At 31.5% G+C, this 72,089-nt stretch overlaps 1 protein-coding gene and 3 long non-coding RNA genes across 4 annotated transcripts; 2 read left to right on the top strand and 2 right to left on the bottom strand.

Moving 5' to 3' along the window:
- The first annotated feature begins 4,489 nt into the window (after positions 1-4,489).
- Positions 4,490-12,926, top strand: LOC139495468 (uncharacterized). The gene is made up of 3 exons (XR_011657352.1): positions 4,490-4,601; positions 11,831-11,918; positions 12,753-12,926. It is a non-coding gene; the product is annotated as an uncharacterized lncRNA (long non-coding RNA).
- Positions 12,927-20,615: 7,689 nt separating this feature from the next.
- LOC139520145 (uncharacterized) lies at positions 20,616-27,591 on the top strand. The gene is made up of 5 exons (XR_011663825.1): positions 20,616-21,027; positions 23,342-23,479; positions 24,825-24,935; positions 26,149-26,233; positions 27,429-27,591. It is a non-coding gene; the product is annotated as an uncharacterized lncRNA (long non-coding RNA).
- Positions 27,592-40,449: 12,858 nt separating this feature from the next.
- LOC139495511 (uncharacterized) lies at positions 40,450-43,006 on the bottom strand. The gene is made up of 3 exons (XR_011657376.1): positions 42,891-43,006; positions 41,335-41,422; positions 40,450-40,845 (listed from the first exon to the last, which is right to left on the bottom strand). It is a non-coding gene; the product is annotated as an uncharacterized lncRNA (long non-coding RNA).
- A 14,058-nt stretch (positions 43,007-57,064) lies between these two features.
- Positions 57,065-65,867, bottom strand: LOC139520135 (protein jagged-2-like). The gene is made up of 5 exons (XM_071312603.1): positions 65,487-65,867; positions 61,953-62,090; positions 60,457-60,567; positions 58,994-59,078; positions 57,065-57,779 (listed from the first exon to the last, which is right to left on the bottom strand). The coding sequence occupies exons 1-5, from the start codon at positions 65,833-65,835 to the stop codon at positions 57,671-57,673; spliced, it is 792 nt and encodes a 263-aa protein (XP_071168704.1). The 5' UTR covers positions 65,836-65,867; the 3' UTR covers positions 57,065-57,670.
- Positions 65,868-72,089: the final 6,222 nt, after the last annotated feature.

Raw genomic sequence — 72,089 nt, 5'->3', positions numbered from 1 at the left:
AGTGGGTGTTTATATGTTGTTTTAATGTTGTGAACTTACATTATTGTCTCCAGTTCTTGTGACGTTCGGACTAAACTCTCACACACATATTTAACCCCGGTCAATGCTGCATATGCCTGTCAAAAGACAGAGGTGTTATATTACAGTAGGTGTAGTTAGTTTCTTAAGTATTTTTAGCTGTCGTCTATTGTTGTTTTATTGATAGATTTGTTTTCTGTTTTGAATTGCTTCAGACTTTAGTAAATCACAGTCTAAAACCTATTATTAGACAGTATGTGTGATCTGTGTTGTCTCATTGCCATTTATATCGCATACATATCTCCTTATATGTGGTATTGATAAATTTTCAAAGGAGGTTAGATTCGAGGTGATTCCAGTATATTTTTTCTAAAAGTCATTTTAAAGCCAAATTTATAGAAACCAAAGAAGCAGTAATAAAAATAAAAATCTTGAAAACAAAATATGTAGCTTTAAATGAAGTCGTTGTTCGTCTTTAGCATTGTTATTTATTCTTATTAGTTATCAAAGGTACCAGGATTTTAATTTAGTACGCCAGACGCGCATTTCGTCTACATTAGACTCATCAGTGACGCTCATATCAAAATATTTATATTCAAGCATGCGATCAGGGTGTGAACAAGTACATGACATAGAGTAGTCACATTGGTTTTGAATTAATTTTTTACAAGACAATCGTTCAAGATATCATTGAACTACGCAACTTAAATTATTTAAATTGCATAGGTGAACCCGTTCGTACTTCAAATGTATTGGTAATTGGTCAGGTTAAAGATTTACGCACACAGTAGGAATATTTTAGTGAAGATTGTTGTTTTATCATAACTAAATTTCAATTATTTACCCCCAAAAATGATATATTCACGTAAGATTTGTTTTCCCATTATTTCAGTGTATTTATTCCTTCTTTGTGAATCTTGTACCTTTTGTAGCGTGGGAAATATATGGGCGCCATGGGAGGCATGTAATGATACCTGCGGAGGACAAGGGGTATCGACACAACTAGGAGTTAAAAAAAGGCAAAAGTCGATTGTTTGTGATACATCAAAATATCATACCCTGAAAGCATGCTTGAAAGGCTGCAACATTACATTCAGTTGGTGGCAGGCAAATGCAACAAAATTTAAGTCATGCAGAAAATGTCAGCAAGGAGGACAGTTTAATTCTTCACAGAATCGTTGCATCTGTCCTAATGGATATGGTGGCGCATGTTGTGACGGTAAGTTCAGAGTTTTCAGATGATATTGAGAATGTGTGGAATTTTCCTTGGATTTCATTATTTTTGTGATTTTACGTTTTACATACATTTGTAAAAGATATATCCGTTTTATCAATACAATTTAACACCAATTCAGTAAATGTCATCCCTTATAAATCAACAAACTATAATATCATATATATTTACGTTTAATTTGACAAGTAAGCATAATGCATAATTTCAATTGAAAAAAACAGACGAGGATGTTTTGATCAGTTTTTTAAGTTAGAAATGATAAACATTTTTTTTCATAGTCAAAACAACCACCACTACTACTACTACTACTACTACTAGTAGTACTACTACTACAACTACTACTACATCTACAACTGCTACTGCAACTTCTACGACAATATCCGCATCAACGTCTGCAAAGTCTAATTTAACAACGCAAACAGCGACCATAAATGGTAAACATTTAAAGTGGTATATAAGAAAAACGTTCATTTATTGATAGTGTATGATTACTATTTTATGAATTGTTGACTTACAATTATGGTTTTCTTATAGTAAGTTATATAGAAAAAAGAAGATGTGGTATAATTTCCAATGCGACAACTATTCACCAAAGTTCAAATAAAGTTGATAAAGGCAATGATAGGCTACAGTATTGCCTTCAAAAATGAAAAAAAATGATAACGTATAATTGGTTCATATAAAGTGGACTTTCACATTCTAATATTGAGGGTTAATTTAACTTTGAATAAAGCATCATAGTTTTAGTGTAACCACTAAAAAAACTCAAGAAAAAAAAAGAATAGACAAATAAAAAAACAAACAAACAAACAAAACGATGTTTGGTTCAGTGAAAATCTACTGTGATAAAACATTTTTGAAAGCGATACAACTACGAAAAAAGGAATTTTAATATATTACGCGTTTCTGGTATACTTAATTTCCATTATCTATAATACTAAAATTACGAGGTCCAATTTGTCAGCCGTCATCACGTAAAAACCACGAATCAAAAATTTCAACTTTATATATTACTAATATAGTACAAAGGTGTAAATTCAAAATTACACCACTCCAGCCCCTTTTGTTTTCCACGTAATTAATATTGCCAATAATGAAGAAGTTCCGGGTCGAGTCCGATACCGATACCAATAGTATATTCACCTGTTACCGATTACCTTATCTGTACGTTCCGCATCTGACAGGCGCACCACCAAACGGTGTATTCAGGATTAATATGCTATATAGTATCACACGGGTCATAATCACAGGGTTGACACTACTTAATTGTCAAATTGTTACCTATTGTAGTATTTTAATCAGTTAAACTTTCTAAGATAACAATACGAATCTATAATACTAAAATTACGAGGTCCAATTTATCAGCCGTCATCACGTAAAAACGACGAATCAACAAATTTCAACTTTATATATAACTAATCTATAATACTAAAATTACGAGGTCCAATTTGTCAGCCGTCATCGGGTAAATCGACAAATCAAAGAATTCAACTCTATATAGAACTAATATAGGACAATGGTGTAGATTAAAAATTACACCACTCCAGACCCTTTTGTTTTCCACATAATTAATATTGCCAATAAGAACAAGTTCCGGGTCGAATCCGATACCGATACCAATAGTATATTCATCTGTTAGCTATTACCTTATCTGTACGTTCCGCATTTGACAGGCGCACCACCAAACGGTGTATTTAGGATTTTGCTATATACACGGGTCATAATCAAAGGGCTGAAAATACTCGATTCCAGGATAGCCAGGACCTTTTGTTTTCCAAATAATTAATATTACCAATAATTGATAAGTTCCAGGTCGACGGGTTCAAACAGAAAGATTTAAAAGCTAAAAAAACCTGTGTATCTCATAATCGACATGACTTTATCAGATGACAATACCAATTACTAAAATAAGGCTTAGGCATAGTTATATACTTTAAGTCAGTCACGAACCCGCGATATCACGGTTGTGTACTTGTTCTATCTATGATGATTTATTTAAACTTGTTAAATGTGGTGACATCATTTTGGTGATTTGCATTGTTTTGTAATTGACGTATGATTGTGTATTATTGAAAAAAGGAAACGTTGTATGATTGCGAATGCGTATAATTTAAACTACAAAATTAAAGACAATTATTAATAAACTTAAGAGCAAAGTACAGTCGTAAACAAATATCAAAACCAATATCATTCAGAAAAACAAAAAAGGCACCAACATCACAAAATGTGACAATATTCAAACGAGAAGAGATTATTGCTTAGATAATACAAATAAAACATAGATTAGCAAAACATCAACCATACTTTTAATAATAAAAAACTCTTGACTTAGAACAGGCACATAAAGAATGTTTAACATTTTTTACTGAGATCAACCCCCTTTTTGCCAGAATTGTAATACAAGAAAATCCATGTTTTTATGTTTTAATCAATGCACATTAGATGGATTTAATGAAAGGAGGTCATACACAATTTATGAAAAAGCATGACTTTGCGCAGTTCCACTATAATCGACATAATGTTGGACGAAATGTTGTATGTCTATTGTTTCGTACCTTCTTTTGTATTCCCTCAAAGACTTATCACTGTCTTTTTCATCTTTCCTTTCTTTTTTCAGTTTTGAAATGTAAACTACGTGCTTTTCTACATACATAAGAGTACAAATCTAATAAGCGTTTGTTTTACTATAACTTATATTGGTAAGCGTTGCTAAATTTCGAAAAAAATGTACCAAAACCATAAGATTTAAAAAAAAAAAAGAGGTTAAAATTCAAAGCAAACACAATGTGCATGAACTTTAAATTATTTATGTGTTTGTTATGGTATTCACACATGATCTGTGGTCATATGTGCTTGGTTTAGATTATTTGCATAATTTGTATTCTTTAATATATAAAGGTGTATAGGTAGAAAAAAAATCAGAGACAACTGCATGTTTTAATGAGAAATGTATTTGGTACAAGATTGAATATTAATTACAAGGCAACTGAAGTACAAAATTGCTAATGATTGATACAATTGAGCAAATAACTGTAAATTCAGATATTATTGCGTCCATTCATTATTGCGATTTTATCATTTTAGACTTAAATGCGATTTTGAGAAAAATCCTGTATAATTCATATAAAATATTTTAAAATGCATGTTTAAATCATTGCGTTTACAACTCTATCCCATTTTTCGCAATCATAAAAACCTCGCAATAATTTCTAAATTTACAGTAGTTTTGTACTTACAGACAAAGATGACTGTGCAGACCAACCATGTCAGTATGGAAAATGTAAAAACGAAATAGATGACTTCTTTTGCGATTGTATGATATTTTTCAACGGCAAGACGTGTAACAAATGTACGAGAAAAAGTTTGTTATTTTAATAATTTAATAATGCATTATATTTTTATACTAGTTAGTAATACCATACCATGCCAGCTGTCAAACTAAAATAAAACTATTTTCATTCTATTATTCCTGGTAATGTGATTAATAGCATTGAAAATGTGCAAGCGTAATTAAAATACAACACGACATAATAATAACAAACATGCAGTTTTCATTGGTCGAGCAGGAATTCGTGATACTGCTGTAGCACCCGCGTTGTATCTAGGTTGAATACTGAGTCGAATATTGATGCTACTATTAGTTTTAAGCTTGTGTTCGTTTTTGCTCAATCTTTAGTGTACTGTAAATTGGTTGTTTGCTGCTGCTTGCATTATCTGCTGTAATCAGTCTCTAAATAACTTATAGTTTTCAATTGCAAATGACAGGGTTCTATTTTTGAAAAGGAAAAACTTTGTAACATGATGATTATAAAAAAAGTATAAAAATAAATGCATTTGACATATCAAACGTTAATCTAATATTGACATGGCGATTGATCAATCGTAATATGATGTCAATGAGATCCATAACAAATCACAGGCGAGATTAACGATATATTTATTTTAATTTGAATAACGTTTGTGTTAGGTTATAATATTGTTTATATTGTGTGTTAGTGGCTTAATACGATATATATGGGGTCAGTGAATTCCATATTGATGAGAACGAAGCTCAAATCCTCATATGGAATTTAATGATTCCATATATATCGTATTATGTCACTAGCACACTGTTAGCGAATTTATCTTACGAACTGTCTTTAATAAGTGGTATTTAGACTAGTAGCCTATCTAAGTGACTCGGACTTCTCTTGAACTGAATTTTAATGTGCGTATTGTTATGCGTTTACTTTTCTGCATTGGCTAGAGGTATAGAGGAGGGTTGAGATCTCATAAACATGTTTAACTCCGCCGCATTTTGGCGCCTGTCCCAAGTTAGGAGCCTCTGGGCTTTGTTAGTCTTGTACTACTTTTAATTTTAGTTTCTTGTGTACAATTTGGAGTTAAGTATGGCGTTCATTATCACTGAACTAGTATATATATTTGTGTAGGGGCCAGCTGAAGGACGCCTCCGGGTGCGGGAATTTCTCGTTGCATTGAAGACCGGTTTGTGACTTTCTGCTGTTGTCCTCTCTATGATTGGGTTGTTGTCTCTTTGACACATTCCTCATTTCCATTCTCAATTTTATTCAATACTTAATATTAGGAACCTAATTCAAAATTTCGATGATTTCAACTTCCAAATTATCAATTTTCCGTTTATCAGCAGTAACATACCCTTTGCTCCGTCATATGGTGTTTTCACATTTCAATTAAAACGTTATGCTCGTGCATGTTCACACTATGCAGACTACGTATACATATACAGGACTGTGAAAATTACGCAGAAACTGCTGCATCAGAGTTATGAGGAGGAAAAATTAAAAATGACACTCCGTAAGTTTTATGAACACCATCACGAATTGGTTCATCTATACGATGTGATTGTGTTTTAAGCTACCGTGTCGTCTGTCTACTAAGTACCGAACGTGACCTATTTTCGAATATGACTGTTTTGTCCAGTGTAAATTTAAATTGTTATATGTTGTGTCTCGGTATTTGTGCATCCAACGTTCATGCGTTTATTTATGATGTCTCTGTTGTGGTTTCGGTTGGAAATTTTTAAATGTCTTATCGTATGTGGTTTGAATTCTGTACATTTCAAAAATGTCTTTTTTTGTTAGTAAAGTCGAATTAATTTCCATGTATTGTGTAATTCTAAATGATTACAACGTCGTTACAGCATTTATTTAAATAAGCCTTTTAATACCGTAATAATCATGATAATCGTTTGGACTAGTACTGTGTAAATAATTGTATGAATTCAAGATAATATATTCGTTACAAAAATACTTCATTGTGTGTGATGTACTGTGTTGTCGTTAATGGATTATTTTTCTTTTTATTCTGCAGTTTAAATGATATAACGACTTGTATGGTCCGCGAAAGTCAAAATAACAACTAACATATATTATGATGATGCAGGCCACAGATGTGACAGTTTATGTTTCAAATTCAATCATATCAAAAGATACATGTATAAAATTTGCATACACTACAATTATAAGTACCAATTATGAATTTAAATATACAATACTATCATTAGACATTACAGTCTGAACCAATGAGCATATTATGTAATAAATGAAAAGACAAATGTCATCAATAATTGAAATTGAATTTTTGAAAAGTCAATCAATTTAGAGTTATCTCGCATTGACTATAAATTTGTTAATAATAGTGTAACCTTTCAACTTTTGGGAGCAGATACCGCCATGACGCATGAAGCTCTTATGGAGCTGAAAACGCTGCCCCAAAGTAAACCTGCATCATCTATCATCCTACGTATGCAAGTGATAAAACTTATGATTCTATATACATACATTGAGTCCCTCGAATGTCATTATCCTAAAAAATCTACTTGATACAAATCAAAAATACTAAAAAGGAACAATTTACAGACATTGTGTCCTATCGATGTATCTACTTGATACAAACTAAATTATCCTAAAAAGACAATAGTTACAGACACTGTGTCCTATCAATGTATCTACTGATACAAATCAAAATATACTAAAAAGACACAATTTACGGACACTGTCCTATCAATGTATACTAAAATAAAAAGACACAATTTACAGACACTGTGTCCTATAAATTTATCTACTTGATACGACTAAATATACTAAAAAGACACAATTTACAGACACTGTGTCCTATCAACGTATACTAAAAAGACACAATTTACAGACACTGTGTTCTATCAACATATCTACCTAATACAAACTGAATTATCCTAAAAAGACACAATTTACAGACACTGTGTCCTATCAACATATCTTCTTGATACAAACTGAATTATCATAAAAAGACACAATTTACAGACACTGTGTCCTATCAATGTATCTACTTGATACAAACTAAATTATCCTAAAAAGACACAATTTACAGACATTGTGTCCTAACAACATATCTACTCGATACAAAACAAATATGCTAAAAAGACACAATTTACAGACACTGTGTCCTATCAACGTGTACTAAAAAGACACAGTTTACAGACATTGTGTCCTGTCAACTTGTACTATAAAGACACAATTTACAGACACTGTGTCCTATCAATGTATACTAAAAAGACACAATTTACAGACACTGTATCCTATCAACGTATACTTAAAAGACACAATTTACAGACACTGTGTCCTATATATCAACATATATACTTGATACAAACTTAATTATTCTAGAAAGACACAATGTACAGACACTGTGTCCTATCAATGTATCTACTTGATACAAACTAAATTATCTTAAAAAGACACAATTTACAGACATTAAGTCCTATCAACGTATCTTCTCGATACAAAACAAAAATATACTAAAAATGCACAATTAACAGACACTAAAAATACACAATTAACAGACACTAAAAATACACAATTAACAGACACTGTGTCCTATCAATGCATCTTCTTGACACAAGTAAAAAAATAATAAAAAGACACAATTTACAGACAGTGTGTCCTAACAGCATGAAAAGTGTATCTCCTTAATACAAACCAACATATGATAAAGAAAACAATTTACAGAAATTGTTTCACAAATAACTGTATTTCCTAATATATTCTTATAATTTTACTGTCTCATATAACTAAATGCAAATGGGAAATTTTAAGATAACAGTCATGGCAAGCTAGCTTCTGTCAACTTCCTCTGAGTAATAGTTGATCAACTCAATGGTAAACACATGATTTCCTGGTTTTAGGTTGTCCTTGTATCAGCTTAAATGAGCGTCATAATTCACCTTTCCCATTTGTCCACTGTTTCCATATAATACGAAATGTTAGTCTTTATGTGATATGTAATGAGCTGTGACCCACAAGCCCTGTTCAAAATATAAAATAATAAACGGCAGTAATTCATTCTCAAAATATGTCATAACATGATCAGTTGTGAGACAAATAAACATGACTGAAGGTAAGAAAATTGTAGTTTTTGTTGTTGACTGTCATCCCACCCATTCTTAAAAAAGCATGTTATGCTAGGGTGAACATTGCTTTGAATAGAAGTTGATCATTCCTATTAGATATGGTCTGTTTCAATGCATCTAATAATTGATTCAAAATCGTACTAGTGATTGGAAGTCTCATATCTTGATTTCTTCCCTAGTGCACTGATTTCAGTACCTTGTTGATAATGAATGAATCAGTTGGATCAGGCCAAATATTAATTACTGTTTTGTGTGAACTTATAAGGGAGCTGAACGGGTTTTTTGCATGTTGACAATGAGTGGTTGAAACCGCAGTTGAAACATCTGTGTTGAAACTTGCATTTATCACCAAACTTACATCCTAAACCCTTATGAATAGAAAAACATACTCCACTTGGCCAGCGAGTATTTCCACTGTTGTTATTGTCATTCCCATTTATAACCTTCCTTGTAATTTTGCTCTTAAATATAGTTCTAGGTGTGTACTCCCCCATTGCACTTCTCCTCTTTCTATTAATTTCCTAAATTCAATATCATAAAATTGCCTGTTCCCCCTTCTCGTGACATTTCCATGATTAATTCCATATGGTGGGGAATTACATACCCTAATTCAGGGGTTTTAGTGCAAATTATTGATGTAAATTAATTCCAGGCTGATAGCCATTGGTTTAGAGTTAATGTTTTCTTGTTTTGTTTTTCTGTAATGGACAAATCAGGTTTGTCCGCCCCATGAACCAGTTGTAATTTGTATTTTGTCTCATCATTTTCCAATAGGGAATTGAAGTTAATATACTGTCCGGCCCAGACCTGTTGTTTTATTTTAACTGCTATGTTTCCCCCTGGTTTGAGTGAGCAACTAACAAAGGCTGATTGTCCCCCAACAATTTGTTTATCAACATTTGGTTGTACAGCCAGAACCTCTGGGCTGACAACTTTATTGTTACTGTCATTGTTTTGCTTTCCATTACCTTGGATGTTTCTGTTCAGATTGTCCACATGACTTTGGACCTCAGCCGCCTGAACATCTGAATTGCCATTATTTTTTTTAAGCTATCTTGTCAAAAATTTCCACCATCCTCCTTTCCATATGGCTAGTCACCCTTTCTGTTACCCTATTGGTTAACTCCTCCATGACATCTGGGGATATAACTGTTATATTATTTTGGGGGATTGAAGGCCCACTTTGTATAGCGGGTGAGTTTTCTTCCTCTGGGCAGCAGTCTTCATTTTCTTAATGGCACCTGCCACTCCGTACGAGGATTGTCTTTTTGGAGGCATTTTCTGGAATATACTAATGTAAACTCAATATGATAGTCGGATACTTTCAATCATAAATAATATTATAATAGGACTATTTTTTTTTTATTGAATGTGTCTATTCATTTTTCTTTGTATTTCAGTTTGATTATTCATGTTATTGTTAACCTGTTTGAATAATTAAATAAATCTGGACGATACTCATCCGTTAAATTTTTTGTATTCAATAATGCAGGTTTCTGCTTTGTGTTGTTATCTTGTATTAATTTATGGTTAGTGCCCCTTGAACCATGGTTATGCATCATTGTCATTTTGTTGCGATTATCCACCGGAAGTTTACAAAATATTACAAAATTTTCGAGTGCGGTTCAGATACGTGTAAATTTCCGTTCTCTAATTTATTCTATTTGCAGGCATTGATAACTGCTCCTCTTATTGACTTGTATTATAGTACAATGGTATTGACCTTTCGTATTCATATGTACTCCATCGGAAATAAATTTATCTTTGCATGAATGTTTATGTGTCGTGTCATGATCCCGAAAGATAAATTTCGATGAATTTTCAACCTCGTTTTTTATCATTTTATCTATTTCTTGTGCTTTCCCGAAATACATTTTCTTGTATGCCCATCTCTGACACTTGTATTTTGTCGGTTGTATCCATCTTTTTTAAATTTGAAATTAAAATATTTTATGAAAATTGAATGTCACCAAATTTCTGTGTGTTCTTCCTTTGGCAGCTATTTGGAAAAGAGGCTGAAATTAAAATTAAAACATGTGCTTGAAGTAGCGCCCCCTTATCAATTGCAAAATTCCAAAGAGTTTCAGGTTAGATAAACACATATGTACCATCCGTAACTTTTTCTACATATTTCTAAAATTTAAAAAACATGATGACACAAGACTGAATACGATTAAAATTTAGTCTTTCATTGTACCATAAAGTCACCTATGCTGCACATAAGTGTATTTACTATTTGTGCATTTCTCTGAGATGAGCTTTTTTGCGTTTGATTGTGCTATACTTCTGACACGTGGTAATTGAATTTTAGCAATATTTTGTTACATTGCCCTATAAGCGAGAGATTTGTCTAGTCGTAAAACCCGGTTCAACACACCATTACTTCTTAAAATATGCTTTACCAAGTCAGAAATAGGCAATTGTTTTCAAATTGCACTTCAGTTTCTGTTCTTTCGTTGTTTTCTGGTCTTGTAGTTGAAGTGTTTCCCTCTGTTTAAGTTTTTAACCTAGATTTGTCCTCTCTCAATCGATATATGACTTTTGAGCAGCGGTATATTACTGTTGTCTTTATTCAACTGTTTTTGATTATTGCAAATAAGAAAGGGTGGTGTTATAATTCATTTATGGGTTTCTTTTACAACACTTCTAGTATTAAAACGGTTATGAGAATAAACATTGATTATAAATTGGTATATTGTGGAACCCAAAGCAATGTGCTGTTTAATGTGCTGTCTGAATATGAAAGTAACACTTGTTTTAATTTAGGAGTAAAGCCTTTGAATGATATAGTTACCACACAAAGCACAATATAATATGTACTTAAATTATGAAAAAAGTCCTATGACATTTGAAATTTAACTTGCCAAAGGGACCATAAATCTAAAACGTCTGCACGAAGTAAGAAATTCTTGCATAGTAACATTGATTTCTTTTAGAATCAAAAACTATATGTTTTGTGAACATATCAAAAATATCTTATCACCTATATGAACACAAACCAATGAAACTTGACAGACATGGCTAAACACATAATGTTATTTTTATTTCTTTTGTTGACATATTCAAAATTCAAAACCATATATACATGTGTATATCAAAGAAACGCAATACATGTACCTCTTTATTGTTATTATGTGTAATTGATAACTTGAACATGAATGCTTTTGTAGTGACTCCTTTGGCCACAGCTTTCGTATCGCTTGCAGCTTTAGGGTTACTACTGATTGTTTGTTGTTCGTACTGGAAAATTGTAAAAGTGTAAGTGTTTAATCAATTATTGTTTACATACTCCATCTTTGGCCTAAACAGGTAATAAATACAGATTTGGAACGATGGGTCGAATGTGCTATGCTCTGAATATAAAAAAAAATGCATCACAATTAATTCGGTAGGTTTCATTCAGGGATAAGGTCACAGTATTGTAATCACGACATTTGGAACATATTAACTATCATCTATGAAACAAATATTCATAACGATCAACCAACTCGTGCTGGCGTCCTTAAAACTTACGAAGGGGTGAGATCAACTTAATTACTTGAAACTCTTGGTTATAAGCTTCCTTGTTAGCTCCAACCCACTACCAATGAAATCATGACAGGGAATACAAGCTCTGGATTGTTGTATTTACTTGAAATATATATTTCGTATGTAGGTACTGCTTGAATGTTGCTACATACAAATGCAAAGTGCACTATTGGCAACCAGAAATCGTCTCTTTTTTAGTAAAGTCGTTTTTTTTCAGCTGACTGTCATTGTGAATTATTGATTCTTCTTAAGTTATGAAGCAGATTTAAAAAATTGAAAACAACACGTTTAATAATTCCATGCGTCCGAAGCGCTTTTCTGGATTTACCTTCATCAGGAACGCTCAAAGCCAAACATTTGAAATCCGAAGATGCTTAAGTGTATCTTTTGTATCTATACTAATCTGAAGTTCGATGGGTAGCTGTATTCAACCCAGTCACCAAAGCTAGTATTTTTGGAACAATCGCCGAGTTTATAGATTGAGATGAAATTGTGTTAAATTAGAGGCTTGTTAAACCCTTGGGTAAATGCCAAAATCATGTTGTTACTATTTCTATATTGAAGATGTAAAAAAGGCAAGAAGAGAAAAGTGAAGCCCGTGAAAGAGAGAAATAGACCAAAACCAATGGCAAGAGCACCACGTTATGATTGGTAATTACGACCGGTGGTGTGAGATAAAAGAAAGTGACAGTCAACTTCATGGATATAGGATAGAACTGACAATATTTCCTTACAAATAATGTTAAAATCTTTAAATCTTAGAAAGTCTTTTAAGTTTATCGTTCTGAAAATTTCAACATATTTTTGTATTATAATAATAAACAATTTCTTGTTATGTTCGTGTCACTTCCTCTTTTTGCCCATACAAATTTATACATGAATGCATCATGTATTTTCATCATAAAACGTACATGTCTGATATCAGTCATAATGGCATTGCAACAAATTAGACTTTATCATTTTTTCACGAAAGTTATTCCCCTTTTATATATAGGATTCATATCAAAACATACATGTAATACAAATAACAAACATCAATTGGTTGCATGTGTAAGTAGTCTTTTCGTCATAATATCATATCAGTTGATAATGATGTATGGACGACCACATAAAAATATAATAATTGAATAAGTCTATCAAAAATATATTTTTGAAAGAATAAACTTTAATTTGATATTGGATTATTAATTGACATGACAGTAAATATCTTGTCAAGCACTGTTGTTTGTGTTAATCCTAATATTTTGTCAATGCTGCACTAACAGATGTGTGCTAAAGGGTTATTAATTGTAATGTCTATATCAACTAAAGTATTTTGTATGATTGGTAGTCATTGTATACAAAGTGCAGTATCTCATCATATGCTTATTGACCCAAAGATATTTAAAAAGTTTATTTAACAATTTGTTACTGACTCCTCAACAAGTCGAAAACAACATATCAAAGGTTGAAATGAAAGGCTTTTTTTACTATTCTAGCTGTACAAATTCAATTATATGTGCCTTCAGCATGTTTATGTAAATTTATTTGCAATTCAAAATGTCGAAAACAAGCTCTGTACGGCATGATCTATATACATAGGAAAAAGTTAATAAGAGTTCAATTTAACATGATAGTAAGATCTTTGAATATTGTATTTTTAAAATGGATGAAATCATGTCGCTCTATAAATAACCCACATTTCAGTGAATGCTTGCATATCATGCTTTACATCTAGAAATTGACAATGTGGGTCGATTGAAAACAAAACTTTACGACAAAAGAGATGATTTCAGCTTTCCAATTCTAAGTAGAAACATTCCAGCAGCACCTGCATACGGTGTATATATCTCCCAATTGATACGATATTCCCGTGCTTGCATTTTCTATCATGATTTTCTTGATAGAGGGTTGTTGCTCACAAGGAAGCTATTAAATCAAGATTTCCAAATGGTGAAGTTGAAATCATCTCTTCGCCATCACGAGTCGGTTGAGCGTTATGGAATAACCGTTTCACAAATGATATCGGATACGTTCCTTACGTCGTAACTAAAATCCCCTTCCCTTTCATAAATGTGACCTACCGAATTAGACTATTTACCGGATTTGTTATCTCATAAGCAACACGACGGGTGCCACATGTGGAGCAGGATCTGCTTACCCTTCCGAAGCACCTGAGATCACCCCCAGTTTTTGGTGGGGTTCGTGTTGTTTATTCTTTAGTTTTCTATGTTGTGTCATGTGTACTAGTGTTTGTCTGTTTGTCCTCTTCAATTTTAGCCATGGGTGTCAGTTTATTTTCGATTTATGAGTTTGACTGTCCTTCTGGTATCTTTCGTCCCTCTTTTACAGTGATCTTGAAACTCATGAAACTACCAAAAGAAAAAGGTCTGCTCAATATAACCATGTTTTCCTGAATATTGAGCCAGACTGACGACAAAAAACTAGAATATATGACGGATCTCCATTTCAGCCTTCAAATGTCAATTTCCTATTTCTCGTCTGTTACATACCATATATACCAGAGTGTAAGTAGTTGATTGCTCTGTGAAAATGTGCAAGAGGTATGTTGTTTTTATCATGTATTAACATTGATTTTACTATAATTAATAATTTGGTAAACAACTAAAATACATAGTATATCCAGGCATGTGTAAAGTACTTGTGTTTTCTAACACTTATTGTCCTACGTCAGGTCGATTCGTATACTTTGGTTATGTAAAATGTAATGCCTTTTCGGACAACATATTTCGTCTGAACAACAAACCTGGTGCATGTCTACTAGCTGAAATGTTAGGTTTAGAAATTTAACTTTCAAATAGCTTACAATAATTGGTAGTATAATGTAATTGTATCTTGCGATATTTTTTTTGCTGGTTGTTGTTGTGCTTCTTACTGACCTCAGAATTATAGTCCTTTCCAACAAATATTTAGAGCGTTTTCTAATTATGTCTCGTTACACCATTGACTATACTTTTTGTTTTGAACCATGATAAAGCCGGATAACCCCTCCACAGTTTTAGTGTATTTTTATGACACAAGATTCGGTCGTCTAGTTGTTTTCATTGGTGACCATTTGTCTTTGTGTTAATTTATTGGCTTATTGGTTTTCACCTTAATTAGACACTAAGATGTCAGTTCTATGATTTATATTATAGATTTTGTTATCTACGTCCTTTTATTACATACTATACACATACATGTTTTGATCACCGCTGGAGGCCGTACGTTGACTTCACGTTCTTACTTAAAAGCCTTGTCATAATGTCTTTGGTTGTCATCTGTCACTTTGGGCAATCATACAACATCTGACTATATAAAAAAGAAGATGTGGTATGATTGCCAATGAGACAACTATCCACAAGAGACCAAAATGACACAGACATTAACAACTACAGGTCACCGTACAGCCTTTAACAATGAGCAAAGCCCATACCGCATATTCAGCTATAACAGGCCCCGATATGACAATGTAAAACAATTCAAACTAAAAATCTAACGACCTTATTTATATATATAAAAAAATGAATGAAAAAAAATATGTAACACATAAACAAACGACAACCATTGAATTACAGGCTCCTGATTTGGGACACGCACATACATAACTAATGTGGCGGGGTTAAACATGTTAGCGTACAATCACAAACATTTTGAATGATTGTTTATACATATATGTTTTCCTTTATGTATCTTTTTTCTTTTAAACATTTTGAAACTATTTGCAAGTGGACGTTAAGTAATACCAGTAGTAGTTGTCTCTCTTTTCATTTATCATGTTTATGTAATACATTATTAGCATTTCTTAATAAAAAGATTTAAAATAAAAGTTAAAATTGGGTCATTGTTAATTTTCATCGAAGCCTCTGTTTTGAACGTTTGTAAAATCTTCAATCAGTCAAAAAAATCATGGCGGAAACTAATTAATATACGATATGCAAGTCTTTCAACAGAGATGATAGCGCATTTATAATGTCTATTGATATAAATATATCTTTAATGAATGATGACATGTTTTTTTAAATTTATATATACAAAGCGATCATATATTCATTGGTTGGTTAAAATGTTTGATGCATAACACTTAAAGATTGATAAAAGGTTTTCAATACACTAAATATAATACTTGCCTCCTAAACGTATGTAATCTGTATGAAGTCACTGGATAACATTTCTCAAAAAGATTGAGATTATCTTTCCTGGTTCAGTGTTAAGACTGAATTCTCTTTTCCATTAATTTTGTAGCAAGTGTATATATTCATATTTTCATCTTTGAGATGTTGAAGAGCAGTCTTGTAATGCTATTTTCAGAAGTGGTTTGCAGATGTTCTGTTAGTGTGATATTGAAAGGTTAATTAATTGTAGAATAAAACACATGTATTTATAAATATTCAACGAGTTGTACCCCCAAAAGTTCTTTTTTCGATATCTGATTTATTCATTCTTTTAATTACATTGCTTATGAGCTTTTTACTCGTCACTGACACTGTAGGAGCGTAATGCGATAGTATTTTGTCTGCACAATGTTAGTACGATACTGACAGCGTTCTTTAAATGTTAAATACTCTGACCGAACTTCATTATTTGTAGCCAAAATATGAAAAGAAAAACTATATAGTGGTTTTTTTTCTCTAAACATTTCAGTATAAAGGATTGTCTGTTGCACTACTTTCTCAAAAAACAAACTGGAAAAATACAGCACAAAAAAGCTACTTTGATTTATACTGTAGAACTTTGTTAAATATGACACATCCTTACTTTATGTGTATACAAATTTCAGAAATCTATTAAGAAGATATTGTCCGATAAATATAAACATATATTTGTTAAATGACTGTGAGAAAGGCGGTCTTGGCAAGTACTATTGGTAAATTAAGGCAACATTAGTAAAACAAGCAAATGTTCAAATCTCGTTATTTGATTTAGCAGAGACTAAAGGTGACAAAATAGTTGGAGAATCGTAGAATTAAGATGAAGGAGCGAGATCGGATACTAAGACACGTGCATAGACACGTCCGCTCTGTGTTTTTGTTAGATGTATTTCTATTTGTATCCACCTGATGAGTTAAGCTTTTTTCAACTGTCCCATGTTAGGAGAAGGATTGCGATCGCACTAAAAACTCCGCCACTTTCTGTATGTATGTGCCTGTCCCAAGTCAGCAGGCTTTAATTCAGAGGTTGTCGTTTGTCAATGTATTACATATTTGTATTTCGCTATTTTGTACATAAATTAACCCGATAGTTTTTTACTATTTTGTATTGTTTTACATTTGTCATTTCGGGGCCTTTAAAAGTTTACTCTGCGGAATGGGCTTTATTCATTGTTGAATGCCGTATGGTGACCTATAACTGTTAATTTCTGTGTTATTTGGTCTATTGTAGAGAGCTGTCCATTTGGCAACCATGCCACATCTTCTTTTTTTATATATAAGTTGATCCCGCCACGCGAATGCACACTCAGTCTAAATGTTACATCTGGAATAGGACACAATCTCTAAAACTATACATCAAACGACTATATTTTTAGCAAAAGATTTATGACTGCAAAACAAACATGCAAGTTGACACCAAGACTTATTATATCGGTCAACCAAGTGACGATGGTAAACGATACCGTATGTAATAATGTTTTCAGTCTTTTTTTTTTTTTAATTCTCATAACTCTATTGAAGAGCAATATATTAACTTGCAATGGAGCAGAGGGTATATTTCTGCTGAGAAATGGGAAGTTGACAATTTGAAAGTTGAAATTTTGTCCTGATTTATTTTTTGATTTTGTCCATCAATAGTTATTTCGAGAAAAAGATCAAGATATAAAGCAGATCTATAACTGTTTTAATTTTCTTAATCTGAAGTTCATACGCTTTTTGGAGATATGAAAAAAGGAGATGTGGTATGATTGCAAATGAGACAGCTCTCCACAAGAGACCAACATAACACAGACATTAACAACTATAGATCACCGTACGGCCTTCAACAATGAGCAAAGCCCATACCGCATAATCAGCTATAAAAGGCTCCGATTATGACAAGGTGAAACAATTCACACGGGAAAACTAACGGCCCAATTTGTATACTGGTCAAAATCGCTGAGGACAAATTGTTTTATCAAAAGAACCAAATGTAGAAACGAATTTGGGAAATTATAGATTCCAAATAGTAAAGGGAAACGTATGAAGCAGAGAAAAAGAAGTTTGAGTGTTTAATTGACTGATTGCTGTTTGTTTGCTTTAAGTCGCAAATATCATTAAAAAATAACAAGACTAGGAATTCATATATATTTTACTTAATTTGTTATTTTAACTTTTGTTATGCGTCACTGATGAGTCTTTTGTAGACGAAACGCGCGTCTGGAGTAAATAAAAAAATCAATCCTGATATCTCTGATGAGTTCATTTATATATATATTAACAAAGCAGCATATAATATAATTTATCGCCATAGATCTTCTTATAATTATTATAATTACATATTGAGAGTTCGTTTTAAAGATGTATATCAATTAAAACTGGAAGAACATAATTGTTATTTTGTTAATCATGAATATGAAGAAAACATATACGAAACCAGTTGCAAGTACATAAAAAAGGTAAATAAATCAGCTAGCCAGGTGTATGGACAAACAAACAACAAAGGAAACACTTAAAACTAAGACAGGACACAAGCAATGTACCAGTGTGACCCCATGAGATTTGAAATTCACTTGAAATGCATGTACATCTAGCATATTACTAGACATCCGTCATACAAGCTGATTCTGTATAAATATCCTACGTTAGCAATGATTAATATACGTTTTATTAATCTGAATTAAGCAATATTACTTGATTTTTATAAGCAGTTTTCTTACCCGAAACAGTAACTTTAAAACTTGAATTCATACAAAATTGATTGATTTCTTCGAATGGTGAATTTAATAAGTGTGTTTTATTTCGATATACAGGATGTTATGTTACTTTTCATGAAAAACAAACTACGAAAGACATTTCATTTTCTTTTACTGTAACACTTTTTGAACGGTGATGTTCCTTAACCCCTCAGTTTAACGGTGCGTATATGTTCCAACTCAAATATATTAATATGAAGAAAATAATAAATAAATCATGGTTTTATCGCTCACTTATATGACTATCGCATACAATTCCATCATATTGACAACCATGTGTGATCTAAGCAAACAGACAGGTAACATGTCAAACATTTGGGTACAGAAGTCAACATTGTGTTATAATAAACTAAAGCACTATAAAACGAACCTATCTAGATAACTGGTAAATTATTAAGTCTAGGATTTCGCACGGATTTGTATAGAATTAGATAGTCTTACTACACAAATCCTTGTATTTCATTACGACACATTTGTAAAACCTTCCTTAATTCTGTCATACCAACAAAATAAGTAAAATGGTTTTGCTTCGGAAATTTGATTAGTTTTCTCATGCTGGTCCGAATATAAATCATTTCGTTACTAAATTTCTTTGTTAAATTGAGATTCAAATCTACATTTAGATTTGTTGCTCGCTCGTAGCAGCTTTTTCTGGCAATCAAAGTTTTATATCACAATTCAAGCACCATTTTCATAATAATATTCAAATTGCCATTTTCATACGACAAATTGTGAAATACATTTCTATTAGCTGAAATCAGACTAATGTAATCTATGTATAAATATATGACAATAAAAGACGAACTGGTTGTCGTAATTACTGTGAGCTATCGATGAACCGACACCATATCAGTTTAGATATATATATGCTGTCATATGAATGATGATAACTGTTCTGTTCAATGTATTGCTGTTTTAATAATTTCGTTCCATTTTATAAACACATGTATATGTTCATTTTAAAATTGTTTTAATTGGAGTAACTTGCTAGTACAACGAAACACCTCCCTTAAAGTCGTCAAAGGATTTCACGAACATAGTTTACCGATATATTTAACTAACAAGTACTTCTATACAAGGTTTTAACATACAATAGTAGAACTATAATTCCAAAGTCAGAACTAGTACTTTTAAAACAAAACAGGACATCCTTATTTTACGGTGATGTTGTTTGTAGGTTTCGTAAAAGGATGTACAGTGCATGTTTTAGCTTTTAGTTTAAAAGGTTATCAATTTTACACCTGACAATGGTCAATTTAAAGAATAATACAAAAGATAAACAACAGTATACAAACACAACATAGAAAACTAAAACTAAAGACTAAGCAACGCGACCGCCACCTAAAACCTCGGTTGATCATTTTATTTCTAAACGAGCAGATATATGCAATAATCTTATTTAGATTAAAACCCGTTATAAATGACTTTTAATATATTTACTTCTGTATCAAGTTATGACATGTTTTTCTTAAATCTGTTTACAAAGGGATCATATATTTATAAATTGCTTTAATTATTTGATGTCGAATAACAATACAAGAAGTACATTGCCTTAAATTGACCAAAGCGTTGTCCCCATGTGTATGAAGATTAGAGACTAAACTAGTGATGGAATTACTTAAAACAGGATGAAGCCATACATGCAGCTTTGTTGTTTATTCCTTCTTGTCTTATTTGAATTAGGTAGCGGTGCCTGTGCACCATTTTGTGATTTTAAAGATTGGGGTCCATGGCAGGCTTGTAATGCAACCTGTGGAAGTGGAGTGCAAATTAGAAAAAGGAATATTTGTTGTGATAACACAAGATATCCAACGTTGAAGCAGTGTTTGATATCTTGTAATATCCCATTCAGTCTCTGGCAAGCAAATGGAACAGAACATAAAGTGTGTGGTAAATGTCAACAAGGAGGAACATTTAATGCAGACCAGCATCGGTGTAATTGTCCTTTGGGTTATAAAGGTCCATGTTGCTAAGGTATGTTTTATGTTAGCTAAAGGATATTTGCAAACGAGTTTTATACATTAAAACATATTTCAGCAAAAGGTTTTTACTGAAGCGAGAATATGATTACTTTAGCAAATATTATGATGAATATTTCTGGATTCATTCAAAATGTTCAGAATATTATTCTTTCCAAAACATAACAAAAACGTTAGTTTAGTATGTTCACTTACTGGTGTGCAATCTAGAAAATTCATTTAAATGTCGTGTTCATAATCAATGATAACTGAGCAAGCACATTTCATGTTATTAACGATACATAATACAATTAGTTATATAAAAGTTTGATTCTTGTCATTTTACGGTTTTAACAATGAGCAAAGCCTACGTTGTGTAGTAAGCTATTAAAATCCACGTTTTGGTAACAGTAACAAATAAATAGAAACCTAACGAAATGGTTGTCTTCTACAACAATGAATTGGGAATAAAAATATGGTCACCTTTGGTTTCCCTCCGACCAACAGTAAAACTCGAAAGGGGAACGTTCGTTTGAATGTTCCAAATGTACAAATTCGTAGCCATGTCCGGTCAGATTGGGAACGTTGAATCCGATGCCTCGTGTAGAAAGAGTGCCACACTATTTGCACGTTAGAAACCCTTGCAACAACTCTTTGAGGGTCCGTAGGTGGCCTTCACAAGGCAAATTTTCTGTTTCTATCCAATATACTTATTTGTTCGTGTCTGTCCAAATTTTCTTGAACTTCATCCCGGACGTTCCCTATTACAGAACCTACCTATTGTATGCATTGGTAATGTATCTTGTCCTGAATATGTATGAAATACTTGCCACTGGAATTTTAGCAACCAACACTCAATCAATCTACAACAATAATGAAAAACAAATATGGCCGATCAGTTTTTGGCATGATACGGATTATGTTCTTCTCATATATTTTATGATTGTATTATACTAAACCACTAACGGAAAGAATTGTACTTGTTTTTCATATAAGAAAGACATAATCTTTTAATCAGTTTTGTTCAGGTTTGAAGCTGGCATGTCAGTAACGGTTAGTAATCCTTTATTAATTTGTGTATCATTGTTATTTTGCTTTATTTCTTTTATTACCTATTCTGAAATCGGGCACGTACTTCTTCAAATTGATCTTTACTGTACGTACTGCTGTGTGTTTCCTTATTCTACATTGACTATGAAAGGTATTGAGGTATGAAAGTCAGGAGCCTCCGGCCTTTTTTAGTTTTGTATGTTGTTTTAATTTTGGTTCATGTATATATTTTGGAGTTTCGTATAATATCCATTTTCACTGAAACGGTACACTTTTTTTATTTAAGGGTAAGCTGAGGCTAACAGTGAGTCAAGATATGAAGCAAATTAATCTGTTTCTGATGTATCCTTTATTTCAAGTTCGTTTGCAAATATAAGTGCATTCAACATTGTCACCAAACTTTGGATAATTCAGTGAGATGATAATTATCATCTATATAGTGGAAGGTGAAGTTAATTGATGATTCTATGAAAATTAGAAAATGTGGTATGATTGCCAATGAGAAAACTCTTCACCAGAGACCATGATCGCATAAAAGTTAATAACTATATAGTTGTGGGGTTTTTTCAGGTGCCCTCCGCTAACCTGAAATGTCATGTTAAATTTCTACTTATTACGACCTCTGTACACAACATCACCGTAAAAATTGTGATTTGATATCCTGTGGTATATAAGATTTCTAAAGGTAAATCAAAATTTAATCTGTGTATTTGTTGTTGATTTAAGCAAACATTTTAAGTTATCATGGTTATGTTATTACGGATTACGAAATTCCTGATTTGATAATTTATCAGTTATACACAGACCATTTACAGTTCACTATATCTGTTATATTAAGAATTCTAAAGTGAGTTATATTGCAAAAGTTATCAATGTAAAGGAGCTTTTGATGTGTTGTAAAACAAATAATTCACTGCCGAAAACACGTGTGCAGTCATTTCTGATGTCGATTCGGTAGTAAAGATTGTGTAGATCAGTCAAAGACAAATATAATCTCGAGAGGTCAATCAGCGTTAGAAGGATTTTTACAGTTGTTTTCTTCTATAACCACGCAAAGATTAATCAGGGTTAAATTAATCAATTATGATATAATTTTTTTTGAAATCCCCTTTATAATTTTAACTATGATTTGTACTCATACTCGTAAATGGACTCCCGAGTCCGTCACTCAGTTAGGGTAAATATCTATTAATAGGGTGTTTCATAAGTTATGAGGACGAAACACCAAATAGTAAAGAGTAGTGAGAATATCACATTTTAATTAAATATTTTTCCATCAGATTTGGATATAAGAAAACGGAAACGGAGAGCTGCTAGCTGTATAGGAAACTCATGTCCAAATGGAACCTGTATACCTGTTCTTGGCCGGATTTCTTGTCTCTGTTATGCTGGATATGAAGGAGAAAAATGCGAGATAGGTGAAGAAAATTTTAATTTTGTACGACTCTGTGTAAGAATATAACACCAGGTTAAATATTATTAAGATTGTCTATATAATAATTGCTGAGTTCTAACTACGGTGGATTCTTTTATTTTCGTGGGTACCAATTGTCGTGGTTTCAGGAAAACTTGCATATTCGTGGATATTCTATTTCGTGTTTTGGCAAAGTCTGCATACATTCCTTATGAAACTTGTAATTCGTTGAACATTTAAATTCGTGGTACTTCTGTACCCACGAAATCCACGAAAATTGGTATCCAACGAATATACATGAATTCACAGTGAATAGTAAACTGTTTTGATATGATCATAAATTGAAAATCATTTAATGAAATACCTCCTCCACAATTGTATACGGAATTTTCGAAAAAAATCTTTCTTGATTTAGATATGCCAAAAGTTACTGACTTTACAAATTATAATCTGTTCAATTTACATGAAACAAATCTACATTAAACCCGCCAAAACAAGCTTGATAAATTTCCTTTTAATATCTATAAACATTAAATGTAGTATCCAGATGTCGTATGTAAATGAAATAGACTACTACGTTTTTTACAAATGCATGACAATTCTCATGTTGTGGTAGTTTCTGCATTCATCTAATCTAGAATAAATTGAATATAGAATACGACTAACACTGAAAGTCTTCTAATACGATTGAATTAAAAAGCAGAATTTAATATACTACATATAAAGGAAGATTTCATACTTTTCAGTTTTATTCAATAAAGGCAACAGTAGTATACCGCTGTTCAAAAGTCATAAATCGCTTGAGAGAAAACAAATTCGGATTACAAACTAAAACCGAAGGAAACACCTCAACTATAAAAGGAAAACAAATGAACAAAAGAAACACTTAAGTGGAACAAAAACAAACGCCAACATACATAGAAACGAACTATTTGATAACAACTATCATATTCCTGACATTTTAAGAAAACTGGTGGGTTGAAGATTATTTTACTCAAGTAAGTTACGGAGGTTGTATTGCGGTACATTCGGCGCCCATATGCACGCGCAGTCTGCTTCAACAGTAAGATCTCAGAACATAAAGGCGAAAGACCGTACCTACTTTAATTTACTTTAATAAATTTGTGAGACTTGGATGGAGAGTTATCTTATTGGTATCATACCACATCTTTCTATATCTAAAACATCATTTTACCTACAAGGACATGCACATGTTTTAAGTGTGTTAAATGCCTTTTGAATAGGTCAGGATCTGGGGGGGAGTAAATAACTAAGAACTTATGCTTTCTAACCATAAATGATTGAAATATATTGCAAACTTTGTAATTGTAAATAACATATATTTACAGATACAGATGACTGTTTGAAACAACCATGTATGTTTGGCAGATGTACGGATAAAATAAATGATTTTCAATGTGACTGTATGGTACTTTTCGAGGGGGAAATCTGTAATAAACGTAAGTTTAACTGCATCTTATTTATTCTTAATTCTGTAAAATGTTGGATTTCAATGCAATTACAAAACTTTTTCAGAAGATGAATATGTTATAGCAATATAATAAATAAACTAGGTCTTTGTTCAGAGAATAAATATAACTCATGAATGACATGATGATATTGTTTTTAGATACGCCATTCACCTAAAACATAAAATGACGAAATATTTGTATACGGCGGTCTATATCTGAAAATGAAATAACGAAAACCTGTCGAGGGCGGCATATTCTTACTGATGTAATAATCTTTGACAGAGGCCAACTATAGATCCATTTATTTTACCTGCATGTGGTATCTTGTTTTAATAAGAATTCACGCTCCTTTGTTTTTATTAATCTATTCAAATTTTTGTGTAAGAATTTAAGAATTTCATATCTCATACATTAATCATAAAGTAATGACAACAATAAAAAAAATCAATGTCCTCAGAAGTATAAGTTGCTGTTGAGAAAATTTTAATACATGATTATACATGCATTTCTATTAATATACATTTGATCTGAGCGTCACTGATAAGTCTGCTGTATACGAAACGCGCGTTTGGCGTAATAAATTATAATGGTGGTACCTTTATTAACTATCTACTTCTTTCCATCTGAGATTTCCAAACAGGTATGAATTATATATTATGAAATAATTTGGCTCTAGTTTACTTATTATTTAGTCAATTAATTGTTTGGTTCCCTAACGTCCGTTGGAAAGTATTTCGTGCATACTAAAGACGAGAACAAGACTTATAATAAAATATAATAAGTAGGTTCTGCAAAAAAAGTCAATAAGGATGAAATATGTAAATTTTGGACTGCCACTTGAAATTCAGGATGTGTTTGATAAAGACAAACATTTTTTGCATCAAAACCGTAAGATAGGTGTTGCAATGGTTCCTTAACACACAGAAACAGTTTCACTCTCCCTTCAAGAGGCTTCAGACTTATTATCCTCAATTCCGACAGGAAGTGTTAATTGTCTGCGCAACATTTTTCGACAATTATGATATGTTAGAAATAAGAAGTAAAACATGCAAAGGTGTAATTGAGTCTTTTGTAGACGAAACGCGCGTCTGGCGTATATACAAAATTTAGTCCTGGTATCTGTGATGAGTTTATTGTTTACCTTGCATAAAAAATAAGTTCTCAGATGCTTATTCAGTAATAAACTTGAATTTTCTTGCAGTAAAACCATGGGCGATAGCCATAATAACACTGACAGCATTAGCTCTACTTCTGGTGTGTTGCTATTTCTGTTACATGATGGGAAAGTATGTATTTTCAACTAAAATAAATCTCTTGCAGATTGTTTCAGTATTTTATGCTTATTCATTTTTTTTTATATATTTTGTAGAAAACTTTAATAATCTACATTACCTTTAAGGAGGCACACGCTCCGAGATAAATAAAAAAATATATATTGTTTTTACTCAATCATCAATGGGAGTGAAATAGTGAAGTAACAATTCGCTTTTAACCGCAAGAATGGTTCAATTTGGTAAAATAAAAGCTAAGAAACATCGATGCTTGATTATTCACTAGCAAATAAACTCATCATATATAACAGTATTAAATTTTGTATTTACGCCAGACGCGCGTTTCGTTTTCAAAAGACTCATCAGTGATGCTTGAATACAAAAATGTAAACAAGGCCAAATTAAGTACGAAGTTGAAGAGCATTGAGGACCAAAATTCATAAAAGTTTGCCAAATACAGCTAAGGTAATCTATTCACGAGGTAGAAAAACCTTACTATTACAAAATTCCAAAGTTTTGTAAACAGTTAATTTATAAATTTGATCATATCAAGTATAATTCATGTCTTCGAAAAAGTGCTGACTACTGGGCTGGTGGTACCCTCGAGGAATTAAAACTTCACCAGCAGTGACATCGACCCAGTGGTTGTTAATAAACTCACAGGATTAAATTTTGTATTTTCTCCAGACGCGCGTTTCGTCTTCAAAAGACTCATCAGTAACGCATTGAATCCACATTCATGTGATTTTCAATGTAACCACTTAGCTAGAGATGGTTAACGAATGCATTATGCGTGTTCAGCTTTCGAAAGGAAAAGCATGTCAAGATTGAAAATGAAACAAAGGTCAATCTTTTGATTGACTGATTCGATCCACAAAAATTCATTCTTAAACAGGGGAAACAGATGATTAAATATTTTTAGCTTAAATAACAAACCTATAAAAACTCAAGTGCACACGTTCGCTATTAGCTGATGTTTAATAAACGTCCACTGCATATAAATAAAGGTGACAAAAGATTAAATGATTTAAATAAATACATAACAAAACTGAATGTAAAAATAACAAACGCAAGACTAAAGAAACAAGTGTTTGAAGGACTCTCACACAATGTTGGATCATTCATTTCAATCGAAGTATAAAACTATTATCATTTTATATACAACATAAAGAAAAGTAAAATGATGTCTTGTATACATTTTATATTACAGGGATGAAATCGATAACGAAACGGAAAAAGGTAGAAAGGAAAGAAAACTTCAACCAACAAGTCATAAAATAGGACCTACCGAAAAACCTTAACCACAGGCTTTAGCCTAACACATTGTCAAATACCATGACGTCTTTAAGAAACATTATAATTTTGATCATTAATTAAGAGTCATTTGTTAATGCATACCCTTCCCGGAATTCTGACTAGCCTTTAACATCCCACCTGCGCTTTCTCAAAGAAACTTTTACAGTGTGTTGTACTACTTTTGGGACAAATTATATCAAAATTATAGAAAACTTCATCGGCTCTAACTCAAAATATGGACAATTTTATGTTTAGGGCGTCTTGAAATCTTTTGACAGCTTCCGAAGTGCTAATTTTCAACCTTTTTCAGCTGGACCAAATCACTACTTTCCTTTAAAATTCTTGACCCAATTTTTTTTACAGTGTAATTTCACCCCCATACTTGCAATTTGAGGCAATAAACATGGAGAAATGAATTTGGAAGGGGTATAAAAATTAATGGCAAGTAACCCACTGTCAACACTAGGGACTAATATTCGTGAACAACGAAAAACAAGGGACGACAATTGTGGTCTCGGACCATTAATCGTAACACAGTGTATGTATTTAACGTAAAATTAATGTCTTTCTTGATTCGAATTTTGTCCTTCTTGTTACCATACAAACGACAATATTTTTTAATACAAACTTACATTTTTTGTGCGCTATGGGTATACATATCTTGCATGTACATTGTAAACTACTTCTATTCATGGTCAATTATTTTAGCAGATATTTTTTTGTTATGGAGTATGTCTATTACATTATAATTTTTTCTCGATGTTCCTCGCTTCATTGTCTACGTAACATATATCTACAAACAGTGGTTGTCCCGTTATCAGACGAGTCTGTCACATTTAATTGCATATATCTAAATTTGTTTTCGCTTTGTCTCGTTGTTTTATTCTAAAAGTTTATCTGATGCTGCTTTTTCGCCATATTAATTTCATGGAGCGAGAACGAGTAATGGTTTCATTTTGCGTTTTCTGATCTCGCTCCCGGCCACAATGTTTATAACCCTTACAAATTTGGTTCATTACATTCACGAATGCATGTTTCGAAAATTAAACGCTGTCAATCAATGAAAAAAGTGAAGAACAACTGTCATATTACAGACTTTGTACGCACTCTACCTGCTGGTGTTTTTAACCTGGTTTTATACCTATCTCACCATCCTACACATATAAGAGCTGTCTATAATAGTTCTTTTATATTGACAAAATTTTTAGAGCAGCTCAAATAGACATAGAAATTGACAATGATTGGGCCAAACCTATGTAATCACAGACACACACACAAACATCTTCATAATAAAACATTGAAACACACCTAATGTCTTTAGATGTCTCATTGACAACGATACCACTTCTCTTCATTTTTATATCAATCAAAAAAAGACGCAATCAAAAAAATTGTGAATTTGACAATGATGCCAGCAAAAAAATGTTTTTGTCTCGTTGATCATGCATACCGTATATAGTAAACACTTTCAGTAAATATAAATGTACAAGTGTAAACAATAAAGAAACAACACCGTAAAACTTCCTTTTGTCCGAATGGCAATTTAGGACAGGACACGTTAAGATATATATATTTGGAAGAAATGTTTCTTGAAAAGTCGTCGTTTCCATTAGTCAGGTAATACATTATCTTGACATCACTTTACGGATGAATGAGAAAAAAGTACGTATCGGATATACAAGACTCTTCAACTACATTTACCCTACACAAATATAAGCCTGGCATCTTGGATAAAGTTTTTATGCAATCATTTTTCATAATAACATTAAATTTTATATTAAAAATAATCAGACTGCAGTCAAATTCATTTCAACGAACTTTCATCACCATTCTTCACTATGTCTTTCCATTGGTTTTGGTTTAATTTTTTTATTCATACGTTTTGTTGTTTTCTCTGATTCGTCCTTTTTACCTCTGAAAAGGACAAAATAAAAATTATTTTCAAAAATTATTCGAGTTGAAATATTTCATTTGTAAAGGACTGTTTAGATGATGAAGTAATTTGAATCTAATAAATCTATTTACTTACAAGAACAGGGGTGAGGTCTGGTATTTTGACAGGGTAAGCGTCTCCTGATATTTCTATTGGAATTCAATTAAATGATCCCTTTCATAATATGTAAGAAAGGAAAACACAAATTGTGTATTGAGGAGAGCAACTTTTAAGTTCATTACTGTAATGAATTTCTTTAAAATGATTTATTCAGAATTGAGATAAGAAAAATATTTTAACATTGAATTATAAATACTTACGTTCCTATAATCCACCAGCAACAACAGCACCATGGTAAAGTTACTGCTAAAGATGCTAAGGCTATAACAGCTATGGCCCATGATTTTACTACAAATAAGATATCTGATGATAGACCATTACATTGTTGAGATCGATTACAACTAAGAAATGTTTGTTTTAATATTGTTTATTCAGAAATATTGCCTGTATTAAAACAATTATGAGACAAAACGCAAAAAGCGAGATAAGTTATTTCAAATCCGTTTTATTGAAGTTTATCTGCTAAATCATTTTGCTCACCTTCATTCTAGATATGTTGAGTGGAAAATCTAACATACATGAAACAGTTTAACATAAGACTACCATTAAAAAGAAACTCGAAGCTATCATGGGCAGAATGTAGGATCATCGATATTCTTCGGTACATTCAAATATGCTATAAATTTGTCATTCAAGCACATTTATCATCTATACTTGCACAGTATGAACAATAAATTGCTAAATCTTTTAAACATGTGTTTTTTCTCATTGGCGTACTCCTAATATCTATTTTCTCTAGTGCATAATTCATGTATTTATACTTTAGTGAATAGCTAAAATGTAAAACATGAATCCGTAGTTTGAAAAAAATTGTAGACAAAATGTTGATTTATCAAGCGTTTCAAGCTTTTTGTTATCAGTGTTTATGTTTCCTTGTCAAAGTTCATTTTGTTATCATCAAATTACTGATTGTTATTGGTCTGAAAATTTAAATTAAACAATCATTTTGTTCAGCTGACTTAGTTCTGTTGAAGTATATATGAAGACTTACTATTACTATTCTGGTGCATTTATTATTGTTTACACTGACTCTGTACTCAAAACTTCACGATTGGTCAATCTTATACCAAGGTTCATTGTTGTTTGTTTTTTAGTTGTCTATCACATGATAGCTAAGTAATAATCACACTTAGCTCTCAACTAAATGAAATTGAGAATGAAAGTGGGGAATGTGTCAAAGAGACAACAACCCGACCATAGAGCAGACAACAGCAGAAGGTCACCAACAGGTCTTTAATGCAGCGAGAAATTCCCGCACCCGGAGGTGTCCTTCAGTATATATTTATTTTACTTACGTGTGTTACACAGTTTGCCTTCAGAGAAGAAAACACAATCACAGTGAAAACCATCATCTTTATCATGGCAAGTCCCGTACTGACATGTTCTGCTCGCACAGTCATCTTTTACTGTATAGGATTAACTTTAGTTAATTCTATTTTTGAATTGGAATTTCTCATGATATGCGTTTGCATGAAGTCTTGCGTTTAACATTTGATCAATTCAACCATGTGTTTCTTTGTCTAATATGTTCTCTTATTTATTTGTATTGTAGTACTGTTATGTTGTGTTGTCATTTTAATGTTATATTTAACATTGTCATTAAAGAGGGAGGTTTGGCATGCCACAAAACCCGGTTCAACACACCATTTTTTTCTTTAAAAAATGTCCTGTACCAAGCCAGGAATATGGCCATTGTTATATAATAGTACGTTTCTGTGTGTTTTACATTTTAACGTTCCGTTGTGTCGTTTGTTTCCTCTTATATTTGAGTTTGAATTCACATTACTATAAGACGTGTCACGGTACTTTTCTATCCCAGATTCATGTGTTTGGTTTTGATGTTGTATTTGTTGTTCTCATCTGATTTTGTCTGAAGCTTGGTCCGTTTCTGTGTGTGTTACATTTGAATGTTGTGTCGTAGTTCTCCTCTTATATTTAATGCGTTTCCCTCAGTTTTGGTTTGTTGTCCCGATTTAGTTTCTTGTCCATCGATTTACGAGTTTCGAACAGCGGTATAATACTGTTGCCTTTATTTAAGATATGATTCCCTCTATTACAAAACTGGTAACGGATTTTAATAATTTCTATATGCATATTGGTTTATCCTTTAAAATCGCTTTTGAGTTCGGTATTTTTGTTATATATACTTGAATGGTGTCATTAATTAATAAACAGAGATTTTTCGTGCCTTTTCGCATAAAATTCAGAAAAAAGACTGATGGCCGGCTACATTGCTACTTCCCACATGCAATATTGACCTTAAATACATTTGGGTACATATGTAGGTCGGTTTGGTCATTAAGTTCCTGTAGTTTGCAGATATTCATACAACCTTAGCTTTCAATTTTTTGTGTTTGATCGTTACTAATGAAGATAGATCCAGAAAAAAATACTTCAGACGCACTTAGTTTTCTATAAGTGTTTTTTTTTTATTATAGCATTGTAAGGTCTCGGAGTATATACTGATTGTACGAATTAATCATTTAACCTTCCGGACCACCTGAGATCACCCCTAGTTTTTGGTGGGGTTCGTGTTGTTTATTCTTTAGTTTTCTATGTTGTGTCATGTGTACTATTGTTTTTCTGTTTGTCTTTTTCATTTTTAGCCATGGCGTTGTCAGTTTGTTTTAGATTTATGAGTTTGACTGTCCCTTTGGTATCTTTCATTCCCCTTTTATTAAATGGTATATATTTTTGGGGTTTAAATTGTAATACTTACAATCACAACATGATCCTCCGAAGCCATGAGGACATATGCACTGATTTTGATAGGTAATAAATGTCCCTCCATTATGACATTTTCCACAGGTTTTGTGTTCTATTGCATTTACCTCCCACCAACTGAATGGAATTTTACAACCGTGTAAGCATCCTTTCAATGAGTGATATAAGGAATTATCACAACATATATATTTCTCTCTCTTCTGTACTCCTCCTCCACATGTAGCATTACAAGAACCCCATTGGGCCCATTGTTCAACTTGACAATAACCATATGGGCCACATGCATCACACAAATTAAACACAAAGTAACAGACAATATAAATGCAAGAGCAAATATGTAGAAATTTGTTCATTCTGCTCTTTTATATTAAGATGTTGATTTCACTATTTTATGCCTCCACCAACTTGATTTGAAATGAAAAAGTTAGATATCATATTTAATATTTTTTTTCAATAAAAATATTTGTGACACATCGGCTATAATTTTTTGCATTCAAATAGAATGAAAAATCATAAAAGTAACGATTTCCTATTTAAATTCCGTGATACATCGGTGTTATCTGTACAGTAACACACATATGTATTTTTCTTTTGAATTTCAGTGTTCTAATTAAGATTGTGGACATATTTTCTTTTGACGAAACAGATATGTTGTGGTTTAAGATAGAAACAAATCATATAGTCAAGTCCCAATTGACAACACTATAAAAGGTACAAGAAAATAATTTTACTAGATAATATATCATTGCATTTGTAAATCGCATCAATGTCGAATGTTAAATAACAAAATTTACAAAGTCACTATTTTTTTAACTCAAAATAGGGAACAGGATTACAGAAGCCTTAAATCTATTGACATTTAAAAAACTTATGCTTTACTTTTTTATTTCCCGGTCAGATAATTGTTGGGTAGAACTCTTTTCTGCTGTCTTATACTTGAAAGACTAAAAATATCGGATACACAAGATTTAAACCTGTATTATCGTAAGGTAGAATTTTCAAACCTTGTTTCCTAGATTTTAAAATTAACAGTGTTCGCTAAAAGTCATATTTAATGTAACGAATAAAACTTATAAACTACATTGGCTTAAAGGGAAATCAGAAAGACCATACATATCATGTGTACTATTTTACTCAATTATCGCATACGTTAACGCTATTTGTTGACGTTTTGGTGTTTGTTTAAGGTATTCCATTCAGTTTTAGGGTGAAAAATGTTTGACACATCAAACAAAAATACGAAATGTAAGATCTTTATTTCAATGTAAGAATTACTATATGAAGAAATGAACCTTATAACTAAAAAGAATATAGTACTTCAAAATGCAGGCAAAAATTTAACGGCTTAAAATTAACATTTTGAATTATATTGCACTAAAAAAATGTTTCATTTGCCTCTCTTGTGTAACTTATTTATACCGCTTAGTAAATGAATAAAAACATAAAAAAAAAAAATGTTGTCATTTTCAATATTTTTTCAATTCAGTACAATAACATCAAATAATAAATTGAAACCAGTTTTAATTATTTAACAAACAGATGCCAGATCCCATTTATTGGAGGCATTGAAACCGGCTCTTTGAAAACAAACGAGAGATTTTATATGTCCCTATCCATCGCTATTTTAAAATCCGGGTAAGCCACTGAAGACGTCATAAAAGAAATCATGCAAAATGTCAGTTGATCTAAGCCTCTAGGTTGTATTTTTGATTTTACGTCTGGCCATTCTAATTAATTTCATTTATATGTTTGCACACAAATATCAATATCATATGTTTTTTATGTATGTGTAAGCACGTGTTATCTATAATCATACATAAAATTAGTTCAAAAATAGTCAGCTAATAAGTACTCTTTTTTGGCCAAAGAGAATGATTTAGTATTAAGAAATATCGGTTTTATTGTCTAAGATTTGTCATCACCGCATGATATCTGTTTTTTACTTATTGAAAATTATAATGTTTGTCAACTTTTTGATTTTGATCACAGTTGTTTTTTTTCCTAAAGTGTCATCACGTATTTATTGACAAGGGAGGTTACACCTTATGTTAAAAGTTATCATATGATTTAATTTTTAATACCACTTAATCTTATTTTTCACAAGATTCCAACAGTTTATACGACAGTGTTGCAATTAATTTATGTCTCCCAGGTGAGTTTATGTTATATATCGGACTGTTTATGAATAGTTGCCATCTTCTTTTCAAGGGGTTCGATAACATTAAAATCACAAATTAAAGTCCTGGCATTTTTCACTAATCTGGAACGTGTTGACTTCAATACTGAAAAAGATACGCTAACAAAGTGTTAAGATATCAATATCCCTCTTGGCTAAAACGAATAGTCTTATGAAAGCATATTCCACCTCTACTTGACCGTTCTATTTTAGTACAAAATTTATATTCTATCCAATTAGCATTTTGCTCTTAAGACTGGTTTACTCTCGTTTTATCTGTTCGACTAAATAGATACGCATTACTAGGTGCATAACACATGATTGATTCTCCATTACTGATGCTAAGCGACACTTTCGGCACTCTTGGCAATTTCATGATGGTAAGTATTTTTATTAGGGATGGCAACGAGTACTCGAGTACTCGGGTACTCGATCGGAAGACCGAGTACTCGAGTACAGTTTTAGTACTCGGATACTCGTTTGCCTGTTATACATCTTGAGATATTATGTTCTCTTTACATTTCCACTACTTTTAGTTCCGTTGAAATATCACATTCGTAAAACTTAAAAAAACAATTAAGAGCATACATATGTTTATCATGAGGTTTCTATTTTTTATAGTAGCAAAGTTCTTTTCTTCCAAGGGAATGATTTCGTGTGCACTACTTGTAACAAAAAAATGGAAAGTCAACCAGTCTTTCGTCTGAAATGGTTGACCATATCATATTATTAAACAAGAACAAAATCAGAGTGACCTGCGGTAAACCATACGCAACTGATGGGAGACATTTGTGACGGTGTTTGTACACAGATCAACTTTTCATGGATTACTAATTAACTCATCACACAAGCCGTAAAACTTATCTTTGTTTGTTAATCAAGACTTCTATGTATTTAAACGTGATTGGTATGCGATTTACATTTAAATCAATTTGATTACACAGTATTTGAAATTTAACTATAATTGTTTAATTTACAATTAATTCTTTATCACTTTAAGCACAGTGCAATAGATACAAATACATTTCTATAACACAACATGACATAATACATCAGAGAAGCAAATAAATATCAAGTATTGACCAATAACAGTTTGGTCCTATGATTAAGTGCATTAAACAAGAATTTACACAAATTACGCAAATCTTTTACATTTTCAGTGCTGAGAAGTTGCACTAATTTGAACGACGATGGACGTCTATAATATTAAGGTTTAATAAACTGTCTCCTAAAGTCTCTATAGCTTTTACATTGTAACACAAAATGGAATTCATCTTCAGTGATATTCAAAGTACAAATAGTACACTTTCTATCTAACCTATTTACCCCATGATAACGGCCTACTTCAACAAACAAATTATGAGATGACCATCTATGGCGCGTTAAATACACTCTAAAATTCATATGTTTAGTTAGATAATTCTGTAAACATACATTATTGACAATATATTTATATAAATAACACTTGGATGAAACGTTCAGTTGATCATTCAAAGTCTGTTTTGCTTGATCATATATCCTTGTTTTTACAAATAATAATAAATTTGTATCAATAATCGAATTGTCTTGGTTATACCAGATCTCATTTAAACCTAAGTTAAATAATAATTGTTGTAGTTGATAAATCCAACTGCTTCTAATATTACAGAAATTAAACAGTTGTTCCCTGTAGCAGTTTTTAAGAATACAGTTGCTTGCGGATAACAATTTGAACCAGTACTATTTTGTACATTCTAAAATATATCAAAGGATATCTACCCAATTAAAAATAAACCATAACATTTGTTGTACATTGTTTGACACCTAATATGTTTTTGCAAAAATCAAGTTGTATTTTTTCAATATTTGGAGCTTTATGGAAGCCCCATATTTCACAACCATAACATAAAATACTGCTAATGTAAGTATCAAATAAATTCAAATATGTAAAAACATTCAAATACAATGACGAAACCTTCGACTTTAAACCAAAAACAGCTTTTCTACTTTGCTCAGCTAAATGTTTTTGAGCTTTAACAAATTTACCGTTAAAATTTAACAGTACACCAAGGTAACAAAATTCATCCACTATGCCAATAAATATCATTTTTTAAGAGATCAAAAGAATTAAAAGATATGCGAATATATGAGAGCGGCATTCAAAATCAAAAGTCGAAAAACTGCTGACAACGTCGTGGCTAAAAACAAAAGAAAATCAGACAAACGAATGGTGCCAAATAAACCAAACAACACAAAATAAGTAAGACTGAGAGGCAAGAAAAAGCATAAGTAATTTGAAGACCAATATTCTTGATGACAAGTTAATGGACAAGTCGTATCATAAAAAATACCATCTTCCAAGGAACACTGGGTCGGACTTTATATTCAAATATTTTTTTTTTATTTTATTGAAATTTGGTTCATGAACACGTACACAAACAAAGATTGGTATTATGATAGATATGATATATATGATATTTGTAGAAACGGCGGTCGGTAATTCATTGTTAAATTGACACAAACAAAAAACAGAAGAGCAAGCTATGTTTGTAAATCGTTTGACTTATGGTTATGAAAGGTAATAACAAAAACACTGCATCCCACCTTAAATCTAAACTTTTTAATAGACGTTTGAGATTCATCCGAGTACTCGCGAGTACTCGAGTATCTTGACCGAGTATCCGAGTAGTAAATTTCAGATCTTTTGACATCCCTAATTTTTATTATTGGCAAAGGAAGCCAGTAACATCGACTTTCGGTTGGAAAATTGTCAATCCAAGAGTCACTTAAGATCGAAGTTGAACGCATTTGCCAGGAAAAGGGGTTCGAACTCAAAACTTCATTGTTGACAGTCATATAATTACCGAATTTTTAGATTGATAATAACATTAACGGTACCAATTTTCCTGCACCAGATGCGCATTTCGACAATACATGTCTCTTCAGTGATGCTCGTGGTCAAAATATTTGAAATCCAAAGCTTATACAAAAGATGAAGAGCTATAATCCAAAAGGTCAAAAAAGGAAATATAGCCGAATCCGTGAAAGGATGTTGGCTATCTTTATATCTCTTTTTGAACGACCTGCAATGAGATCACAAATAAAATGTATGGTCTGCGTAGACATATCCATTTGAAAGTAGGCTCCTATGATAATTTTTGTTTTCAAATATAGTCTAGTAGTAATACCAGAATAGTAATTGTTATGTAAAGTATTTTTTAGGAAATTGAATGTCAAACCTAAATTATGCTCCTCGAATACAAGAAATAGTAAAAAATATTACAAAAATGGTCAAAATAGTCACTTACCCCGTTTGGTAAAATAACAATACAAAAACACTAATTACATCAAAATGTAATCATCTGTTCCTGTCCATCCCAGGTCCAGATGATAACATGATACGTCACCTTAATAGTAAAATGTATTCATTCATTTGGATGATAAGGCTGACACGATAAAGCGGGATCTTTTATGTCAAAAATACTACAGAGGGGGTCTAAAAATGAGAAATTTGAGTAATTTTATACAAAGATTGAAACTTACGTGGGTCAGAAGATTATTGAAGTCAAAATCTAAATGGATTCAATAGTATACCTTCGCACAAAATATAAATTTAACAGAGTTGGCTTATTTTGGAATCATTAAAGAATAAAAAAAAAAAAATTGGATGATGTTTTTCATGCCTGGAAAGCTATGTTAAAACTCAGACGTCCATTTAATTTTGGGAAAGTCATTCCGGCATCTATATGGCATAACGAAGATATTAAAATTGATAACGTCAGCATTTTCTATGAAAATTGGGCACACCATGGGGTATAGACTGTAAATGACCTGTTAGATGAACATGGAAATATATTAACATATGAAAAACTTGAAATACTGAATCATTTCAAACCCATGCTTCTACAGTTTTATGGGCTTATATTAGCTCTAAAAAATGGTAAGAAGCTACTGGAATCGACACTGAAAGAGAGATTGAACATCAGGCAATTATACCTTTTAATTTGATATTTTTTTCAAGTTCAAAGGGGCTCAAAGGACATGTATACTATTTCAAATCAAGTACCTATACATATAGATTTTGTAGCAGACAAAAATGGGAAGGTATTCATTATAAAGTTGTTGAAAATTGGGGGGAAATACACTTGTGTGTTACCAAGGTTTAACAAGACACTAGATTATGTTGGTATCGAATTATTAATTATTTCTTGGGGACAAACGCTCTACTCTTTAAAATGAACCTTGTTAATTGTAACTTTTGAACATTCTCTGATGATTTAATACGCTATATTGGCAATATTTATCTTTCTTTTCAATGGGCTGGCACATATACAATGTATAAGTATGCTTAGACATATCTATTTTAAAATATGCTACTATGATAGTTTTTATTATCAAATATAGTCTAACAAAGTACGTGCTGTTGCATAACAGTGGTCGTCATTTTCATCTTTGAACGGCATGCTCCTTTAGTCTTCATAAAATTTTGACAAAATTTGTACTTTGATCCTTTGACAAATTTATAAAAATTAAAAGAAAACTTCAATCACTCATTTTATCGGAAACAAATCATTTGATATATAGCAGTTTGACAAACAATAAAGTTTAAACATGGAAAATCGTAATTTTTCCTCAGCAATAGAACGTGCATTTAAAACGTTCAGCTAATTTTTACAAATTTATATTCCTGTAGTTTTCTGTACCGACTTAAATGTCCTCTATTTGGTTACAAATTTGGTTATAAATTTCCAAAGTGGACATATAGTTATAACTTTCTTTATCCTACGTGTTTGTTTCATAAGTATCCGTACTTTTGATTGGCTGACAACAATCAAGGGGCATTTTGACTTTGACTTTTCATTTCTCATTAAAATGTAACATTTATAACTGCAGGTGCTTTACATAACACGCAACGCCAAATCATTGCATTGGAAAACAAACAAAAAGCATGATATCCCTCATTATTTCATGAATGTAGATTATTATCAATAACTGTAATTTTAAGAAATGATGTTTCCTTTTAAAAATTTATAGGTTGTAATTCTGGAAATACAGACAATGCAATTTCCCATTTATGTTAGGAACTCCCTTTGCGGCTAAAATTGTGTCTTTTACTATGAAGTTTCGTCAAAAATTATATCACAGAACGGAAAGTTTATAGGCACTACTATTTTGTTCAAAGGTTAATTGATGTGCGGCATATTTTCAACATTATATGCCCTGAACTTCTACGAATTTAAACTTATAGTAAAATTCTAAGCTATTCTTAACTCCATATTTGGACCTCCTGAGTATAAAAATTTCGGCGCTACCATGTTTTTCTTTACTGGTTACATTGTGATGTCTCTATATATAGCTATGAGATGAAACCCAGAGATCATAAATGGGAGCCAGTACGTTATTAAAATAACTATGAATATTATATATCTCCCCAAAAGAGATGTGGTTAGTGAAACAGCTGTATTTACAAAGTGCAAACTATAGGGTTGCAAAAGGAGTGACCGTACGCACCTCTTTAGTATATTTCATTATTGTATGGACATTCAATCTTACTTATAATTACATTTATAATTTGAATAAACAAAAAAAAAATGTTTAAGACAGTTCAATTAACAAAAAGTATAACATGATACAGATAACGTTATTGGATTGACAAAGTATTGAAAGCACATGAAAAAGAACAGACATCTTTAGTAAATACTAGTTTCCGGACATAAAATTATCACAGAGGCGATCCAGGGGCGGCAAAGGTGTATAATCCCTACTCTTTTGTCGCCAAAACATTAAAAATATCCTTTGTTTTACGATATGATAAATTATAGTCCAAGTAACATTCAAAACAATAAGTACATTAACTTAGTTTTTTCGTAGAATTGATTTCTTTATTTCAGACTAGAACGAACTTGACAATGTAACAGTGGAGATTACAAACAGAAATCAAATATGAGATGATAGTTTTATGAAGTATCCAGACTACTAACAAAAAAAGCTAGTGCTGCTTTTAATGGGATATCACATTATGATAGTTAGCTGTTGTGATATTTAAGTTCAGTTTTCTACCTTTGTATGCTATAAAGAAGGAATATATATATAAAAAAAATATGAAATCATTATACTTTGACAGAGTGGATTATAACAAGACTTTGAAAACTAAACAAGCATTAAGTCATCTAACACTCATTTGTATATGCCGTTGAAAAATTCACTCTTCTGAGAACAGTCCTAGATACATTTGCCTTATAATATTATCAGTTGTTTTTTCAGATATTAATATTATTTATATGTGTGGCTACGATATCCCATCACCATCTATTATATCGTGGTTGCCTCTCCATTGGTTTAGGTTTAATCTTTTCTTTCATAGGTTTAACTTTTGTCTGTTCCTCTTCCCTGTTGCAACTGAAAAAAGGGGAAATGTACAAGAATTGTATTTGAATATGCACATAGTTTAATTATTATATATGTGTTATATTATACATGTTATTTTATACACGAAATATACGTACGAAATAATAAAAATATTTGACAAAATATACGAATATCTCATGCAATAAAAAAGGCAATAGTAGTATACTGCTGTTCAATAGTCAAACATCGAATTATCTGAAACAAATCCAAGTCAAAAACTAAAATTGAGGGACACACATCAACTGTACCAGCAATAAACTCTTCAGTTCAACGTCGAAAATAATTAGCTTCGAACTACATCGTTCATGTCTTTAGACAATTTCATATTTGTAATATACTGCATGAAATAATAAAATAGTCACAAGAAATAGATTAAGTACACACGACTATTAAAACTGCCTTTACTTTCCCCTTTTCAGAAATAAATTGAAATACAAATAAACAAATTATTTTTATCTACATGGAATAATCCACACTTACATTCCCACAATCCACTTCCAACAACAGCAACAAATTAGAAGAACTGATAAAGATGCTAAGGCTATACCAGCTATAGCCCATGATGGTACTACAAATATAATCATATTTTTTTCATCGTGAATGTCTAAACAAGGAAGCAGTCATATTGTATTTTAAAATTTGTAAATAGCTTTCATATTTTCCTGTATCTAACGTAGATTAAATGTTTACCACCATCGTGAATTGTAAAAAAAAAAGATATGCAAATACTGAACTTCAAGTCAAATTCAAAACTGGTAAAGACAATACAAACTGGCAAAGTCAAACGCTATCCCGAATTGCAGTACACAATCGGGCTTATTATTTACTTCAATCTGCAAGGTTTGAGACAGATTTGCAATTACAGTGCAGAACTTTTCATTCAAATTTTTCACCTTAACCATATAAGGATATGCTATAAATTCTATAAAGAAATGTTAATGACATTTTGTTTTTGACTTGTGGTACGATAAAAAGTGCTGTGACACAATTCTATTTTCAAACTATCTTCACATATTTCATTCATAAATTCCGTCTCATAGATTTCCTCTATTCCCCTAAAAAAAATCTGTCATGGACATTTAAAGAAATATATAACGAAGGTCCACCTTATCAATCTAAAAAACAAATATCGTCTTATTTTAGCGATATTAGAATATCCTAGAGGTTCACTCATAGTTAAAACCACATTTGATAATTGCATTTGTGCCACTCTTTGTATTGTATTTTGTTTTTTTATTGTTTTTATGTGTTGATGTCGCATTGATATACATATTCTTCAACAACAACAAAAATGATACAAGCACAGTAAAAAGTCAAACCACAAAAATACTGAGCTACGAGGAAAATTCAAAAAGGAAAGTTCTTAATCAAATGTTAAATTCAAAAGCTCAAACACATCAAACGAATGGATAACAACTTTCATAATCCGGACTTGTTACATGCATTTTCTTATGTAGAAAATAGTGGATTAAATCTGGTTTTATAGCTTTCTAAACCTCTTATTTGTATAACATCAACTTCAATAATATTGACATCGACGTGTGAACAAATCACACATACATAATGGGTAAAAAGTCAAAAATATTGGTACAGAAGTCAACACTGTGTTATAATCTTAATCACTATAAAAACAAACGAATATTTAACAAATAAGTACAAAATCGCATATAGACAACTAATATTAGTAAAACTAAAAGACAATCATACCCAAATTTACCATTTACAATAACGGGATGTATCAGTACAAAGTCACTTCATATGTACCAAAAGGCATATGGACAAAGCACAATAGCTCAAACGAAACATATTTGTTCTCAGACATCTGAATTAACAACCAAACATTACTTTCTATATAGATCAGGAGAAAACTAATATAATTTCACTTTTTGACAATTGCAATAATTTTTCAACTACGGACCAAGTGGTATAGACCTATAATTGCTGATATATAAGTCTGTTAGGTCCCAATTTAGGTACATTTTCTTAGGCAGTAAGTTGCCCTTAACATTTGTTTTTTTTTAAATCACTCCACTTACGTTTGTTGCACATTTTGCCTTTGAAGAAGAAGACACAATCACAATGAAAATCTTCAACTTTATCATGGCATGTCCCGTACATACATGGGCCGCTGGCACAGTCATCTTTGTCTGTTTCAAATATATATTACAATAAAATATCAGATTTTTGAAATTTTGTCTATGATATTTTTTCATTATTTTCTCTTAGTTGCAGTTTTAAGTTGATTATTACATTATTGAAGATCTACAGTTTTCTGTACCTCTGTATGTGTTTTGTTTGCTTCTATTTACTTCATGCGTCATTTTAATTTTAGTTTAAACAATATTTATTCAGATAAATCAACATTAAACATATTATACAATGAAATAATTTTAAGGATTCATAAACAAGCAATTTGCTTTTACAAATCTGTCTCCCTGTAATTTTATTTATAGTTGAGATGGCGATTTGGATGGTGATGTGAAAAGTTTTCTGCATGTTTCGTAAATATTCTGATTAAAATAGAGTATCTTTACGTTAAATGTAATTTAAGAAAAGTTTACGATATATATCGAAATTATTATACAGATGTTTTGTACTACTTATAATGATTAATTAAAACCAAAACCGTCAACTAAGTATATAAGTTTAGAATATTAAAATACATGTTATCCGCATTTTTAATTCGAAAGTATTTTTGTTAATCATCATTGAACGTGTTTATCTTTAATACATATTTATTATACTTATATCATGTATATATCTATTAAAATACAGTATCCATAATTTCATATATATTGTCATTTTTTGTAAATGAACAGCATTTACTATTTTTTAAGGCTTTTGTGTGTCTACATTTTAATATCATCATTGTTAATTTTACATACCTTTTTTACAGTGTTGCCCTTTATAACCAGGAGAACACAAACACATGTAATGATGATCCATTGGAATGCATGTTCCATGTTGACAATGATTTCCTACGCAGCTTGACAAACCAGTCCCTGTACAAATGATTAAGATATAACAATGTGTTTCTACGATCTATTGAAAATCAATATTAACTACTAAAACTTCAACAGTTTATTATGACTAGTAAACTAGTTTTATCCTCCCGGAGCACCTGAAATCATCTAAGAATTTGGAAGATGCTCTTGTTACTTAGTCTATAGTTTCCATGCTGTATTTTAGAGATAGTCTCTTTCGTTTTTCGTGTACGAGTCATTTAATGTCTTTCTCGTGACCTCCTTGTTTTCTAAAAGATACTGAAGCTTATTTCATGAATGAATGGTTAAATCTTGAGTCACTTATACCCCTGTACTAATTGTCTATTTTCTTCATGTTAATGAATTCAGAATTTGGATCTCTCTCTCCCTACCAAACATGACCTTTATTAAGTTGCATTATATTCATATATAAGTTATCCATATGTTTATCTCTGTCGATCACATTAAAGATCCCAACAAATTGAATATCAAATTATCTCATATAAAAATGAAACAGAAACAACTCATTTATGCATAGACAACAATTACAAAAAAATCACCTTTCTGCGTTGCAGTTAACGTTGCAATGGATTGTGTGGTTGGTTTTATAATTGTCGTTAATAAGGTTGTCCGATATGTTGAGGTAGTCGATGTGATTACAGAAGTAGTAGTTAGAGTTGCTGGACTGGTTGACGTAGTCGCTGTGGTTGTAGTAGTTGGTTTGGTTGTTGGTGAAGTAGTTGGTGTTCGTGTAGTAGTTGGTACTGGAGTAGTGATCGTTGTAGTTGTCTTAACTGAAGAAAAAAAACAACACTTTTAAATTGAAAAAAGAAGGGTCACTTAGACAGGTTCTTTTAACACGTTAGATGGTTGGATGGGTGTACCGGATTTAATGTTCTCAGATAAATATTGAATGGGTATTTTGACACGAAATACACAACATAACTTGTTTATAAGGCGCATACGTAACGTGTGAGCATACGTTTGGCCTACTACATGAACGTATTCCATGTATGTGGTTGTTTAAAATAATGTTTTATATTTTTAGTCCTTTTAAGGTAAGGTTTGCGTACACAGGAAGATAACTCGAATTCAAATAATTGAAAAAAGGAGGGACCCGCGATTTTGAATTGCTTGGATTAACCAATGTTCGATAACTACAATATTGTCGAAAATAAAACAACACCTACCTCAAAATCGCCGTTTTGATGTAATTTATCAAAATTTGAATCGTACAATTAATGTTATGACGTCACACTTAGTCATAACGTCTTTGAGCAAAAACTATTTATTAAGTTTCGCGAAGTTTTATTTATTTCATAACTGTACATTTTTATATCCCCGTCGTATCATAGTGTACGTCCGTTTTTACAAAATTGGTTTCCATTCTCTAACTTTAATTTTCCTCAACCAACTGATATAAAACTTATGCACAATGCTCTTTGCCACAAAAACACAGAATAGATTTGAATTTTGATTTCGTCACTTTTACAGCTCTGGATTTATGAGGGGTCGGACAGGGGATACCTTTCTCCATTCTCCCATCCCCTACCTCTTGTCTCCCGCCATACAACCTAAAAAAAAACTAATGTATATGGGAAGCTCATTTCAATAGAAATCGGTCTAATGTCTTGTGTTTTTATGGCGTGTCCCCGTCTTGTCCTTTCACAAGATAGAAGTGTTGTTTATTCTGCTTCAAGAACCCCGGTAACGTTTTCACTGACTGTTAAGCTGTCTCTTTTATTGAATTTGTAAGTCTGATGCACTCCATTTCCGATTTTTTATACAGTATAAATACAAATTATAGAAACGCAGGATTGAATGAAAAACGGTACATTTTTGTGACACTTTTAGTCAATTTAGTTTAAAAATTTACATACTGCGCCATGTGATTTACTTATAGAGGATGCATATATATATTCTCAGATATTTTTATTGCATAATTTTTACGAATGACAGAATTTTGAACTTGGTCTTTTCAAATGTATAGTTTGCAAGGTTTGTCCGCAAATGCGCACACAACCCACACGTTTCCATCATTCGAAATATATTTTATTTTATCAATCACTTTTACAACTGACGGGGTGTTCTAATAGTAATTTTTTATGGATGCATTAAGACACAACTATTGTATTGTGTCGTCCTGAACATGCCTGAAGTATTTGCCACTTGACATTTTACAACCTCTATTAAAACAAACTTCTATGCATATCAGTCAACTTTGAATCAATTTATCTAAAAACAAGGATAGTAATATGTGTCTCTACGCTTGCAAGGACCCACTATACAATCGGGGAAATTGTTAGTTTTTAGTCTTTCTCCGTACATAAGCGATCATGATAAAGTAGTGACGACGCTCGGAGTATTTTTATGAGGTCATTTATACGTAATGCTTTCTAATGTTTCATGTTTATGTAAGAGGGGGCATCGTCAGTGTCCAATATACACATTACCCATTTATTTCAAGCTCTAACGTATTATTTATTTTTGTAATGCATTATAATCGGAATAACATAACTGTGGTTGAAGAGAAGTCACAATCTATTTTGATTTGATGGTCGCAATTTTCCGTTTTACTGTCTCCCCTACGCGTGGACAGTAAAACTGCATTTGCGAACATCAAATCGCCAATTGACGATGGCGAGTCCTCAACTACAGTGCCGTTACTCCTGTGAACTTCATTGAACTGATTTTAAGTTATTGAAATGTGGAAGATTTTCATATTACAGGTCTACAAAACTGCATATCTTATTTTAAATAACAACAAAACATATACGGCTGGTCATTTGTATTCCGAGGCCATCGTCTGTTTCGCCTTTCATCAAGTATAGGAGCATGTAGTTTGTTTGGTAAAAGACTCAAAATCCTAACATCATGTGTAACAATTGGACAAATCATACCAGTAATCTATCTTTCTCCTGCAGGGCTTTCCCCTGCTTAGTCATAAATATTTGTTCATATTTGAATAACATTTGTTGATGTCTTGATTCAAATGAATGGAATAAACACGGCTGCGGTAAATGACTTTACTATAGTCAAAACTGAAGTCTTTTCATACAATTGCTGCATGCAAATAATTTACCAAACATGGGGCAATGAAGCAATTTTCATTACTTTTAATAGCAATTTGAATGCTTTTCTAAGATTTAAAATATTACATTTTTTTTTTAAATACACAAGTATGACTAAAGTTAAAACACCTCCCCTACCGACTGATAGTTGTGGGCTTAAAAGTTAAGGGACGACACCACAAGTTTAATCTAGGATAAAAAAAAACCTTATTCACATAGTTTGTTCACTGACCCTCCCCTCTCCCTCTTAACTTTATTTGGGAAAATTGATTAACCGATATGGATATATGTAAAATCGATGTCAAATTAACAAAACTTTTACCCCCCCCCCCTTCCCCCACCCCCCAAACTATTTGAATTAAGTTTTTTATCCTACATTGATCTTTTGATGTCACCTCTACGAGTTAATCACTGTTTTTTCTAATTGATTATGGTCAATCCCAAAGTGTTACAAGACAAAATGATTCTTTGTAAAAAGATGCTATTAAAAATGACTTTCTTCTTTGCAGATCACCAAAAGTTTTTTTGTTTTTTTTTACAGAAATGACAAGATGAACACATATAACGGCCATTTCCATAAAAACGAGTTCGGGGACATAACAATTTTATTAGCTCATTATAATGCAAATAGTTAATTCCTTAAGTTCAGTTTTTTTTACAAAAACGGTGGACCCGGAAAAGGGATATTTATGTTTTTGTTGACATGGCAACGAGTTGTTTTTAACCCAAAAATTAAAAAATCTTGTTTTTATGATATTTTTGATTAGAATTTATTATTAATGAATGGACCACAATTATTTATGATGCTTTACTTAGTTTTATTTTTTCATAGTCACTCGCATACATTATTATTTCAGAAGAATTCAAATACAATTTTCCCTAAAAATCGTCAAAAATCGGAATTTTTAGCTTTTCATCTGAAAAAAACGGGACGGACTGTCACTGAACACAAGTTCCGTCATAATATTTATCCCAAAGACAATTTATTATGTGACAAAAGTTCCAATTGGAATTATTGTTATGTGATATTTATTCCATCAGCATAATAAAAGGACCGATGACTCAGAATTTTTATCACATAAAAAAAATTCCAATAGGATGTTTTATTACATAATGAATTATCTTTGGAATATTTATTATGGTAGAAATTTCATCTTATGACTGATATAACATTTTGACTTTTATCATTCATTATTTCCGACACAAAATTTTGGTATATTATATCCATTACTTATTACTAATGCCGGATTTGTAAATTGGTAAACGTATTATAAGACATGTAAGAACAGGTATCGTGAATATGGAAAATAATTGTTCCCAATATTGAAAATATTAAACAATCATTTCTGAATTATCCACAATTACTGGTATACATATTTTACCTTTAAATGATAATTTTGTCATTAAAATTAACATTTATATTTCACAGCTGAACTTGTTAACATATTTAGTTACCTTCAACATATGTTCCATCATTTAAGAACATAAATATTTTCTCATACTCATCAGCCTCTGTGTTTCAGTATACATTTAGATGTCGTGTATAAAGGAATATATCTAACTCATTTTAAAAAACTTTTCATTTTACATAATAATCAGATAATTAGCATTTAAAACCTGTTTTGATTTATATAATAATCAATCAGGTGTAAACTTAACTTCAGCATAATATGAACATTTGTTATACTCATCAACATATAAGATAAGTTCCTAATATCAGTGGAACAAATATAATACAGATGGAAAAAGTATTCCTTGAAACAATTTCCACAGAACAAATATTATTATAATATTGTTTCCCTCAGGAACAAATATTATTAGAAACAAATATACGTTGACAGGGCGATGTTCGATTTTTTTTTCATTTAATGATTGGGTAATCCTCCCTTAAGAACTTACTGTTTTAGAACGATCGTGCGCAGTCAATCTGTATCAAACTATTAATAGCCTTAAATTATAGGACAATTAACAGCTTGTAAAATATAGGACAATTCACAGCTAGTAAAACATAGGATGGTTCACACCGTGAAGAAGATATATTTCAAATCTTGACATTTTGTAACTCCTGTCTTTTGCGGAAGACCTTTTGTTTATTAATTGCAGTCTTCTAAATTTATACCCACATAATAACTTATTTGTACTCATACATAATAATATGATTCTTACATTGTATTGAATAATGTTGAACGACGAAGAAACGTTCTTCATTCAAATATTGCCAAGGTATAGCAACATGACAAAAACAAATCTAGTGTATTTTAAAAACACTAAGTAAACGTAATTAAACTAGAACTAATCTTTGCTACTAGTGAAACTTGTCAAATGAGATTTATCCGATTTTTAAGTTTTAATCTTTAGCATTATTCCCCAAATATACACAGAAAAAAGTCCCATAAAATTTTACTTGAGGAAGACTAAAAATATCACCATTTAAAATTCCTATGGAGATTTACATTGAATAGGGAGATAACTCTTGCAAAAAAGGCAGGCATATCAATAATTTTTTTTAAAATTGATATAAAGTTATAACTTTACCGCGTCTTTTCATCAGAATGTATTGATTCTTGATTTTTTAGCGGTCTTTAGAGTATAATAAACAACTCTAAAGGTGTTTTCATATATTTTATCAAGCTATAATCTAAATTTCATAATTCAACATGTCAAGGTAAAGAATCTCAAATTTAATAAAAAATAATTAAGCATGTATTCTTCTTTTTTTGGTTTAAAGTTTTCTTTAGATCAGTAAGTTGCAGAAAAAATATAATACACAGATATAAACAATACCAAATTTTCACATTATTTTTCAAAATGGTTACAAAGCTTCAAATTTGCAATTTCTTTAATGAAAAATGCACAAAAAACATAAAACTACCCATAACACTTCGGTTTTGAACATTTCATGAGCAAAAGAATTAAGTCAAATACAAACTCATAACCCCATCAAAGTATCATACTTTACACAAATTTCAAGAAAAACAATCAAAGACTTATTTTTTGCAAGAGTTATCTCCCCTTCCAATGTTAATTTCATAGGAAATTAAAGTAATGATTTTGAGATTTTATGGAACTTTTTTCTGTGTATATTGAGGGCATAATGCTATAGATGAGAACGAAAACATTTTCTGTTGCAATTAGTTTGAGGTTAAATCTTAGTTTGACTGGACTAGTAACAGTATACAAGCAAAAGGGAAAAAATCAGTTAGAAAAGGTGAGAATCACCAGGTCTCCACGAAACACAAACTAATGTCAATATAATGACAAAAGTCATACAGTTCTAATCTCAAGGTACCATAAAGATATACAAAACCGAGCTAAGTGTACTCGCAAAGGTGGGAAGAAAGTTTTAATATAGAAATGGGTGATGAAAAAATGAAAAAAAAGAAATATTCACTTGCTTTCAAATGTACCTCCTACAAGTTTTCCAATGCAAACTTTAACTTACAATAGTCTCATAATTATCTTCTTGAACAGGAATAGATTTTTGTCGAGCCTTCGACTTTAGTCGAAAAAGCGAGACATAGCGATCCTACATTCCGTCGGCGTCGGCGTCGTCGTCGGCGGCGTCCACAAATATTCACTCTGTGGTTAAAGTTTTTGAAATTTTAATAACTTTCTTAAACTCTCCTTGAATTGTACGAAACTTGGACAGAAGCTTGTTTATGTTCATAAGATAGTATCCAGAAGTAAATTTTGTAAAAATAAAATTCCATTTTTTCCGTATTTTAATTATAAATGGACTTAGTTTTTTCTGCCAGGAAACATTACATTCACTCTGTGGTTAAAGTTTTTTAAATTTTAATAACTTTCCTAAACTATCCTGGAAATGTACAAAACTTGGCCTGAAGCTTGTTTATGATCAGGAGATAGTATCCAAAAGTAAATTTTGTAAAAATAGAATTCTATTTTTTCCGAATTTGACTTATAAATGGACTTAGTTTTTTCTGCCAGGAAACATAACATTCACTTTGTAGTTAAAGTTTTTAAAATTTTAATAACTTTCTTAAACTATCCTGGAATTGTAAGAAACTTGGCCAGAAGCTTGTTTATGATCAGGAGATAGTATCCAAAAGTAAATTTTGTAAAAATAGAATTCCATTTTTTCCGAATTTGACTTATAAATGGACTTAGTTTTTTTCTGCCAGGAAACATTACATTCACTTTGTGGTTAAAGTTTTTAAAATTTTAATAACTTTCTTAAACTATCCTGGAATTGTACGAAACTTGGCCAGAAGCTTGTTTATGATCAGGAGATAGTATCCAGAAGTAAATTTTGTAAAAATAAAATTCCATTTTTCCCGTATTTTACTTATAAATGGACTTAGTTTTTCTTCCAGTTAACATTACATACAGTCTGCAGTTAAAGTATTTAAAACATTTTTAAGATTCTTAAACTAGCCTGGATTTTTAACAAACTTGGACAGAAGCTTCTCACAATCAAAAGATAGTATCGAGAGGAATAATTTTATTGATTTTCTTCATCATTTTTGATGAGTGTGTGATTAACAGCAAAAGTAGGCGAGACACTGGGTTCCGCGGAACTCTTACAAATTTTTCTGTTACTGATGAATATGTAAAGAGACATAAACTTTAGAGCATACATTTTTGAATGCATAAACATAATTAGTTTTGGAGGGTTTTTAAATTTTTGGTACTTTGTTGATGGAGTAAGAAATTCTTTGAATAAAGTCAATGTAATTTTGATTGAATTATTGTATTCTACAGACCTAGACAAGGTATACAGTGTAACATTAATAATGTAAAGATCACACAAATAAATTCTTGAATTAATTCAATTTATTTTGAATAGGATTGTATGTTCAATGAACTCCGAAGTATTCCTCAGATGTTTATTCACATCGTATACTTTTTCATTTATTCAAAATAACATTAACATTGTCATTGCTTTAATTGTATTTCCTTATGTCTTGTCATAATCCATGTATGCATGGTAGTATGAACATCAAAATGATTATAAGAAAATTTACAAAAAAAAAAAAGGTAAAAAAAGAGTTTACTATTTTGTCAATGTTATGATAATAAAGTTGTTGCTCCTTTATTAATTCCCTCACTTCCTCTATTAGCAAAATTAAATTTTATTACTCCAAAAATCTTTTTTCCAGAAATGAAAGATCAATTCTGTTTATCAAACTAACGTTTTGCAAAATATACATGTAACCGCATAGCAAACAGGGTTTTCAGGTTTTGAAAAGGATATTTACTTGGGACTAAGCGGGTTATTTAGATGTTCATTTTCACAAACTTTCAATTTTATAATCATTCAGACCGTTTCGTTATCAAGGTTCATAAACAAATGTAACTAATCTGTAGATACATGTTTCTCACATTTGACAAGCCGATGTCTGAATTTAAGTGGCATATCAATTTCAATTTGACTTACCGTCACAGCATGAACCACCATAACCTGAAGGACATCTACAACGATTCTGTGTTAAATCCAAGGTACCACCACGCGGACAATTTCCACATCTCTTGTGTTCAGCTGCATTAGCCTGCCACCAACTAGATGAAATCATACAGCCGGTTAAACATCCTTCCAAGGTACTATACTGAACTTGATCACAACAGATATACTTCTGTCTCTCATGTACTCCTCCTCCACATGTGGCATTACAAGAACCCCATGAAGCCCATTGTTCAACTTGACAATATTGGCTCCCATAATCACATGCATTGCTGCAGCAATGAAAAACATTAGTGTTAACAAGCGAACAAGGTTCCACATGTTTGTATCTTCATTTGATGTATTCTGCGATTAATGCCGTTGCAATTTGTTTTATAGTTCAAAGCTTATCTTCGTGGTAATTGTGTTATGATATGTAAATCGTTACTTTAAGGCTTCAAAAAGTTTGACTTATTAGTTACATGTAGCTGTTAAGTTAACTGCAAACATGATAAATATTGTATCGGTAATATGTTTCTCAGCAGGACTAATATCAGTGTTAATCAATGTTGGAACAACTTGTAGCGAGTTAACCCGAGAAAGGTGCAATATTTCAAATATTTTTTTCAGGACATATTTTTAAAAATCAACAAATTATAAAAACGAAGATTTGGTTTAAATATCAAATGACACAGAAATTAACAACTATTATAATAATCTATTTACCAAAAAATCAATGTTTGCAAACATTTTGTATACGTTTTATGCATACAAAGTAAAATAACAAAAATATCGAACTTTAAGGATAATTCTAAACGGACAGACAAGTATCACATGGCAAGAAAGCTCATTTACATCAAACAAATGGATAACAATCATTATATTCCTGACTTGGTAGCTGACATGATTTAAAAATTACAATTTGGCTTACCTTTTATCGCCAAATTTGTTCAGTGTGGATGGAAGTGTTATTATGCTCTCCGGTAGTTGATATTTTCTTTCAATTGTGTAAGCAGTTTTTATAAGCATTTGAGCAATGGTTCAAAGAAAACACATAAAATAATTTAAACATTAGATACGTATGCATACATCGTTATATTCCTGACTTGGTAGCTGACATGATTTAAAAAATATAATCTGGCTTACTTTTTATCGCCAAATTTGTTCAGTGTGGATGGAAGTGTTATTATGCTCTCCGGTAGTTGATATTTTCTTTCAATTGTGTAAGCATATTTTATAAGCATTTGAGCAATGGTTCAAAGAAAACACATAAAATAATTTAAACATTAGATACGTATGCATACATAGTTCTTATTTCTGTAAATATAAATAAGGATCGTGCGTAGTAATCGTCTATATGGGTTGTAAAAGGATCAACAAGTTAACAAAATAAACATCTCCATTTTATTTATTGATATATTTACAATAGAAGGGTATTCACAAAATAGATTTATGATAGAATGGTATGCACAACAGCTTAGGGGACGGTATGAAAAGCTTTATGGAGTTAGCCGTTGGCTTAGGGTATGATGATGTTATTGGACATCGCCAACAATGGTAACAGAAGATTAAAAGGCCCCAAGGGAGATGGTTCAAGTTAAAGAAATGATAATAGTACTTTTTTGCGTATGGACTGTGCTATGAGAAATTATTATATAAAAACGTTTACTTTGGTGGAAACTGTCAACTGAATCCATTCAAATACCTTAAATCAGTTTCTCAAAAAAACAGTGACGAACGTTAAGAAAAATATTGATGCTTATATGCCCTGTGTCAAATGAAAACTTTCTTTGTCTGGGTCGGACGCGTTTTTCACCGCAACATATCTTTAATTGCGCAAACATAACTAAACGTTGTTTCCATGAGTTTGCAGTCAAACAATGTCAAGAAATAGCATTCTGTATTGTAAGATGTATACTGTATCAAAATTTTCTGATATCAAAATAATCTTTTTATATTCTTGTCAATACCGAAGTGCTGACTACTGTGCTGGTGATACCTTCAGGGACGAAACGTTCACCAGCAGTGGCATCGACCCAGTGGTGTAAACAGTTATCAAAGGAACCATAATTATAATTTAGTACGCCAGACGCGCGTTTCATCTACAAAAGACTCATCAGTGACGCTCAGATCAAAAACAGGAAATTTTTAAACAAATAACCATGTAATTGATATTCTTGTCAACACCGAAGAGCTGACTAATCAACATCATATAAGCATTTATATTTAGCCTTTATTTTTCATTTTCTTGTCGACTAGTTTGACATTAACTCCTTTTTGAGTTAATGTCTGACTATCTATCATTTGACCGAAAGTTACATAATTTTGCCTTGAACATATATAGTTAATTGACATTTGTCATTTTCTGAAAACATATTAAGATTAACGGCGGAGAACAACTTTCATGACAAGGAGGAAAATGTATGTTATGAGAATATATTTGTCGTTTTACATGTTTGGTGAAGCTGTTTAAATAGCTAACCTGAAATGATATATTACAAATGCAACTAAGTTTTATTATACTTTAAAAGATTTGAAAGGTTAAAAAAATTTAACAATACGTGTTATGACATGATTGTACTCTTTATTAGACCCTCTCTTTAACTGGACTATTCACTAGTTCATTCCTCTAGGGTTTCCGATGGGTGTTTTACAGTAACGGAGTGGGTAATTTTAACTAGCTCGAGAAACAACATCAACACTTTTCGGTTTCATTTATGATAGAAAAGACAAAATAGTTGAAAATACCGAAATGAAAAACATTCGACCCTATTATAAAATCGTCCATAGCATAAACACTTGTCGACATGTTGACATCTAATTTAAAGAGGGAAAATATACCAAGAGAGATCAACAAACTCAAGGTCATTGCATAATATTTTTACGTGATTAGATTACGTTCATATTGCTACTTTAATTAAAAAAAATAAGTAAGAGATCAATTATCACCTGTGTTAAAATCTGTTAGGGAACTGTCCTCAAACAATCATTCTATTGCAATCTTTAATGTCCTAAAACAATCTATTGTTCCACCTCAACCTTAATCATAGTCTTAACCTATCCCAGTTTTGGAGAGTTATTTCGACATTTTCATCCTAGAACGTATTCCGACAGTTATACCATAGAACGGATCATGTGTTAATTATTTGTCTTTTTAACTGTTTCTCTTTTGTTTCTTTCTGTATAGATCACCTGCCATCACATGTCGTCTGTTAATTTATGAAAAAATATTAACTTTGAAATGACTTGATAACCAAACTTGACTAAAATCGTTTTTTGGGTTCTGGTTTTAAAATGTATTAGATTATTTAATCTGCCCATCAATGTGGCCGACATGGCTTCACTTAAAGGGATAAAATTTAAGTTTGTGAAATTCAAAACAATCAGATTGGAAAAAATCTATAATTATGGGAAATACCTCAAATTCGGCCATCTCATATTGCCTCTAAATGGTATTTTATAACCATACTTTGTTTAATCATTTCTGAGAAGAGTTCAAACTTCAAACAGTTAAGATCTGCAAATAAGTCAGTCTGGCAAAAATAGTTATAGATTCCATTTAGGAGTTATTGCAATTTTATTGATGATTTTTACCGGTTTATGTTCATTATGAACAAAACTACTGAAGATAAGGAGAAATTCAAACTAGCAAAAATGATAAGCAAGATTACCTTAGCTGTATTTGGCAAAACTTTTAGGAATTTTGGTCCTCAATGCTCTTCAACTTCGTACTTTATTTGGCCTTTTTAACTCTTTTGGATTTGAGCGTCACTGATGAGTCTTTTGTAGACGAATCGCGCGTCTGGCGTATATATAAAAATTTAGTCCTGGTATCTATGATGAGTTTATTTATTAACAAATAAGACAACAAAGCTAAATTTATAAATCTACTTCTTTCTGATTGTTACCAATGACATATAGTTTTATCTTATTCGGTTTGTGAATAATATTATATCTCGCTTTAAAGGAACAGAACGCTCATCAGATTGCTTGACTATTTTTTATAACAATTTTTCATAAGATGTTCATCGGTGAATCTATAGTGAATGATTGAAATTATATAAATGGGGTTGGAGATGAAAAAACCCTAAACTAGCCTGTTTCAACTCAAGAATTCCTTCTAGCTGTCTCCAGTGAAATTGTTGATTTTTTGTCCGTGTTAGAATTTGTTCAACATTTCAAGATTTTGTAAAAGCTCAACTTGTCAAGATTTGGTGGACACTCAACTTGTCATGATTGAGTGTATGCTCAACTTGTCAAGGTCAAGATTTAGTGTATGCTCAACTTGTGAAGAGTTGGTGTATACTCACCTTGTCATGTTTAACATTACAGAGATTAGTTGTCTTATATAAATGCTTAAATGTTGTTAATTAGTCAGCTCTTCGGTGTTGAATATCAATTATATGGTTATTTGTTTAAAAAAATCCCTGTTTTTGATCAGAGCGTCACTGATAAGTCTTTTGTAGACGAAACGAGCATCAGACGTACTAAATTATAATTCCGGTTCCTTTGATAAATGTTTAAACCACTGGATCGATGCCACTGGTGGTGGACGTTTCGTCCCCGAGTGTATCACTAGCCCAGTAGTTAGCACTTCGGTGTTGACAAGAATATCAAAGGATTATATTGATTATTTTTATATCAGAAAATTTGGATACAGTATACCATGCTACAATACAGCATGCTATTTTTGAAATTGTTTGAAACAACGATTTCGATGAAATAAATATTTAACTGAAGACTTCGGTGTTGACAAGAATTTCAATTATATGGTCATTTGTTTAAAAATTTCATGTTAGAAAACTTAGAATATTTTGAAAAACTTTTTTGGGTCCTCAATGCTCTTCAAATTTGTACTTGTTTGGCTATATAACTATTTTGATCTGAGCGTCACTGATAAGTTTTATGTAGATGAAACGCGCGTCTGACTTACTAAATTATAATCCTGGTACCTTTGATAATTGTTAGTATACCTCTGAAACAAATATAAAAAACATGAAGTGAAGCGAAAAACATGTTGCATCGACAGTGGTAAACATTCTTTATGAAAATAAAGAGATGTCGTTTAATTGAAAATGAGACTACAAACAAAATGTTTCTACCAAAGTGTAACGAACGAGACTGTAAACCTCAATGTTTACATGTAGGTCACCACAAAGCCTTCAACAATGACCAAAATCATAATTGATCTTTTTTTCTTCTGTAAGTAACGTTTATAATAAGCAACGCTCATATCTTCTTAATCAAGAAAATATAGACGCATGTCAGAACTTCAGAAAGGGTATGCATTAACAAATGATTCTTAATCAATGATCAAAATTATAATGTTTCTAAAAGACGACATGGTATTTAACCATGAGTTATGCCAATGCCTGTGGTTGATGTATTTCCGTAGGTCCTATTTTATGACTTGTTGGTTGAAGTTTTCTTTTCCCTCTCTCTTTTCCCTTTTCGTTATCGCTTTTATCCCTGTAATATAGAAATTATACAAGACATTATTTTACTTTTCTTTACATTCTATATAAAATGATAATAGTTTTATAAGAGAGGGACGAAAGATACCAAAGGGACAGTCAAACTCATAAATCTAAAGCAAACTGACAACCCCATGGCTAAAAATGAAAAAGACAAACAAAAAACAGCACACATGACACAACATAGAAAACTAAAGAATAAACAACACAAACCCCCCAAAAAACTAGGGGTGATCTCAGGTGCTCCGGAAGGGTAAGCAGATCCTGCTCCACATGTGGCACCCGTCGTGTTGCTTATGTGATAACAAATCCAGCAAATAGTCTAATTCGGTAGGTCACATTCATGAAAGGGAAGGGGATCGTAGTTACGACGTAAGGAACATATCCGATATCATTTGTAAAACGGTTATTCCATAACGGTCAACCAACTCGTGATGGCGTCCGTAAAATTTACAAAGGAATGATTTCAACTTCACCATTTGGAACTCTTGGTTTTATAGCTTCCTTGTGAGCGTATACTTCAATTTAAATAAAATTCTCAACATTGTGTTAGTGTCCTCACACTCTTGTTCTTTTAGTCTTGCGCTTGCTATTTTACATTCAGTTTGGTTATTTATTTATTTTCATCATTCAATCTTTATCACCTTGATTTATTTGCAGTGGACGTTTATCAAACATCAATCAATATCGAACTCATGCACTTGAATTTGTATTGGTCTGTTAAATTTCATATTTGAGGCTAAAAATACTTAATCATCTTTTCCCCCTGTATAAGAATGAGTTTTTGTGGATCGAATCAGTCACCCAAATGATTGACCTTTGTTTCACTTTCAATTTTAACATTATTTTCCTTTCGATAAATGAACACGCATAATGCATGCGTTAACCATCTCTAGCTAAAAGGTTACAATGAAAATCACATGAATGCGGATCCAATGAGGTCGAACTATGAACTTGCAAGTGAATAGTCAAGCATCGTATTTCTTAGCTTTTTTTCCCCAAATTGAACTATTCTGGCCTCTAAAAGCGAAATTACTTCACTATTTCATTTCCATTAATGATTGAGTAAAACAATATTTATTTTTTTATTATATTTATTGTAGATGATTAAAATTTTCTACACAATATAGCTACATAATAAAAAAAAATGAATTAGCACAATATACTGAACAAATCTGCAAGAGACTTATTTTAGTTTAAGAAACATACTTTCCCATCATGTAACAGAAATAGCAACACACCAGAAGTAGAGCTAATGCTGTCAGTGTTATTATGGCTATCGCCCATGGTTTTACTGCAAGAAAATTAAAGAAAAAAGCTTATAACTGAATGTGCATCTGAGGACTTATTTGTCATTCAAGGTTATCAAGTTACACGTTTGTATGTTTTACTTCTCATTTCTAACATATCATAATTGTCACAGAACGTTGCACAAACAATAAACACTTCCTGTCGGAAATGGGGATGTTAAGTCCGAAACTGTTTCTGTGTATTAAGGAACCATATTGCAACACCTATCTTACTGTAATTTTGCAAAACAAAATGTTTGTCTTTATCAAATACACCCTGAATAGTCCTGAATTCCAAGTGGCAGTCTAAATTTTACATATTTCATCCTTATTGACTTTCCTTGCAAAACCTACTTTTTATTTTTATTATAAGTCTTGTTCTCGTCTTTAGTACGCTTGAAATATTTCCAACGGACATTAAGGAACCAATCAATTAATTTACCAAATAATAGGTAAACTAGAGCTAAATTTATATAATATATAATTCATACGTGTATGGAAAGAAGTAAATAGTTATCAAAGGTACCATGATTATAATTTAGTACGCAAAACGCGCGTTTCGTCTTCATCATCGTACTCATCAGTGACGCTCAGATCAAATGTGTATTAATAGATTCATGTATAATTATGTATCAAAATGTTCTCACCAGCAACTTATAGTTCTGAAGACCGTGAATTTTTATTGTTATCGCTCTTTATTGATTAAGGTATGAGATATGGAAATCTTAGATTCTTACAAAAGAAAATTGAATAGATTAATAAAAACAAAGGACCGTGAATTCTTATTAAAACAGGATACCACATCCTTTGTGAAATAAAGCGATCTATAGTTGGCCTCTGTCAAATACTTGATTATTACATCAGTAGGAATATGCCGCCCTTGACAGGGTTTTTGTTCCTTCTTTTTAAGATATAGACCGCCTTTGACAAAGATTTGGTTATTTTATGTAGTAGGTGTATGTTGTATCTCAAAACAATATCATCATGTCATTCATGAATTATATTTTTCCTCTGAAAAAAGGTCAAATGTATTTATTAAATTGCTATAAAAAGTAAAATCACAAAAGTACTACTTGCAGAGGAGAATCCAATCGGAAAGTCAATAATCACATGGAAAAATCAAATGACAAAACACATCAAAAACAAATGGACAATAACTGTCATATTCCTCACTTGGTACAGGCATTTTCAAATGTACAAAATAGTGGATTAAACCTGGTTTTAAAGCCCTAAATCTCTCACTTTGATGACAGTCTCATCAAATTCCGTTATATTTACAATGATGTGTGAAAGTAACAGACATAATAAATAAAAAAGTTTTGTGATTGCATTGAAATCCAACATTTATAAGAATTAAGAATAATAAGATGCAGTTAAACTTACGTTTAATACAGATTTCCCCCTCGAAAAGTACCATACAGTCACATTGAAAATCATTTATTTTATCCGTACATTTCCCAAACAGACATGGTTGTTTCAAACAGTCATCAGTATCTGTAAATATATGTTATTTACAATTACAAAGTTTGCAATATGTTTTCATGCTTTATTATTAGAAAGCATGAGTTCTTAGTGATTTACTTTTCCCCCAGATCCTGATATATTCTCAAAAGTCATTTAACACACTTAAAACATGTGTATGTCCTTGTAGTATGTAAAATGATGTTTCAGATATAGGAAGATGTGGTATGAGTGCCAATATGACAACACGCCATCTAAATCACAATTTATACAAGTAAACCAATATAGGTCAAGGTGCGGTCTTTTGCCTACATGTTCAGAGATCTTACAGTTGAATCAGACTTCGCCTGTATATGGACGCGCATGTACCGTAATAGAACTTCTATATCTAATTTAAGTAAAATAATTTTCAACCCACCAGTTTTCTGAAAATGTCAGGAACATGGCAATTGTTATTAAATAGTCGTTTCTATGTATGGTGGTGTTTGTTTTTTGTTCCACTTAAGTGTTTCTTTTGTTTTCCTCTTATAGTTGATGTGTTTCCCTCGGTTTTATTTTTTTGTGCGGATTTGTTTTCTCTCAATCGATTTATGACTTTTGAACAGCGGTATACTACTGTTGCCTTTATTGAGTAAAACTGAAAAGTATGAAATCATTTATGTGTAGCATAAGAAATCCTGGTTTTTAATTTAATCATATTAGAACAGTTTCATTGTTACTCATACTCTATATTCACTTTATTCTAAATTGGATGAATGCAGAAACTACCACAACATGGTAATGTTCATGCATTTGGGTAAAAAGTAGTAGTCTATTTCGTTCGCTTACAATATATGGATACTACATAATGTTTATAGATTAAAAGAAAAGTTATCAAGCTAGTATTGGAGTCGTTTAAAGTAGATCTGTTGCATATAAATTGAGATTATAATTTGCAAATCAGTAACTTTAATATCTAAATCAAGAAAGATTTTTTTTCGAAAATTCCGTATACAGTTTGAGGAGGTATTCCAATAAATGATATTTAATGTATAAATATAAAAAAAACCAGTAGAATCACAAATGTACTGACCTCCGTGGAAATACAAAACGGAAAGTCCCTAATTAAATGGCATAGTCAAATTATAAAACATAGCAAATGAATTAACAACTGTCATATTCCTGACTTGGTACAGGAACTTTCAAATGTAGAAAAATGGTTAATTTAACCATGTTTTATAGCACTAAACCTTTCACTTGTATGATAGTCGCATCACATTTCATTATATTTACAACGATGCGTGAACAAAACAGACATACCAGGTGACATAGTCAAAACATTATAAAGTAAGAAACCAGCAATTATAGACAATCCTAATAATTTTTAAGATTATGTTATATTCTTAAACAGAATCGTACTAAATTAAAATTTTCTTCACCTATCTCGCATTTTTCTCCTTCATATCCAGCAAAACAGAGACAGGAAATCCGGCCATGAATAGGTACACACGTTCCATTTCGGCATGGGTTTCCTATACAGCTGGCAGCATTCCGTTTCCTCTTTCTTATAACCACATCTGATGGAAAAATATTAAAACAACATTTCATATTATCTTTACTCTTTACTTTTTTAAAGTCTAAATACCATATGACACACCCTATCAATAGATATGTAACCTAACTGGCGGACTCGGGAGTCCAATTACGAGTATGAGTACAAATCATAGTTGCGATAATATAAGGGTGATCTCAAAATAATTTATATAATAATTAATTTCACCCTGCTCAATCTTTGCGTGGTTTTAGGAAAAACCAATTATAAAAATCCTTCTAACGATGACTGACCTCTCGAGATGATATTTGTCTTTGACTGATCTACAAAATCTTTACTACCGAATCGACATCAGAAATGAATGCACAAATGTTTTCCGCAGTGAATTATTTGTTTTACAACACATCAAAAGCTCCTTTATATTTATAACTTTAACAATATTATTTAGTTCAGAATTCTTAATATTACAGGTATAGTGAACTGTAAATGGTCTGTGTATATCTACTAAATTATCAAATCAGGGATTTCGTTATCCGTAATAACAAAACCATGATAACTTAAAATATTTGCTTAAATCATCAACAAATACACAGATTTAATTTTGATTTACCTCCTTAAGAAATCTTATATACCACCGGATATCAAATCACAAGTTTAACGGTGATATTGTGTACAGAGGTCGTAAATTAGTAGCAATTATTGTTTAATATGAAGTTTTAGGTAAGCGGAGGGCACCTGTAAACATGTTTCATCCCACAACTATACAGTCATTAACTTTTATGCAATCATGGTCGTTTGTGAAGAGTTGTCTCATTGGCAATCATACCACATTTTCTTATTTTCATAAAATCATCATTTAACTTCACCTTTCGTTATATACTAAGTGATAATTATCATCTCACTAAATTATCCAAAGTTTGGTGACAATGTTGAATGTTTCATATAACTTATCGAACTTGAAATAAAGGATACATCAGATACAGAAAACAATTGCCTTATATATTGGCTACCTGTTAGCCTTAGATTGCCCCTAAATAAAAATGTGCACTAGTTCAGTAAAAATGGACATCAACTGCAAAATATATAAATGTACTTATATTAAAACAAGATACAAAACTAACAAAGGCCGATGAATAAAAAAAAGCACAGAATACGTACAGTAAAACGCAGTTTGAAGAATAGATAACAAAAGAAATTTAGAAAAATGACAATGATACATATATTAAGAAAGCCAGCTCCATACCTCAAATAAACTGCTTAACAGATTATGTCTTCCTTATATGAAAATCTCGCATAATTTCTTCCGTAAGGGTTTTTGTATCATACAATCATAAAATATATGAGAAGAACATAACCCGCATCATGCCAAAAACTGGTTTTAGATTAAATGTGAAATTTTCCGATGGAAAGACCCTATGAGTGAATCAATACTGTAAATTCAGAAATTATTGCTTGCATTTCCTATTGAGATTTTGTAATTTTTGTTAACGGTGCGATTTTGATTTTTTCTATAGTTAGAAGAATCCTGTTCAATTCATATGAAAAATTTTCAAATGCAAGATTATTGTGTTTTTAACCCTGTCGCAGTTTTTGCAAAATAAAAAACCATGGCAATAATTTCTGAATGTACAGTAATAATAACGAAATATGCAATCCTTAATGACCTGGCAATAGTGGTGTAACCATATCCATTCTGAATACGTCCATTGAAAGGATTGGCTAGCATTTCAGGTGAATGCTGACATATTTGTGCTTTGTAACGAATATTATCCTACAAGATTTTATGTGAAATACATGAAGATGTCTGCATGTTGATTTAAATTTACGAATGACATCCTTGGTCCGATGATAAAAAAACTGATACATTTTTAACTAGTTTGTGATGAAGAAAATCCTTGTGTAATAATTTTTCAGTAATACAGAGGTTTCTTTCGTTAAAATCAAGTACGTTGTTACATGCAAGAGCGAGTTGAACAAGTTGAGATATACACACTTTAAGATCGTGAGAAGGGAACGTCATCATCTAAAAAAGGATAATCAACAATAGGAAATGAAAAAAACCTTTCTTGTTTCATAAAGTTTGGCATTAAGCTTCCTATTAAATACTGTTGCTAGTATTAGATCTATTTAAAGTCAATCCGCAGGATGAATCTCTTTAGTGTACAAACTGAATTCGTTATCATTGAGAGCCAATATATCATCCAAATATCTTAAAGTGTTGTTAAATATTTGAATCAGATGTTGTTTCAATGGGCCTTTGCAGATTTAAGTCACAAATTGCAACTCATAACCAATTCAGAAACAGGTCCGTAACAACATTGATGCAGCTCTTACAATTGGAGTATATATCTCCCTGTTGACTAGATATGCAAGAGCTTGAATTTCCTATCACAATTTCTTTAATGATGGTGATGGCTTATATGGAAGATTTTAAACAGGAGTTACAAGTGGTAAGTTTTAAATCGAGTTGCTTGACTGTTGTGGAATACCTGCAAAAAAGATGACGATGGGTATGTCCCAATTGTCGTTATCACAGTCCTTACCCAATAATGGAATGCGACATTGTCGATAATGGCTGTCGGTCATACTTAAGTTGGTTTTCATTATAATTGTTGATTGATTGATTGTTTGTTATTTAACGTCCAGTTGAAAAAACTACATTTACGTTCCGGACAAGATAACATTTTTCCTATATACAATAGATATGTCCTGTAATAGAGGCTGTCCAGGATAAACGTCAGGGGAATAGGGACAGATATGGAAAAATTAAGTATATTGGATATGGATAGAACATGCATTGGATTTAACGTCCCCATTCTGAACGGACATGGCTGCAAAGATGTACATTTGGAACAGCCTAACGAATGAAGGATGTTATTTTGGACTGAGGAAGACCAAAGGTTACCATGTGTCTATTCCCGAGTTATTGGTGTGTTTTGGCATAACGTGGTCTTTAATAGCTATCTATACGACGTAGGCTTTGCTCATTATTAATAATAGCTAAACATCATTGAAAGAATCGAACAATTAAATAATTAATTGTGATCGCTCAGTTATCATTATTATTGTTTTGGAAAGAATTATATTTTGAAAATTTTGAATGGATCCAGTAATATCTATTATACTATCTGCCACAGTAATTATTAAAACGTTACCGTTAAAACCTTTTGCTGAAATATGTTTTAATTTATTCACCCCGTTCGGGAATTTCCTTTAGCTGACATAAATAAAGGCAACAGTAGTATACCGATGTTCAAAACTCATAAATCGATAGAAAAAAACAAATTCGGGTCACAAACCAAAACCGAGGGAAACGCATTAAATATAAGAGGAGAATGAGGACACAACATTAAAATGTAACACACACAGAAACGAACTAAGCATTAGACAAAAGCCGATGAGAATAACAAATATAGCATACCTTTGCAACAGGGACCTTCATAACCCAAAGGACAATTACACCTGTGCTGGTCTGCATTAAATGTTCCTCCTAATTCACATTTCCCACACACTTTATGGTCTGTTCCATTTGCTTGCCAGAGACTGAATGGGATATTACAGGATATTACACACTGCTTCAACGCTGGATATTTTGTCTTATCACAACAAATATTCCTTTCTCTAATTTGCACTCCACTTCCACAGGTTGCATTACAAGCCTGCCATGGACCCCAATCTCTAAAATCACAAAAGGGTACACAGGCGCTGCTACCTAATTTAAAGAAGACAATAAAAAATAAACAACCAAGCTCCATGTACGGTTTCATCATGTTTTAAGTAATTCCATCCATAGTGTTTGTCTCTTATCTTCATACACCAGGGGACACCGCTTTGGTCAATTTAAGGCAATGTACTTCTTTTATTGTTATTCGACATCAAATAATTTTAGCAATTTATAAATATATGATCCCTTTGTAAACAGATTTAAGTCATAACTTGATACAGATATTGATATATTAAAAGTCATTTATAACGCGTTTTAATCTAAATAAGATAATTGCATATATCTGTTCGTTTAGAAATAAATCAATCAACCGAGGTTTTAGGTGGCGGTCGTGTTGCGTAGTCTTTAGTTTTCTTTGTTGTGTTTGTATAGTGTTGTTTATCGTTTGTATTATTCGTTAATTTGACCATTGCCAGGAGTAAAATTGATAACCTTTTAAACTAAAAGTTAAGCCCGAGGTTAAAACATTTTTTTTTATCTTTTATTTGTTTTTCAATAGTCAGGATTTTACACACCCCATTACACTACCACCTGACAATGGTATCAAGGGGTAAATACAGAATATATAAGAAAAAAATATAGCAATATATACAAAAAGAATCTCTGACTAATTAATTTTTAACAATAAAAATATTTTAGGTTACATATAAATTGTATTTGATTTATCTCTCCTCTCTCTCTCTCTCTAACTTACTCACATACAACACTAATACTTTCACTCATCTGTTTTGTTACAATATGTATCATGACTTACTTTTTAATACAATTTTTTTAAAGAAATAAATTTGCTCATAATTTATAAATTATTTCTTTTCTCTAAACTAAACATAGATAATATGAAAACAACACTTAGTTAAATATTACATGTAAAGGAGACCAAATTTTTTCACAAACTTGGACTTTATCATTTTTCTTTGCAATATGATTTTCAAGAAATTGGTATTTCTTTATTTTATTTTTTAACTCGATCATATTTGGTTTTGTTTCATTTAATTTACATTTGTATATATAATTCTTTGTAATTATGATTAGCAGATTCAATAATAAACTTTCATGTTTGCAACCAAGAAACACATTCTCTTTGTTGAGATCAAAATTTACAAAAAAAAGTTTCACAATATTGAAAAAAGACTGCCACAATTGAAAAGTTATTGGGCATTCAAAAACAGGTGTTCAATGGTTTCTTCTCCAAGTTTACAAAAAGTACATAACTTGGTATCTTTTAATTTGATTTTGTACAAAAAGGTATTCGTTGCTATAATTCTATGCAAAAATTTATATTGAAAGGTTCTTAAATAAGCATCTCTACAAGACTTTTTTGTTATCATGAAATACTCTGACCATTCTGTAGTATCAATAACTAACAGCTCTGCCCATTTCAAAAATTTAATTGTTGGTAGTTGAATAACTTCATTTACTAAGTTTTTATATACAAATTTGGCTTTCACATTACACCTGATTTTTTTTAAGAAAGTATCACCAGTGTTAGACTTATCTAAATCTTGATTTAGACAGTTATCTTTAAGGCATTTTTTCATAGCGTTAGGGATTTTTGATATCAAACCATAATATTTAATAAAATTGTTGGTTTGTATTTTTTCTTGAAATTGCTCAAATTTATAAAAAATCATATTTTCACGATTAATAAGGTCACTTACTGACTGCACACCCCCCTTTTCCCATTGAATGTAATATGGGAAATCATCCAAAGAAGAAAAGTTCAAAATATCTAAGGATAAAATGTCACTGACAGAAATCTCATTAATAGGTTTTGCAGCGGACAAGCATAGTAAAACATCCTTCCAGAAAGAATTTTTACATCTTTTAGCAATCTCAATCAGCTTTTCTTTCTGAAGATTTAAAACCCTTTCACCCCCGTACTGCATAAGGTCTGCCAGTAACAACTGCTGCCAGCCACCGCTAGGGTTTGCCAGCAGTCTTTTTATCCAACTAATTTTCAAATAGATATTAAATGAATGAAGATGTACCATATTAAGTCCACCTTGTGAAATATTACCAACAAGTGTGTTTCGCTTAATTCTGTCTGGTTTTCCATTCCATATGAAATCATAAAATAATGAAGTGAGCTCTGTTAACCTGGAGTGTGATAGGTTTGGTAATGCAGTCAATAAATGGACCAACTTTGAAAGAGCAAGTGATTTAATTACTGTAATTTTTCCTAATAATGTGAGTTTTCGATGTTGCCAGCTCTTCAGAATTGCAAAAACCTCTTTAATTTTCTTAGCAAAATTAATTTCTGTGATACAGCTTAAATCTAAAGAAAATTCAATCCCCAAAAGTTTAAAATTTGAATGTGACCAATGAAGTTTTAAGTCTGGACATAAAATAAGATCAGAATATTTTTTACTTCCAACCCATAGTGCTTTTGTCTTTGAAGCATTTATTTTCAGACCTGAAATTTTATAAAAAGATTCAAAACATGAAAGTGTTTCCCTTAACGATATTTCCCTTCCATCTAACATAAGGAATGTGTCATCTGCGTACATGCTTAAAAGTGATTCATCATCATTGATAGTAATTCCCCTTATGTCAGGATTACCGTTTAATTTCAAAGATAATAATTCAACCCCAATTATAAATAAATAGGGAGAAAGAGGATCTCCTTGTCTGCAACCTCTTTCTAAATGAAAAAAGTTAGACATGTGTCCATTATTTATAACACAACTTGATGCCCCTGAGTATAAAGTTTCAAACCATCTACATAAAGAAGGCCCAAAATTAAAGCTTTTCAAAGTATTTTTTAAAAATAACCATTCCAAGGAATCAAATGCCTTTTCAAAATCAACAAGTAATAAAAGACCTGTCTTATTATTTTCCTCAAGATAGTGCATCAAATCATATAAAAGGCGTGTGTTCTCACCCATAAATCTGTCTTTAATGAAACCTTTTTGTGTGTCACTTATGATAAATGGTAAAACGGGTTTAAGTCTATTAGCTATAACAGCAGAAGCTATTTTCATATCAGTATTCAAAAGACTAATAGGACGCCAGTTACTAATATACTGTCTGTCTTTTCCCTCTTTAGGAATGCAAGTTATTATACTTTGATACTGAAAATCAGAAAATTTACCCCCCGCATATCCAAAGTGAAGAGATCGAAAGACAAAAGGGCCAATATCTTTCCAAAAAATTTTATAAAAATCTACAGAATACCCATCAGAACCAGGACTTTTACCATTTGTCATAAATTTTAAAGATTCAGCACATTCTTTAAAAGTTAAATTTCCTTCACAAAGATCACTTTGTTCTTCTGTAAGCTTAATGTTATGATTAAAAAATGATGTATCATTGCAATCTAATTTTTTGCTTGAGTACAAATTTTTATAAAAATTTTGTTGTTCCATCAGAATTTTTGATTGCTCTGAAATATGCTGACCTTTATCATCAATAAGTTCTGTTATGGTTTTCTTAATAAAATTTTTCTTTTCTAATTTGCAAAAATAATTTGTACACTTTTCACCATTCTCATGCCAGTTAGCTCGGGATCTAAGCAGCAAGCCTTCAACTTTCTTTGGTCTACAATTTTCTAGTTCAAGTTTTTTTCAAATAAAGATTTTTGAACCTCATCATTTGGAGAATGATTCATAATACTTTCAAAATTTAAAATATCATTTTCAAGTTTGAGAGTGACATTTTTTTCCTCTCTGGATTTATTAATGCTGTAATTTATTGACAAGGATCTAATCTTCATTTTTAATATTTCAAAAAATGTTTGATCATTACATGACAACTCAACAGAAAGAAGATTTTCCATATCACCTGACAGATGGTATTCCAAAATAGTATCATTAATACATGATTTAACCATTTTTATATAATCTGCATCTCTAAGTAACTGAGAGTTAAATTTCCAATAACTTTTGCCCCGTTTCTCTAAACAAGCTGAGAAGGTGAAAAGAATTGCCGAATGGTCTGTTCTATAACCAGGAATGATAATGGTATTCTTCATAAGTGAAAAAAGGTCTTCTGAAATTAAAAAATAATCAAGGCGACTTTGTTTTATTGGTGAGGACTGACGCCAGGTATATTTCCTATCTTCTGGATAGCATGTACGCCAAGGATCAAGTAGTTCAAAAACATCAATGATTTCATCAATTTTTTTACGGGAGTTAGGGTTTCTATTATGTTTGATATTATATGTATCCATAAATTTATCTAATACAACATTCCAGTCACCACATAGTAAAACACTGGTGTTTTTAAAGATTAAAATATTCTGCATTATTGTGTCAAAGAATGAAGGTTCATCTGTATTATAACCATACAAACATGCAAAACTTAATCTTTGTGAAAAAATTGTTATATCTAAAATAATGTAACGACCATTATCATCAATAATAGAATTATGCACAACAAAATCCAGACCCTTTTTAAACATAACAGAGACACCTGCACTTTTACTGTCTTTATGACTGAAAAAGCACTTATTTCCCCATTCATCCTCCCAGTATTTTTCAATGTCTTTATTGCTATGAGTTTCCTGAAAACACACTATGGAAGTATTTTTACTCCTAGCCCAATCAAAAACATCTGCCCTCTTTTTGGAGTTTGAAAAAAGACCCCTCACATTCATTGATAATATCGTTACATTATTATCCATGATTATATCTGAAGTGATGATTTATAAAACATATAAGCAAGTTCATAAGTACAAATATACAATTGTAACACATAAGACATACACAAACATACACACATACAAACATAAGATGTCGCATATTATTTTCTTCATTCAACATTGAATGTATAAACTAATTTACAGTATGGCATTATATAGTTATGAATAAATCTAGCAAAGGAATAGATGTTTTAAGGGGAGATAAGATTATATTAATTTCATAATAAATGTTAGAGTTATTTCCCCTATACTCTATAGTGACAGTATAATTTATATTAATAAAAAAAAATAATAAAAAAATCTCTTATACTATTTACTATATATGTATCCAGGATTTTGTAATTTGGAGTTGACATGACACACTTCAGTATTTATCTTTCACATTTATATCTATCTATTTATACTGATAAAAACTGTACATTTTCCAAAAAATATTAACAAGTGTAACAGACTAATATGAAAACTAATTAATTTCCATCTTTCAATTTCTTTTTCATTTTTTCTTCTACATTGTCAAATAGATCAAATCTTATTCTGCTACTAGTTTCAGTTTTGGCATACACATTACAGTTATAAAATCATACATTTTCAAATTTTTCAGTGTTTTTAAGTCTTGCCATTAGTCCAAGATTGCGTTGTGATATGTCATCATGCAATTTCACTTCATTTTTCAGGGATCTTTTTTGTCGCATTATCCGTATTTTAGTTTCAGTATTCTTTACCTTAACTATGACAGGCTTCTGATAACCATCTTTCCCAGGTATTCTGTGGATGGCTAGTACATCACTGGGCTCAATGTCTACTTTACAGTCACTCTTTAAAGTTTCAATAAATGCTTTTCTCAAATTCTCACCCCTTTTTTCAGGAAAATTTAGCATTCTTATATTATGTTTTCGACTGTATTGTTCATTATAATTGGCTAACTTCAAAGCATCAATAGATCTGTTATTATTGTCACCAACCTTTTCCACTAAGTTTTCAATGACTCTATCTTTTGCCCTGATTCTTTCCCTCAGATCCTCATTCTCAATCATCAATGTATCTAACTTATCATCAAGTTTTCCAGTTGCCTCCCTTATTTTACACTCAAACTTACTGGTGATCTTCTCTTCAAAATATGATCTAATAATTTCTGGACAATGTTACTAACTAAAGTTTTTAAGTCCTTTTGTTGTACCAAATTAACCATAGCATTAGTAAGGTCAGTCTTTGTAACTGTGCCCTGAAGAGATTGTTTTATTTCACTTAAATCATTTTGAATACCAGTCAAATCAATACCTTCCACACTGTCATTTGCAACATCTGAATGGGATCGTTTGTTCTGCTTGGATGGTTTTTCCTTTACAGAGTCTTTAGAAGAATCATTGCTCCCAGGCTTTTTAGCTGCTAACATTGTTTGTATAGTTTTTGCTCCTTTACTGTCCCCAGGCATGGTGGTAATACAGACAACACTACTCAGAAAATCAATAAATTACAAATACTTTTCCAATTCAAAATATACAATTCCACTATAGTTAATCCATCTTTCAACAAAATGTGAAGTAAATCATATTTCTGTAAAGTTCATCAAATTCCAAACATCATGATATGATTTGCATAGATAAATTCCTTCAAAAACCAGCTTTAAATTGCCAAAAACTGCAGAGCTGAAAATCAACCCA

Source organism: Mytilus edulis, chromosome 1 (genome assembly GCF_963676685.1).
Source record: "Mytilus edulis chromosome 1, xbMytEdul2.2, whole genome shotgun sequence".
NCBI classification, from domain to species: domain Eukaryota; kingdom Metazoa; phylum Mollusca; class Bivalvia; order Mytilida; family Mytilidae; genus Mytilus; species Mytilus edulis.
The sequence above is the reverse complement of the archived record's forward strand: the minus strand, read 5'-3'. Positions and strand labels throughout refer to the sequence as shown.

Excerpts from the sequence above, each read along its gene's own strand:
- LOC139520135 (XM_071312603.1), bottom strand. The coding sequence starts at position 65,835 with ATGATGAAACCGTACATGGAGCTTGGTTGTTTATTTTTTATTGTCTTC. Across the intron at positions 62,091-65,486 it reads TGAAGGTCCCTGTTGCAAAG|ATGTGGTTATAAGAAAGAGG; the intron begins GTATGCTATATT and ends TTTTTCCATCAG. Across the intron at positions 59,079-60,456 it reads GGGGGAAATCTGTATTAAAC|TAAAACCATGGGCGATAGCC; the intron begins GTAAGTTTAACT and ends ATTTTCTTGCAG.